This window comes from Miniopterus natalensis, assembly GCF_054644295.1.
Source record: "Miniopterus natalensis isolate mMinNat1 chromosome 7 unlocalized genomic scaffold, mMinNat1.hap1 SUPER_7_unloc_1, whole genome shotgun sequence".
Lineage (NCBI taxonomy): Eukaryota > Metazoa > Chordata > Mammalia > Chiroptera > Miniopteridae > Miniopterus > Miniopterus natalensis.
In genome coordinates, this window is record NW_028269915.1 from 255,448 (window position 1) to 326,314 (window position 70,867).

At 44.7% G+C, this 70,867-nt stretch overlaps 3 protein-coding genes across 7 annotated transcripts; 1 reads left to right on the forward strand and 2 right to left on the reverse strand.

Moving 5' to 3' along the window:
* Positions 1–10,954: 10,954 nt before the first annotated feature.
* On the forward strand, positions 10,955–25,484 carry MPPE1 (metallophosphoesterase 1). 5 transcript variants are annotated; one of them, XM_087813704.1, is made up of 10 exons: positions 10,955–11,181; positions 16,016–16,396; positions 17,929–18,037; positions 19,624–19,727; positions 20,594–20,668; positions 22,297–22,405; positions 22,568–22,636; positions 22,727–22,849; positions 23,364–23,504; positions 24,679–25,484. In XM_087813704.1, exons 2-10 carry the CDS (start codon positions 16,131–16,133, stop codon positions 24,859–24,861), a joined length of 1,179 nt encoding a protein of 392 aa, XP_087669830.1. In that variant the 5' UTR covers positions 10,955–11,181; positions 16,016–16,130; the 3' UTR covers positions 24,862–25,484. The 5 variants fall into 5 exon arrangements, with proteins under 5 accessions (XP_087669830.1, XP_087669831.1, XP_087669832.1 ...); XM_087813705.1 differs by lacking the exon at positions 10,955–11,181 and adding an exon at positions 11,447–11,535; XM_087813706.1 differs by lacking the exon at positions 10,955–11,181 and having other exon boundaries at positions 15,060–16,396; positions 22,297–22,438.
* Positions 25,485–26,154: 670 nt separating this feature from the next.
* Positions 26,155–37,758, reverse strand: LOC107533994 (guanine nucleotide-binding protein G(olf) subunit alpha). The gene is made up of 6 exons (XM_087813707.1): positions 37,688–37,758; positions 37,148–37,206; positions 36,690–36,810; positions 34,532–34,662; positions 31,408–31,475; positions 26,155–27,840 (listed from the first exon to the last, which is right to left on the reverse strand). Exons 2-6 carry the CDS (start codon positions 37,203–37,205, stop codon positions 27,694–27,696), a joined length of 525 nt encoding a protein of 174 aa, XP_087669833.1. The 5' UTR covers position 37,206; positions 37,688–37,758; the 3' UTR covers positions 26,155–27,693.
* Positions 37,759–44,905: 7,147 nt separating this feature from the next.
* Positions 44,906–47,427, reverse strand: CHMP1B (charged multivesicular body protein 1B). Its single transcript, XM_016208935.2, has one exon. The coding sequence runs from the start codon at positions 47,338–47,340 to the stop codon at positions 46,741–46,743; it is 600 nt and encodes a 199-aa protein (XP_016064421.1). The 5' UTR covers positions 47,341–47,427; the 3' UTR covers positions 44,906–46,740.
* Between the last annotated feature and the right edge of the window lie 23,440 nt (positions 47,428–70,867).

Below are 70,867 nucleotides of genomic sequence, written 5' to 3' on the forward strand. Positions count from 1 at the left end.
TGACCCCTCCCCCTTCTTCCTTAGGTAACTACTCTCCGAATATTAACACCATAGATTCATTTTGTTTGCTTTTGAACGTTACATATTTGCAGTCTGGGCCAGCTATTAAGTTATAGCCTCTCAGCTACAACCCCCCCTTCTAGTCTCTGCCTCATGGTGAGAGCAGGAGTGAGTCCACCAGCCCTGTTTCTGTGCCAGCTGTTCCCCTAAACTGGGCCAGGAGGGCAGCTAGAGAGAGTCTGCAGTGTGAAGGAGAAAGAAGGGACTTGCTGCTTCCTGCTAACTTCCTGTTGGCTCCCTTTAGGACCAATGTCACCCTAGCAATGCTTCTTCCCCGCCCCCCCAACCAGTGACAATGCCTTCCAGCAGCTGTAGTTGAGTCTAGTTTGTAATTTTTTTAAGACCTGCAGAGCCTGCCTCAGCACACCCAGTCCCAACACCAGAGACCTGGGCCCAGGAGTCAGGGTAGTATTCCAAGAGGAGACTCCACCTCTAAGCTTCTCCATTTCAGGAATTCTAACATTTTTATTTTGTTCCCCAACCTGGGGTAGGGAGGGGGGTGGGGGAGGTGGGGTGGGGAATAGTAGCTACTACCTCCCACAACTCTTTTAGTCATCTAGTTAATGTCTTTATACCTAGCTAACAATTCTTTACATTACATTCTCTCTACTGGAATAACTGGTGTGGTTTTTCTCTCCTGCAGAATTACTCAGGCTTAATTCTTTTGTGTCTGGCTTCTTTCACGCATCACGTTAGTGAGGCTTTGCTGTAGTATTACATGTGGCCATAGTTCATGAATTTTCGCTGCTGTTTAGCATGCCATTGTGTGGACATGCCACAATTTATCCAACTACTGTTACTAAATATTTAGATTTGGCCTTTTACATATGATGCCGCTGTGAGTATTCTTGCACGAGTTCCAATGCACATGAGTGTGCATCTCTGTGTGTCTGAGAAGCGGAATTCTTGCATCATGGGGTGTATAGATATTCAACTTTAGTAGATCATACCCTATGGTTTTCCAGAATTGCTGAACCAATTACACACCCACCAGCAGTGGAATGAGAGTTCCCATTGTCCACATTGTAATCAGTTCTTGACATGTGAAACTTTAAATTTTTAGCTATTCTGGTATATGTGTGGTAGCCTCTCATTGTATAACTTATTTATTTCTGTGTAACAAATTATCCCCAAGTTTGGTGGCTTAAAAACCTCATTACCTCATGGTTTCTGTGAGTCACCAGTGTGATTTAGGAGGGCTGTTCTGCTCAAGGTCTTTCACTCAGTCAGCTCTTGGCAGGAGGCCTGTTCCTTGCCTTGTGGGCCCTTACCCGACAAGGCAGCAGCCTCACGCTGCCCGAGTCACCCAGGGAGGGAGCGAGGGAAAGCTGTAGGGCCTTTGCCGGCTGAGTCACAGAAGCCTCACGCTTCCATCTGTGTTATTCTCTCTGTTGGAAGCTGGTACCTACCCCTAGACCACCCACAAAGGGGGGGGGGGTGGAATTAGTCCCCCTGTTTGAAGGGAGAAGTCTACAGTAGTCGCCCCTTATCTGTGGGGGACATGTTTCAAGACCCCCAGTGGGTGCTTGAAACCACAAATAGTACCAAACCCTGTATATACTGTGCTATGTTTTTTCTTATACCTGCAGTAAAGTTCAACTTACAAACTAGGCACAGTAAGAGATTTAACAACAATAAATAATAATATAGAACAATTATACTGTAATAAAAGTTATGTGAATGTGGTCTGTCTTAAAATACTATACTGTACTCACCTTTTCATTTAAAGGAAGCACTTGACGGTTTCTCTTTGGCATATCTGAATTGCCAGCGTCAATCACTACTCTTGTGCTTTGAGACCATAATTATGTAAAATAAGACTTACACGAGCACAAGCACTGTTATACAGACATCAATCTGACAACCAAATAGGCTCTTAGTGACTAATGGGCGAGGAGCCTGGATAGCCTGGAAACACTGGGCAAAAGGATGGGTCACATCCCAGGTAGGACAGGGCTGGAAAGCTCGAGAGTTCATCATGCTACTCAAAATGGTGAGCAATTTAAAACTTATAGTTTATTTCTGGACTTTTCCACATAACACTTTTGGATCACAGTGGATTGTGGGTCACAGAAAGTGCAGAAAGCGAAACCTCGGGTCAGGATGCATAATGTACCAAAGAATTTGTGGACTTACCTTAAATCTGTCACATGTGTTGTGGTTTTCATTTATCGCTGATTACTGATGAAACTGAGAGCATCCATTTGAGTATACTCTGGTGAAGTGTCCAAATCTCTCAACCATTTTCCTTTGGATTGTTTTCAAAAATTGATTTGTAGAAGTTCTTTGTATATTCTGGACACAAGCTCTTTGTTAGAATTATATGCTGCCATTGCTTACTCAGTTATAGGTAATTTCTCTTTTACACCTTTCAGTGTCTTCCAGTTTACATATATTACTTTTATATTTTAAAATATCTTTGAGAATAAAGTTTTAGTGGCAAACTGGCAGTAAAAGCAGTCTGCAGAGAGTTAAAATATTGATCAATGTGAGGGAAGGAAGACAGCAGGTGCTGCCAGGACAGCTATTCACTGGAGATTAGTTACTGACCTGAACTTCCAAACTTGTGTTCCTTTGGAAATGTATGAGGGCAGGCTTTTAAGAAGCTTTAGTTAGTCAAGTTCTCCTTTCTGTCCCAGGTTGTGAAGATGGTCCCAAGGATAACATATCACCACCCTCCCTGCCTTCCAAAGAGGGTTACCTCTTGCCCAGAGATGTAAATAAATGCTGTCAGCTCTACTGTTTGCTTTCTCAAAAAACCCCCCAAAACACCAGAAAAACAAAACCACAATGCATAGCCTAGAGCTCAAAATGTGAGCAGGAGCACTGCATTCATTTGTAAGTAACTAGGGAAGCAGCAGAAACATTGCCTGATCTCAATAATCGCTCGTCACTGTCCCCTTTCCAGTGGTTTCTCTCAGAACTGGTTTATCTTTGTTATAGGAAGGCTTTCTCCATTATGAGCCCTTCACCAATTATCCTACCAGATAATAAAACTATTTTCAGATACTTGAGACTTAATCTAAAACTCTGTCTTGGAGGAATTCTTAAGTTTTTCAAAGTCCCAAATAATGTGAATGAAACAATATTATTGGTAAGGGCAATGCATGTTCTTAAACAGTTTAACATGAGTGATAAATTTAAAAGCCTCCAAATTTTGTCTTTCCTACTTAGGGTCTCCTGGAATCCCACTGAACAATTTCTTTCCTAATCTAGCCCCTTACCCGGCCAGGATCTCCTGTTCCAGTCATCACAGGAAGAAACCTATTTTGCTACCAAATGGGCCAAACTGTGAGGCCTCCTCCCAGCAGAGGGCAGCTTGCGCCATCTGCTGGTGATAGTAGCCGTCCTATTCTTTCATGAAGTGATTGGTCTGAGTCTGGTTAGTTCACCACCTCATCAGCTTTTGTATTTCTGAGTGACAATCACTTACCTTGAGATACTCTGTTTTTTGGATTATGTTTCAGATAAAGGCAAAGTATAATTTATCCTGAAGATAAAAGTAAGTTTAACCCCAAATATGCAAAGTTATCCCAGCCATTATCTGTTCTTACCCCAAAGGATGTCCTAAGGAGGGGCTAAAATAGAAGGTACAGTTGGAAATGAGCTAATTTCTTTAGAGAAATTATAGCGGTGTATGCAAGAGTTTCCAACAAAACTTCCTTTCTCTCTCTCCCTCCCTTCGTCCCCTAATTCACAAAAATGATTTGAGAATCTGGTATGCATCCAGAACAAAGACCATGAGTTAAATATGTATAGTCTGTTGGCAAACTTCCCAGGCTTCAAAATCATGGCAGAAGACTATGATATGCACTGAGGAAAGACAACTGCCAAGTAACTCAGTTTCTTATGGTTCTTGGGTGCTGGGCTCAGAAAACCCTGCTATTAGCCAGGCTGTTGGGGCCTCTGCTCCCTAGAGAGATGGAAAGGGCCAATCAAGGGCTTGGAGGTTCAAAACTTGGCCCTGATGACTTGTCAGCTCATCAGGGCCAAGTTTTGAACCTATCTAGCCGGCAGAAATAATGAGCCTAGGAACTCTGCACTCTCAGCTGGATTCCTGCTGCCCCCCAACTCCAGCCCTTTGCCCCACATCTGTACTCCTCTCTGCCTCCACCCTTGCCATGAGAGCACCTCCACTGTGTGGTGGTCTGGATGGCTGGCCTTCTCAGCCTGGTCTTCCCCGTTCCCACTCGTGGGCCCTAGCCAGACCCTGCCCATGGGTGAACTCCATTAGCTCTGTGCTTCTCACAGAGGGATTTAACGACCAGCTGACTCCCTGTGAATACCTGCTCCACTGCTTACTTTGCTTGGTAGCACCCGGTTGGTATTCTGAACTCAATCCAGCTGCTCCAATGGTGAATGCTTTATTTATTTATTTTTATTTACTTAAAAAATATGTCTTTATTGACTTCAGAGAGAAGAAGGGAGAGGGAGAGAGAGAAACATCAATGATGAGAGTCATTGATCAGCTGCCTCCTGCACGCCCTCCACTGGGGATCGAGCCCACAACCTGGGCATGTGCCCTGACCGGGAACAGAACCGCCATCTCCTGGATCTAGGTGGATGCTCCACTGCTGAGCCATGCTGGCCAGGCCTGAGGGTGAGTACTTTAAATCCTGGTTTTCCTCTGGACATGATGGCAGTGTTTCCACATTGATGGCTCAGCAACTTTTACTTGGAACAATGTAAGAAAATTGCTTTGTGTAATAATAACTGGAAACCCAATGAACTAATTCTGTAAGCTCTGGGTCTGCTTCTTTATAGGAAGGCAGTAGAAGGAGTCATTAGAGATAATGACCGTTGGGTCACAAGTAGTAAGGACTTCCACAAGTTATGTTACTTTTCTTCCTATTGTTACTAAATGTAGGTGAAATGTGAGCACGTCTACTCTTGACAGGTGTTTGAGATCATTTGTATTTGAACATCTCTGTTAGAATGAAAAGCAGTTTCTTTTGTCTTATAATTCTTTTGTAAAATTATGAAAATAATTTTAAATACTACCTTTTGAGACTATTATGTCTTCACAGGAAACTGTTCAGATTTTCATGAAGGCCTTCACTTTATTCTTCTGTCCTATTTTCCAAAGTGATGCTGCTCTTGCATGAGCTAAGTGTGTCAGAAGGTGGTTTTGCTCATTTCTTCTGTAAAGGTATACATGGCACCACAGCTGAAGTCATCACACTAGATTTTAAAAAACATATTTTTATTGATTTTTAGAGAGAGAGGAAAGGAGACGGAGAGAGAGACACACACATCCATGTGAGAGTGGAACATTGATCGGCCGCCTCCTACACTCCTCCCACCAAAGATCGAGCCCACAACCCTGGCATGTGCCCTGGCCTAGAGTCGAACTGGCAACCTTTTGGTGCACTGGACCTTTTGATGCCCAACCAACTGAGCCACACCGGCCAGGGCTGTCACACTAGCTTTTTAAAATGATAAATACCACAATAAATTAAATGAACTAAAGCTTTAAAAATGTCACAACACAGTAGAATACTTTCTCATGAGCTGGTGATGACAATAGTAAAAAACAAACAAACAAACAAAAACTGTAAAGGATCTAGGAGGTTTTCAAATTTAGCTAATGGGATTTCATTGGTTGGCATATTGAATAATATACACTGAAGCAGACTGGGTAACATTTTAGTGAGAACTCGGAAGTACCCGCTCTCACCTGTACCAGCCATGTGACCTTGGGCAGGTTACTTAACCTCTCTGAGCTTTAGTCTCCTCAGCTGTAAGAAGAGGTGGTAATAGGCATCACCACATAGGGTTGTCGTTCTCATTTAATTCTCTTAAATGAGCTATTAGTGTTTAGTATGGGGCACAGTATATAGTAAGTTCTCAATAAGTTACCTAAAGAAGCAAATTAGCTTCAGCTTCCTTTTTGCAACTTGTATGTGGTAACCAGCCTCTCTAACTATCGTCAACGGTCCCCAGCTCCTGACATTCACACCCTTGTGAGTTCCCTTCCATATTGTACCAGAGTTAGTCTGTGTGACCAATAGAACATGACAGCGGTGATCGGGTCACTTCTGAGATTAGGCTCTAAAGGGCTGTGGCTTCCACCACCTTGGGCTCTCCTCGCTGTGGGGGAGGCCTTCAGGCGCCGACAGTTACATGCCCTCGGCCAGGAACCAGGGTATCCAGCGGGAGTAACTGGAACCTACTAACAACCATGCGAGTCTGGAAGTGGATTCCTCAGCCCCGATGACGGCAGTCCTGGCCGACAGCTTAACTGCAACCTCATGAGAGACCCTGTACTAGATCCCCCAGCACCCAAAATAGCGGCGCATCTTGTAGTTGATGGTGTCTCAGATCTGAAGAAACAGTCTTGTTTCTCTAAATCACACCATTGTTACGCAATCAACCTTTTTTTCCTTCTGAACCACAGTTCTTAAACTGCCATGATCTTTATCTCTGGGATAAATGACGGAACATCTGAAACGAAGATGCATAGGCATGTTACCATCTAGAGGGATTTCAACAGTTATTGACCGACTGTGAAACTAACTTATCACTGTGCAATTTTTTGCATCGAAGGTGCTACTAGAGATGTTGATAGTGGTTAAGGGAGGCTGGTGACTTGAAACCTGTGAAAGCGTTCTTGGCAGGCACAGAGAGAAAGGCTCTTCATTGTGAATCGCCTGGGTATACAGGGACCTTATTCTTGCGCCTTATAAATCTCATTCACAAATCACTGATAGGCTGGTCACTTAAATCATGGGATAGGATGTAGCTTGGGGAAGGGTCTCTCTCTGTGCCCCCTCCCCACATCCCACGTGTCCGCCAGCATTGGAAGTACTGCAAAGTGAGAGGGAGGAAGGGAGAAAGAAAGGAATGTAAGTGAGGTGCTTTAGAATTTCTCCATAGTAACCGGAAGGCACTTTGTCAGCAGAGGAAATTTGGGTCTCTAGAATAAGACTTCTGTGTGTTTATTTAAAACAAATGCAGATTACTAACATTCTCATAATGCATTTACTAGGTCATCAAAGAACTAATGTATTAATTATAGGGCACAATCTAACAGAGAACCATGGTGAGCTCCATATTTATTGCATCATTGTTTCTGCTTTGTAATGCCTTGCAGATTCCTCCTTTTCTGTCTTCTCTCCATCACCCTAACATACCACTCCGGCCGCAGTCTTTTGACTAAGCCTCCAATCCGTGCACCATAACGGCGCCACAAGCTTCCTACACCATCACCTTCACTGCTCGCAAACTGCAACGGATGCTGTGGCCAGCAGGATCACGCCCCCCACGTCCATATCCTAATCCCCAGAACCTGTGAGTGTGTGGCTTTATATGGCAAAGGGGAATTAGGGCTGTAGATGGAATTAAAGTTGCTGTGGTATAATAAGAAAGATAATTATTTGGTCTTTGTCCCAGTTCCTGCCACAGAGCTCCTAAAACTCTAGTAACTTCGGGAGTGATAAGAATGACAGGAGCCCGGCCGGGCGTGGCTCAGCGGTTGAGCGTCAACCTAGGATCCAGGCGATCGGGGTTCGATTCCCGGTCAGGGCACATGCCCGGGTTGCGAGCTGCAGCTGATCAATGACTCTCTCATCATTGATGTTTCTATCTCTTTCTCTCTCTCTCCTTTCCTCTCTATGAAATCAATAAAGATATATTAAAAAAAAATAAAAAATAAGAGTGACAGGAGCATCTTTTGTTGTAATGAGTTGACTCTTGGTGGGTCCCTAGCTAGGTCCCATCAGGATAAGAGCTGGCCTTAGAAAGGCCAACCTTTATTAGAAGTTTGACATTTTTGGCTCCATTTCCCCCCCCCCCCCCAGCCTCTGGGGAGGTAAAAGGGACTGGAGATTGAGTTTGTCACTAATGTCCACATTCATGCCTACCTAAGGAAACTTCTCTAAAAACCGTTACATGATGGGATTCAGGAGCTTCTGAGTTGGCAGACATTTCCATGTGCAAGGTCCCTTTTGCCATTTAAGGTAGCCTATTCATTGGTCCAGAGATGATGATGTGCACATCTCGGGGGGGGGCCATTATTATGTCCACCAACTTTTTGCTTCAACATTATCAGCATTTCAGTGTGCTCTCCCTCCCTCCCGGGAGCATGCCCACACCTTTCCCTTCCCCCTCTTCTTACTCCCAGGGCAAGTTACCTTTGCCTGTCTCTCTCCTAAGCTCCAAGGGCCCTTCTCTGGCCTCTGTAACTTGTTTCTTGAGCCTAAGCCGCCCAACTGGCTCACTTCCACTACCTCTGTAACTTTCTAAATAAACTTCCTCTTATAATTTGATTTCTTGGCTCTAAATTCTTTCTTTGCCGAACTCAAGAATTGAGGTCCATTTTCTCTGCCAACATCGCCAGGCTGGTAACAATAGAACGTGTTGGAGACAGAACCATTTTGTCATATAGAGGTGCTGCTCATGCCTTTTAATGTCGTTTTCTTTATCTAGTTCTTTATCAATGGCCTTGTTGGTCTGATTCTTTCAAATAAAAAATGCTGAACAAATATTCATTTTAGGGTATGTAACCATAAATGACCTTTCTGAGTCATAGACTATTCCTATTTTTGATTTTAATAGATAGTGATATATCTCCCTTCAAAGTGGTGGCACCAGTTTTCACTCACCTCCACAGCATCAGCGAGTTCTCTGGCTTCCCCAACCCCACCCACTGCCCTCCTCCAGGCATCGCCGACTGCATTGTTGCTACATCTTTTAACTGGGCTCCAATCCTCTCCTCACCTGTTTGCATTCACACTGCAGTCAAAAGAGAGCTAAGCATGCCACTGGTTAATTAAAATTCCCCAGTGGCATCCCAATCCTTTATGGATGAAATCCACGTCCTTAGAATAAGCCTGAAGGCGCCCCTTGCCTTGTTTGGCCTGACCTCATTTCCAGTCCCTTCCCACATGTACCATTATCTCCAGGCATACTGAAGCTTCCAGTCTGGCATGGTGTGTTTTTCCTGTTTCACATTCTCACATTCTTTCTCCATCTGGGAAACCCTTTTCTGCTTCAAGGCTCAGTTCAAGCAAAACAACAACAACAACAACAAAAAACCAACAAAAAAACCCACAAAAAAACCAAAAAACAAACACACATTATCAACATTTTGCCAATATTGTTTCTTCTCCTACTTCCCTACCTTTTTCCTGGAGTATTAAAACAAATTCCAGAAGTCCTATAATTTGCCTGTAAATACTTTTAGTATGTTTCTCTAATCAAACAAACAAAACATGACCACAATAGCATTATCATAGCAAAATTATCGATCATTCTTTAGTGTCACCTAGTATCCATTCCATGTCCCAGTTTCCCAGGCTTTGAAAAAATGCTTGTTTTTTAAAAAGCTAGTTTGTTTTAATTATGACCCAAACAAGGCCCACAAACTGCATTTGGCTGATGTATCTGTCTCTCAAGCCTGCTTTAGAACTGATCTCCCTCCCCCCTCCCCCCTTTGTTTCTGAGGCTATTTATTTGTTGAATAAAATTGGGTCTCTAGACTTTCCCACATTCTGGGTTCGGCTGGCTGCTTCCTGGTGGTATAAGGTAACATGTTCACTTGGTTCCTGCATTTCCTTAGGCCTTGTAGTCAGAGGCTTCACTGGATTTGCATTTCGTTTTCCTTTTCTCCTTTAGTTGCGGCAGTGCACTAGAAGCGATGCCGCATACTTCCTAGTGCCTGTCAGTGCTCCTGTAGAGCCTGGTTGCCCAGTTTTGGTGACGTTAACATTGTTCATCTGGACATATTTGAAACTATTACAATATTCCTAATTAATAAAGAAGTTATGCCCCCCCCCCCACGCGTGGCTCAGAGGTTGAGCGTGGACCTAGGATCCAGGAGATCGCGGTTTGATTCCCGGCCCGGGTTTGGGGCTCGATCCCCAGTCGGGGGCGTGCAGGAGGCAGCCGATCAGTGACTCTCTCATCATTGATGTTTCTCTCTCTCCCTCCTTCCCTCTCTCTAAAATCAATAAAGACATTTAAAAAAAAAGACCATTTATTGATTACTTACCACACAGCAGGGGTTTTGCTGGTTGCTTTCTACATGATTTTCTTCTATTACGTCTCAGTACGTTAACTATACTCATAGCTTTGCACAGACACGTCAGAAGTGTTTTTCAGAGACTCTCTGAGTTATTGCTCCCATCTCCAGTTTACTTTTTGTAACACGGGGCAATGATTCCTGCTGATTTACAGGCTCATTTTGAGGATTATTTGGGACAACGGGTGAGAAAGAACGTGGACAAGCAGGTGGGCCGAGGTCATACTGCCGTGACGTTAGCACCTGGGTCCGGGAGAGACGCGAGCGAGCCCGTCACGAGCAGTCCTCCGAGCGTCTCACGGGTCTGCGCGCGCGTCGCCCGCTCCCTGCCGGGCCCGGGGCGAGAAGGCGGGAGCCAGGCCCGCGGGAGCGCGGTGGGGCGGGCGCGGGGCGGAGGCGGGAGGCCGCCGCGGGGGCGGCGCCACAATGAGCCCGAGCGGCTCCCCCGCGCCCCGCTCCCGGGCGGAGGCCGCCGCGGCACCACGCCACAATGAGCCCGAGCGGCTCCCCCGCGGCCCGCTGCTCCCCGCGCCCCGCTCCCGGGCGGAGGCCGCCGCGGCACCACGCCACAATGAGCCCGAGCGGCTCCCCCGCGGCCCGCTGCTCCCCGCGCCCCGCCCACCGCGCCCCGCGCGCCTCGGCCCCGGGCTGCTGCAGGGACGCGGAGCCCGCCCGCTGGGCTCTGCGCGGGGCGCCGGGAGCGCGGCTCGGCCGGACGCGGAGGCGGAGCGCGCGGCCCGCGGGGAGCCGCCCTCGGGCCCGGCGGGGGCCGCGCCTTCGGGGGACGACCGCTCAGCCGCCTTCGCAGAGGCCTGGCCGGGGGCCGGGGCCCCGAGCGCGCCGCGGCCCCGAACCCGCCGTTCCCCGGGCCCGGCAGGTGGCAATCTTGTGCCCTAACGGCCTTTCCGTGCCCAAGTGACTTCTCTTCCGTGCGCCCCCTTCGCTGTCCTGGGTGTTGCTCCGGCCCCAGGCCTACGCCCGTCGGCAGCTTCTCCCCAGGGCCTCGGATGAGGGACAAGCGCCCAGGGCTGGGGCCGCTGGAGAAGCCCAGGCGGCCTTTGAGGATGGCGCACGGGACCCAGCCGCTGCGGAAGACGCAGGCGAGTGCACGCGCTGGCTTTCCCGTGGAGCTCCTGCTGGGGCTGCCGGAGCGGCCGGGCGGCGGCGTCCTCCCAGGGCCGCGGGCAGCGGGCTCCGGGGGCGCAGCGGGGGCCCGGCGCCCGCGCTCGGGAACGCGCCCCAGAGCGGGGCGGGGCGGGGCGGGGCGGGCCTCTCCCCCGCGACTCGGGGCTTTTCCGCCACGCTGAGGTCGCGGGGGCGGGGGTTCAGGCTGCGGAAGCAGGAAGCTGAGGATGCTCGCGGGGCCTCAGAGCCCAGACAGGGGAAGGATGGAGGCCGGCTCCCCGGGGAACTTTGCTCTCCGATCTGCCTGGCGTCGTGCTGAGCTCCCCAGGGCAAGTAGGATTTTGCATGTATCCTTGCAACCGTGCTGTAATATTTATGCTTCCAGGTTAATTGCTGCTGCTTGTCGCTGCAAGCTGGAACCTCTCTGCCCTTTTAAGATCGCAAGTTAACCTATTGAAAAGACAGTGTTTTGGAGATCAGTTATTTGCTGGAAGATCACTATTACTTAAGGAAGGGCCGTGTTATTAAATCGTAGGGGCTTCTCACTTCCTAGTTTACTGATATAAATTGAAAAAACATCTGGGTTAAAATTCTATTTAAGATGGAAATTTTAACCACAACTAGCCGTTGACGACACTGTGGTAATAATCTATTTAAGATGGTGAGCGAGTAAGAGGAAAAATTACAGGTCAGTGCATAGTAAACATTTTTTTTAAATGTTTTTATTGATTTCGAGAGAGCGAGAGGAATAGAAAAGGAGAGAGAGAAACTTGGGGGACTGCCTCCCGCACGCCCCCTACCAAGGTGGAGCTGCTACCCAGGCCTGGGCGCTGATGGGAGTGGAACCAGCCACCACTCGGTGCCCTGGAGGGACTCAGCCGGGCCACACTGGCCAGGGCCTAAACATTTTAAAAATGCTTTTGGGTGGGGGAGGGAGGGGATTTAGATATTCATCAACTTTGAGGTTAAAAATCAGTGAACGGATAAAATATTTTGCTCTCCGCTATGGATTGCAGCTACTCTCCTGTGTTGGGCAGTATAGAACAGTGCTGCACGCGGGGTGACAGTCACAGTGTGGGGCGGAAGTCGGGTTACAGTTGAGAGCAGGAAAACAGTTTATTTTTGTATTAGTATTTATAGTATTATTTTCCATAGGAACAACTGTAAACCTACATTTGCCCTGTCCTGTATATATATATATATATTCTATACTATAAAAGACCCATTATTTTTAAAAATATATATATTGATTTCTGAGAGAGGGAGAAAGAGAGAGATAGAAACATCAATAATGAGAGAGTCATTTATTAGCTGCCTCCTGCACATCCCCAACTGGGGATTGAGCCCACAGTCCAGGCATGTGCCCTGACCGGGAATCGAACTGAGATCTCCTGGATCCTAGGGGGATGCTCAACTGCTGAGCCATGCTCGGCCGGGCAAAAAGACCCATTCTTGAACAATAACATAATAGCAGTCATTTTTCTATAGCTACGTGGTTCTCAGCTTTTTAAAAAACTTTCAATGTTAGGTTCATTGTGTGCCACAGAGCAGCAGTTGTGTGTCTTCTAAGAAGTGGCACATTTTCCACTTTTTAAAAAAAAATCCTCACCCAAGTATATGTTTAGAGAGAGGAAGGGGGAGAGAAAGAGAGAGAGAGGAAGAGAGAAACATCCATGTGAGAGAGAAACATCAACCCGTTGCCTCCCATTTGCAGCCCGCCTGGGGATCAAACCCAAATCCTAGGTGTGTGCCCTGACTGGGAATTGAATCTGAAGCCTTTTGGTGCACAGGACGATGCTCCAGCCAACTGAGCCACCTGCCCAGGGCTCTCCTTTAATAACAGTTAACTACATGAGAGATTATTCAGTGGCAAAACTCACATTCTCTGTTTTATTTTAGGTGAAGGTGCTCTTATTTGGGGAAGCACAAGCCAACTTATCGCTTTCATACTTAATACAGTCTCATCTACTAGTTGCATTCTTTAAAGGGGGAGAAGGTGACTTAGTGATATTCCCTAAACCCAGGATCCTAAGACTTCTAATATATATATATAGCTGGTGAATTTAACCCCGAAAGAAAGCCCTTGTTACAGGATATTGTTAGTTTGTAGGGTTATCTCTGTGTTTGCTTCTTTTTAAAAAAATTGTGGCAAAACCTACATAACATAACATTTAGCATTTACGCCATGTTTAGGCATACAGTTCAGTGACATTAAGTACAGTCACATTGCTCTAAACTGTTCCCAGTATCCCTTTCCAGAACTTTCTCATCCTCTCAAACAGAAGCTCCATCTCCATTAAATACCCCCCCCCCCCCAGCCACTGGCACCCACCGTTCTGTTTTTGCCTCTAGGACTCTGACTACTCTAGGTTCCTCAGCAAATAGAATCATAGTATTTGCCACCTTGTGACTGGCACATTTCAACTTGCATAATGTCCTCAAAGTTCATCCATGCTGTAGCATGTCTTAGAATTTAATTACTTTAAATTAAAAAAATAATTTAACGCATAAAACTTACCATCTTGCCAATTTTTAATGACTACTTTTTAGAACAGTTTTAGGTTCACAGGATAATTGAGCAGAAAGTTCAGAGTTCCTGTGTACCCCCTGCCTCCGCATGTACAACCTCCCCCATTATCAACATCCTCCACCAGAGTGATACATTTGTGACAACTGATGAATCTACACGGACACATTATAGTCACCCAGAGTCCATATTTACATTAGGTCCACTCTTGGTGTACATTCTATGGGTTTTACAATGTCTAGTGACTATTATAACAATGTATATCTATGGTTATAGTATCGTTCTAAAAATACTCTGCCTTCTACCTGTTCATCCCTCTCCTCTTCCCCCCCAACCTCCTACTCGTGCCCCCAATCCCTGGCAACCACTGATCTTTTTACTGTCTTTATAGTTTTGCCTTTTCCAGAATGTCCATTGGAGGAATCATACAGTATGTAGGCTTTTCGCATTGGCTTCTTTCACTTAGTAATGTCCATTTAAGGTCCTTCCATGTTTTTTTCATGGCTTGATAGCTCATTTCTTTTTAGCACTGATTAATATGTCTGTATGTAACATAGTTTATTTATCTGTTTACCTGCTAAAGAACATCTTGGTTGCTTCCAAGTTTTGGCAATTATGAATAAACCTGCTAGAAATATCTGTGTGCAGGTTTTTGTATGAACATAGCTTTAAGCTCATTTGGGTAGATATCGAGCAGCTGGGTCATAGGGTAAGAGTATGTTTAGTTTTATAAGAAACTGCAAATTGTGTTCCAAAGTGGCTATGCCGTTTTGCATTCCCACCAACAACGAATGAGAGTTGGTGTTACCTGTCTTCTGGATTTGGACACTCTAATAGGTGTGTTTTAATCTACATTTCCCCGATGACATATAATGTGGAGCATCTTTTCATATATTTATTGCCAGTATACTTCTTAGGCGAGGTTTCTGTTAAGGTCTTTGGCCCATTTTTAGTTTATTTTTAATTTTAATTTTTTACCCAGCTCCATTGAAGTACAACTGACAAGTAAAATTGTATATATTTAAAATATATAGTGTGATGATTTGAGATTGTGAAATGATTACCACAACCAAGTTAACTAACACATCCATCATCTCACATAGTTAGCTTTTTGGTGTGGTGACAACACTTAAGATTTATTCTCTTTTGCCCATTAAAAAATATATATTTATATTGATTTCAAGAGAGGAAGGAAGAGGGAGAGAGAGATAGAAACATCAATGATGAGAGAGAGTCATTTATCAGCTGCCTCCTGCAGGCCCTCTACTGGGGATCCAACCTGCAACCCGGGCATGTGCCCTGACTGGGAATTGAACCTGGATCTCCTGGATCAAAGGTTGATGCTCAGCTGCTGAGCCACACCGGTCAGGCTGCCCATTTTTCAGTTGTGTTGTTTTCTTATTGAGTTTTAAGATTTCTGTGTGTATGTTGGGTAATAGTCCTTTATTAGATGTGTCGTTTGCAAATATTTTCTCCCCATCTGAGGCTTGTCCTCTCATATCCACTTTCAAGTGTGTAGTTCAGCAATGTTGAGTATATCCACGTTGTTGCACAACCACTCCCTGCAGAGTTTCTGTCAAAAGTAAATACTTTCTTTATAGGATGCAAAGTTCATCTATGACTCAGATGAATCCATAAACATTTTAAAGGTTCCCATGGAGAACCACTGCACATAAATGTCTTATTACAGAAGGCCATCCAGAGTTTTAAGGCTAATATGCAGGTGAAAAGCCCATATTGTGAAAATATATATAATCTGAATGCAGTATTCGGAGATGGTGGCTGTGTCAGACCCTGTCATCTGAGCCCAGAGCCGAGTGGAATGCATTGCTTGGATCTCTGAAGCACACTGTGTGTGAACAGTCACTTCTTTCATGGAAAAGAGTGTGGAAAAATAATGAATTCACACCAATTCACATTACAGGGGGCTTATGGCCTATTGATTTTTAAGGTTAATCTATTTTTAAGGGGTGACTCCTTTTAGGAGTCAAATTACACTTAAATTATATTTGTTGACTGTCCCTATTATGCCTGCCGCCGAAAGCATCCACCTGATAAACGTTTGTTTAATGATTTCCAAAGTGGTGATAAACTTTTATCATCTTAGTGGACAGGAATTCTAATGGCATTATTCTGGCACACCTGGTTGTTGTCGGTAATCAGACGTATCACCACTGTAAGAGCAGAGAACAATTTATTCAGTTGGGAATGTAGATAGAATTCTGTAACTCATTAGTTCTTAATAGGGAAACATAACCCAATCCTTTCCCTGTTCCTTGTAGGTACATGGCTAAGACCTGGACACCATCTGCACCTTACCCAGGACTCTGCAGTTTCCTCATGGTGAATTCTTGATGGATCTGGCTCTTGGTTGCTGGCAGCTCCTGGGCAGGAGAAATGGCTGCTATCAGATTTGGGTTTGGAAGGCTGAAGAGGAGGAGTTTCTTGCTGTTGAAACTCGTAGCCTTTGTCCTTGCTGTGCTTCTATTTTGTGAATTTTTAATCTATTACTTAGTGATCTTTCAGTGTAATTGGCCTGAGGTGAAAACTCCAGCCCAAAGAGGTGAACAAAAGACTCTTGAACCCGTCCTGAAAGCCATGTTTTTGGCTGATACCCACTTGCTTGGGGAAGTAAGAGGCCACTGGCTAGACAAATTACGAAGGTAAGAGCTAACATCAGGAATCTTTCTGAAATTCTGTAGGCAAAAAAGTATAGTCTACCTGGCCAGTGTGGCTCGGTTGAGTGTGCGCCCCTGAACTTGGAGGTCACGGTTTCATTCCCCGGCAGGGCACATGCCTGGGCTGTGGGCTGGATTCCCCAGGGGTGGGTGTAGGAGGCAGCCAGTCGGTGTTTCTGTCTCTCTCTCCCTTTCCTTCCCTCTCTCTCTAAAGTCAATAAAAAACATACTAAAAAAAAAAAAGGTATAGCTCCTGTGACCTGTACTGTGACCCCTTTTCCTTACCATGGCTTCCTTTGTGCCTCTCTGAACGCTTTGGTTATGAACGAACCTCAGGTTGGGTGGCAGGGGGAGATCTGTGATGTCCCCAGGGGTGGGAGAAGAAGATGAAAGAAGGCCAGAAGGAGGGGCTGCTATACTTTTTTACTCATAGTTTTAAACCAGAGGAGGCATGGCATGGAGAAGCCCAGGGTGGGATTGAGCTCCTTTGGCTTTGTTTGGATCTTACAAATTGGACTTTATTTATGATCGGTCCCCCAAGCAGTCTTCTTTGTTCTATTGCTGCTGCTGTTTCTAGATGCTTTCTTCTCCAGGGCAAATAACAGTAAGTCAAGAAAAGCTGACAAATGTATTTTAAGAGGTATCTTGAGTGAAGCTGTATCATGCAGAGGTTTACATGGGGCCTAAAAAGTCTCCTCTGACCAAAAAATTTCTGTCCTATCTCCTATTTATATGCTCAGGATGGGACATTCCTCTTTTGCAGGGCAGAAGCAGCCAGGAACATGCCTTAAAAAGGAGGGAAGAATTGGGATCCTGTGGGAAATGACACATCAGAGTTGGTTAGGGAGGAGAGAAGCAGGGTTGAGAAAGCACTGACGTTTTTGAACACTTACTGTGTGCCAGCACTTAACAAATACTTTCTCACTTACGCCAGGAGATGGAGGTTTGATTCCCGGTCAGGGCACATGCCCGGGTTGTGGACTTGATTCCCAGTCAGGGCCGTGCAGGAGGCAGTCGATCGATGACTCCCTCATCACTGATGTTTCTAGCTCTCTCTCTCCCCCTCTCCCTTCCTCTCTCTGAAATCAGTAAAGACATATTAAAAAAAAAGAAGTGGAGGGTAAGCCGGATGCTGTCGTCTCCTCGGTGTGGCGCAGCATCAGTCTACATGGGGCAGCTTTGGAAGCTGCATTAAGCTCTCAGACCCCTGGGGCTCTCATGACTGAGTGACGGCTTCGGGGTGCAGTGTGGGGCCTGACCTGTGGGCGCCACACAGGGGAAGTCAGCCTTTGATGTGCGTGGGAGGCAGCCCGACTCTCCTTTGGAGCCTTTGCTCCCCACATTTAATCAGATGTGGATTCTCTCCTTGGCCCTTCCAAGCAGTGGATTTGAATGTGAGGGTGGGGCTGTAGACAAAGGGGAATGGAACCATTTAATTAAGCTTTTAAATGGCCCATAACACAGATGTAGGCTCCACCCAAGGAACAGACCTATGCCTTTTTCCTATTGGCCTCTAGGGAATGGCAAATGGAGAGAGCCTTCCAGACGGCTCTGTGGCTGCTGCAGCCAGAAGTTGTCTTCATTTTGGGAGACATCTTTGATGAAGGGAAATGGAGCACCTCCCAGGTAGGACCCTCCAATCCTGGCACCCTAATCCTGCTTACAGGGTCCTCTACAGGTAGCCCAGAAAATGCATGAAGCAATATCAGCTAGGGTTGGGAGTTTTGCTTAGTACTGATATTAAAAATGTATAGTCTGTCTTGAAGATTAGGATTTGAGTCTAATGCCAGTCTTGTTAGGTTGACTGACCTTGTATTTGTCTGTGTAGGAAATATGTCGATTAACCAGACATCACTTTGTTGGAGTGCACATTCCCAGGAACCTCTTGAAAAGGGGAAATTGGCAAGATCAATGCTATTTCAGTTGTCACCAAAATTACAGAATACACATTGAAATGTAATTTGACTTTACGCTCCTTTTTAACCACTAGATTATAAGAACTGTGCTACACAAGTTACTTGCTACTATCTTATTTTTGTCTTCTGAGGGAGAGGTGCACAAGGAGCAATGGGGGCTTAGTGTGAGGTTCCTCTGCCGTCAGGGGTCCTGAGACCTCTGTCTGGGTTTTGAGGTGATGGAAAGAGAGGTTGTTCTTACGTTAGCTGTCAGTGCCTTGCTCCTTACATTTCTGGAATAAATAATAATAATAAAAGAGCTCTTCTTGCTGCTTAGTTAAAAGTGTTTAGTCACTAATAGTTTTGGGAAGATATCAAAAATTCATTGTTATTTCACAGGACAATCCAAAAGCTTCACAAAGAAAGTCTTGGTCCAGATATGATAGAAACCCGGTGTTTATAGGGTTGCAATGTTTGTTATAATCTAGTTCAAAATTAAATATGAGATAATGGAAATACTGTGTGTAAAAAGCAAATAGTTATAAAATGAGATGGGATATATATGCTGCTTTTCCAAATTAAGGGCAACACTTTGTTTTTCTAATTTTATGTTATTCTGATTTTATGTTATTCTAACTATATATTATTTGTTAGAGTGAAATCTTTTTAAATGCACTGAAGGACTCTATACAGCATGTTTCCCTAGTTTGGGCCATACTTAAAACTTTTAGGATAAAGTTGATTACTGTTCAACTAGGTATTGTCTATTCTAGAGTATCCAATTGATATTTATAAGCTTAATAAAATAACTATATGAACATAATTCTCAATATTTAATTGTTAGATTTTGTCCCTTCCACCCCTTCATGTCATCAGGCCTCACTTCCTCAGTTGTGGCTGCAGGGACATGCTAATGCTGAAGCTGTGCTTGTCCCTGTCTTGGTGGAGTCACATGAGTTTACTTGAGATTTTCCACAGAGCCTGTTCATATGACATGTCCAGATCTGATGTGATTCTCAAGTTGGGGTCCATGTGTTGTCTTCAGGGGATCTTGAAGTAATAGCTGCATGAACCAAATATTTGGGGGGTTGCCACTTCATGTTTTAAGATGGGGATAGCATTTAATTAAAATTTGGCCTCAAATTAAATAAAATATTAAGTTAGTTTTGGAAAAAGAGTTTGACGTAGAATTAGAAATTCTAGGTTCTAGATTTAGCTTTATGAACATCTGACTTGGACAGGGGCATTAACTTCTCACTATCAAAATAGGAAGGTAAAGCTTCTCTGGGTCTCAGCAGTGAGCATTTTATTCCACAGGCCTGGGAGGATGATGTAGAGAGATTTCAGAAAATATTCAGACACCCGCGTCATGTGCTGCTGAAGGTCGTTGCTGGCAACCATGACATTGGCTTCCACTATCAGTAAGTAGCTCACTAACGTGTTGCCAAATGAGCACCCCTGCTGAGTGTAATTTTGAACCTGCTACAATTTAGGTGAAAGCCTTATTTGGGCTGTGTGTGGGACATTTGTATAAGGTGTAAGTTCTGGAATGTAAGCTCCATTAGGGCAAGAATTTTTGTCTCGGTGCATCATACACTCTCAACAGATCTCTTAAATGAATTATTTGTGTGCCTTTGGGTGATTCTAACTTGAGACTTACCTTTAATGACCAGTTATTTAATGTGGGAATCGGAAAACAAGATGACTTAGACTTTAATAGCTATATTTATATAGAGCTTATCATGTGCCAACCTGTGTTAAGCACTTTACTTCCATACATGAACTTATTTAATCTTTACCATGGTCCTGTTATTTTACCCACTGAGCCAGTGAGGAAACTGAGGTCCTGGGGACTAAGTCACTTGCCATAGGCCTCGAGGTTAGTCAGCAGTAGAGCTGAGAGTTGTACTTTGATAACCTGGGGCCAGCTGGAGCTCTGAACTAACAATGCTAGGCTGGGGCTCAAATCCTGGAAGGTTTTTGTGTGTGTTCATGATCACTCTTAAGAGGTTTTAAAATGGTTCATTCTGGCCCTGGCCAGGTGGCTCAGTTGGTCGGAGCATCATTCTCTACACCACAAGGTTTTAGGTTCGATTCCAGGTCAGGACATGTACCTAGGTTGCGGGTTCAGTCTCCAGTAGGGATACATATGGGAGGCAACCAATTGATGTTTCTCTGTCACATGGATGTTTCTTCTTTCTCTCCCTTCCTCTCTAAGAATCAATAAACATATCCTGGAAAAAAAAGGCTTGTTTTGAAAAATGTTTCTTTTTACAATTGAATATAGGATGAACAGATACAGAATAAAACGATTTGAGAAAGTTTTCAGTCCTGAAAGGCTGTTTTCATGGAAAGGAATTAAGTGAGTATTTGTGAATTCTTCTGTCATTTAGTCCTTGAAAACTTAATTTTTCAAAGGTGACTACCATGCTGGGTCAGACCCATGGTCTGTTGGGCCTGGTTTACAGTCTCTGACGAAGGTGCCTCAGGCTGTCCTCATTGATGGCCTCATCCGGGTCACCACCCTAGTTTTCCCTAACAACTCACAGTGAATTGGTTAGTCTGCGACTTTGCCTAGACACCGTGGGAATTTTATTCTTTCTTCCAGCAGTCTCTGGGTGATATAAATCTCATCAGTCCACTTTGTAAAGAAGTATTTTTTATTTGCCCAAAGTTTACTTACTTCCCTTTATAAAGGATGTTGCTGTGGTTATGGGGCCCTAGGATTTGATGGCAAGTGTGCTCACTGTGCTCTGTAGCTCTGTGCCTACCCCCCACTCCCATCAGCCTTGGTTTTTAGATCAAAGCTTCCTAACCCTTTAGTCTGACCATCAGCACCAGCTCCCCTCTGCAGGGCAATTTTTGTGCCCATCTCTAGACCCTTTCCCGTCTGTGTGTGTGTGCAGCACAGTAGACCAGATGGTACCTACACATTATTCTAGCTGCAGACCTAGTGGAAAGAGAAAAGGTGGGAGAGGAAGTTTTCCGTTTTGGTCAGATCCTTCTTGTGGTATCCAGTACTCTGTTGGCTTTGGCCACAGCAGCTCACTGGGCCCATCCAATGATATGATCTATGTGAAGCTCCCAGAGACCAGGATCCAGTGGATTCTCCACAAATGCTCCTTGTTCCCTCCCTTTGCCTGGAGGGCAGAGTCTCCAGCAGCTTCCTTTCCTGAGTCAGAATGGAGACTTGGCACAGTTTGAGCTTTTTCTTCCTGGGCATAGAGTTTAAGAAATTTTAATTAAATACATTGATCATATTTCAGGCCATTTGATTAGTCAGCTCCTCATCTCTAAAATTGTTTACATTTCCAGCAACCTTTACGACAGGTACTTCTTCATGCCCAGTTTGTGTGTGTAGGAAATAAAAACATATTTAATGGGAGTTTATAGAAAATATAACTAAAGTGGTTGCAAAAGAGAACCACAATTGACTTCATTTGGGATTATCTGTCCCAGTCAACTCTAACCAGCACCCCACCTCCCACCCCTGCCTGTCTGCTGAGTACATGGACATTACCGAACATTGCCCGTAGTCCACTGTAGGTAACAATATCTAACATTCACTTTCTAGTGGCAGGCCCTATTCTGTTGTATTATTTCATTTAATTCTCACAATGAGCTGATGGCCTAGGTGTACTATTCATATCCCCATTTTTCAGGTAAGGCACAAAGGGACTAAGTAACGCGCCCAAGAACGCATGGTTTGATGCTGAGCTTAGCGGTAGTCTGTCCTCAGAGCTCCTGTACTTGGCTTCTCACAAGTTCTGGGTTACAGATCCTTTTACCACGTCTTGGACTCCACCCCCAACAATGCTATTTAGTTTCCCTGATATCGACTTCTACCTGAGCACACAGACTAGGCGAGCTGAGCTTTAAGCTGTCCCGGGAGCTTCTTACCCTGTGGATGCCTCCCCTTCAGTCCTGGGAACAGTGGTGTGAGGATGCACGGGAGGCCCCCTGACTCTCTGCTTGCTCCCACCTGCCCAGTTTCGTGATGGTCAACAGCGTCGCGCTGGAGGGGGACGGCTGCAGCATCTGCTCTGAGGCGGAGGCCGAACTTATCGAAATTTCCCACCAACTGAACTGCTCCCGAGAGGTAGGAGATCACCTGGACAGCACCGGCGCTTCTGTTCTGGCCCGTTCTCAGGCACAGCAGGCCGGAGCCCTTTGTGCTTGTGTCGGGCTCTCAGCGGCGTGCCCCCTCCTACCATGCTCTGAATTCTGGGTTTGGGGGGCCCACTGACCCCCTTCTGACCAGCAGGCGCAGCGCCCCGGCCACTGCGAGGATGGGCAGCCGCTGCCGGCGTCGGCCCCGGTCCTCCTGCAGGTGAGGTGGGGACAGAGGAGCTCCAGGTGTTTGGCAGAACCACCCAGGGTCCCATGAAGCCAGGTCTGACTCCTCTCTAAATCCTGGCAGCATTTTCCGCTTTACCGGAGAAGTGACGCCAACTGCTCCGGGGAGGACGCCGCGCCTCCGGAGGAAAGGGGCACCCCCTTCAAGGAGAGATACGACGCGCTGTCTCGGGAGGCCTCCCAGAAGGTCGGCGGCTGGGCTGTAGCAGTATTTTAGATTTCCCTGTCATTGTTCTGTTCTTCCCACCTCATCCCTAGGAAATCCACTTCCATTTCCTAATATCCAGTTAATAACATCCTCAGCTAGTCTTTATTCAGAACATTTCCACCAACTTCAGTGTATTTGGAAGTGTAAATGGAACTTAAAGTTAAATTTTTAGGGACTTAAAGTGCTCTTCCTTAAATATATATTTATATATGTTATTCATAATAAAATGTAAAACACACTTATGAAATAAATTTATTAAGTCTTTATAAAAATAATGAAATCTGGGGCGAGGAGAACAGATTCTCTCTAAGAGCCTGAACTTACTTTTGATATAGAGACTGAACAAACCAAAGGATTTTAAGGAAAAATTAGAGCAGTCCTACGAAGTAGGGGTTTCGTATTTAACTTGATGAAATCAGCAGGGGCCTGGCTCTGGGCCCCAGCAGGGCTCTGTGCAAGCACTAACCTCCTGTTGCTGTCCCCTGGGTGGCAGCTGCTGTGGTGGCTCCGGCCCCGCCTGGTCCTGAGCGGCCACACGCACAGCGCCTGCGAGGTGCTCCACGGGGCAGGGATCCCCGAGCTCAGCGTGCCGTCGTTCAGTTGGAGGAACAGAAACAACCCCAGTTTCATCATGGTAACGTGAACATTTATTTTCGTCTCAAAGCTTTCATAAGTATTTAAATCAGCACAGTAATCAACTATTAATTGCTGCGATCTGTAAAAATATACAAAAGCCGTAAATGACTTCCCCACTCCACATGCGCTTAGTTTGACACACTGCCCGCAGCCCGCAGCCCGCGGCCCACACCCCTTCCTGGCGCTGTTCCGGAGGCTGAGGGGAGCAGCGGCTTAGTGTTTCATCCTTCAGGGATGGCAGTGTCCTCTCTATTAGATTCTCTGTTTAATTTTTTAAGGAGACAGGATCATTGCTTCACAGCTAGATGCGGCCATCTCGTCTCATTTTCCAAACGTGCCCATGCGCTCTGGCAGAAAAATGCTACAGCTCTTACGAGTTGATGTTGTTTCAGCCCTAGCCAGTTTGCTCAGTGGTTAGAGCATCGGCCTCCGGACTGAAGGGTCCAATTTTGGCCAAGGGCACGTACCTTGGTTGCCGGCTCCATCCTGGCCCCCGTAGGGGCGAGTATGAGAGGCAACCAATCCATGTGTCTCTCCTAATTCTTTCTCTCTTCTTTCTACTCTCTCTGAAAAGCAATGGGAAAAATATCCTCATGTGAGGATTAAAAAAGAATTTTATTTCAATAAGCGACCACCTGATGTTTCAGCTCCTTTTTTTTGCCCTTGGGGTGCAGCATCCAGTTCATAATGCTTGTATGTGAGATCCTTCTCCTTCATAAAAAGATGATGTTGTCAGACTCAAAGTAGTAAGTGAAAACATTCCCCACTCTCATTCCACATAGCAAAAAGGTCTACCAAAAAAAAAAAAAAAGCCCATTGAGATCCTCTGGCACGTGTATCTACGTGATAGACTGCTTACTTTAGCATCAAGTGGCATGAAAAACAGCCTTGCACACCTGTTCCTCGACCATTGTTCTAAGTCTCCATGCCTCTCCGAGTACCTCTCAGGTGTACCCACTATATTTTCGAGGAACCCTTGACTTCCCTGCTGCCTGCTGCTTGTGCAGGCGGAAGGTGAGCCTCCTCAAGTCCCAGGTGAGGAGAGCCACTTCCCTGCCTCACCTCGGCAGGCCAAGGAAGCTGCCTTTCCTCTGTGGTTTGTAAGCCAGGCTGCAGTGCTGGAGCTGTGTGTGGAGCTCTCGCTGCTGGTAACGTTCTCGTTTCCTTTCCAGGGCAGCATAACCCCCACAGAGTACGCCCTGGCCAAGTGCTACCTTCCCTTTGAGGACACGGTTCTGATCACGTACTGTGGAGCAGCTGGCTTCCTCGTGGCCTTCGTATTAGTTCACCTTGGACTTCTAACCTCACCTTTTCATTTTGGTTGTAAGCTGCTCAGAAAATTTAAGACAATGTGAAGAGCAGAAGACCTTTTGCATTTAGTAATAAATATCAAAGCCAAAGAAACGGAACTTCAGGCAGTGCTCAGGTGAGATGAGACCCGAGGAGACTGTCTTTACGCACATCACAGAAATTCTAAATCATTGATGCAAATCACTGCAGAATAAATAGTTGATTGTACTGGTCTCATGCTATAAAAGTGGAACATGTACTCTACAACAAGTCTGTTTTCTCATTTTGTCAAATGTATGTATAATCAAAGATTGTATCTGTACAATATGTAAACGCTATTATGTCATCACTTGCATGCACTGGACAGTCCTTCCTTCCCCAAGAGGGAGCCCGCAGCCCTGGAGCACACTTGGGGTTAGGTGTGTGCACAAACCAAACACTGGGTCTGCTTCTGTCCGCCTACGAAGTCATTCTCAAATCCTATATATTATAAAGCTGTACACTGAAAATAAATGCTCAGATGCTACGAGCAGGAATATATTGTTTACCCAGACTTTTGTACTTCTGTGCTACATTAATGGAATCAGATTTTTAGATAAGTGTAATTTTCTCTTCAGCGGACCCACGTGTTAAATCTGAATTTAATGCTTGTCAATGATCAAAATAAACTTGAAAAATGGACTAGGAAGTGGCTTTTGGTATTTAAAAATAAATATTTTGATAATTTTAAGCCAAAAAAAATGTATTTTGGGGGGGTATTTTTTCTAATAGTCTAGTTCTTTCTTTAATCAAGCTTTTAAATAGGAAGTTGAGCCCGGCCGGGTGTGGCTCAGCAGTTGAACATCAACCTGGGATCCAGGAGATTGAGGTTCGATTCCCAGTCAGGGCACATACCCGGGTTGTGGGCTCGATCCCCAGTCGGTGGCGTGCAGGAGGCAGCTGATCAATGACGACTCTCTACTCATTGATGTTTCTATCTCTCTCCCTCTCCCTTCTTATCTCTGAAGTCAATAAAGATATATTTAAAAAAAAAGGAAGTTTAGTCACAGGGGGAGGGGCTGTTGAGTAAGAATGCATTTAACAATATAAGCCTTCATTTTTCTGTGTATATGTGAGGAGTGTATCTCTTCAGTTTTTCTTCATATTTTACTTTGAAAGTGCACTGAAAACTGAAAATAAGTTCTGATTTATATGTCTCAGTTCAACTGAGAGTTTTATCAGTTAAGGATGAGAGAAGCAGGAATTCAGCAATAATGAAATAAGATATGTTTGTTGCATTGATTGTCTATAAAGTGGTCATCCTTTCTGTTAAAGTAGTAGTAGTATTTAAAATCGGATAAGTTTATCAAGGATTATAAAAATGCTAATTACATTATAGAGTAAACTTTGAAATACTTAACAAAGACTAGCTAGGCTGTTGCTTCTCTGGATTTGTATTGTTGAACTATAACTTCAGACATCATTACAAATTACATTTGACCTAAAGAAACTACCCTCAAAGCTGTGGCTGTGGACAGAATATAAAGCATCCCTGCTACAGTGATTCTTGCTTTCTCGATATTGTGCCAGAACTTTTGAGGCTACATTGAAAATCTTTTGAGTTTGAGAAACAGCCATATATTTTGACTTTATATTTCAAATAAAAGTTTTGTAATGTTTCTTCTTCCAAAGGCAAAGGAAAAGGCCATCCTTTGATTCTCTTAGGCAGACACCAGTGTGGACACCCTTCCTCTTTTTCTCCCTATTTGTTTACAATGGAACCTGTGGTCAAGTAAGTGGTTCAAAAGCTGCCTCAGGGAACTCGTAAAAGTCTTTAAATGGCAAAAGAAATCAAGAAACATATTATTTGGAGAGAAAAAACATCCTTGGTTCCTTGTGTTCCCTGAAAGAAGCATGTGGTGTTAGTACAGCATTATTTGTAAGATGTAAAAGATTAATGTGTATAATATATATATAATGTGTATAATGTATATATAATTTTTTTTAAATCAAGGAGTAGTTTTCAAAGTACCACCCCTATAAAATGTCCTAAATTCTACAGGTGACATTCATTCCCTTTCTCAGAGCAAGCGACAGGTAACGTTGACACCTAGCTGTTCAGCACAATGAAAACACGTTGCTTTTACAGGTGTAGCCATAGTCAAGGCACAGATCTACAAGGATTTGTCTTGAGTAGTTATACAAAATAATATTACATTTTGTGGTCTGTACAGTGTAATAAACCAGCAATAAAACAACAACGAAAAGACTATATGAAAGGAGACTGTTGCCCAAGCATAGTGACAGTCTAGAAAATAATTTTTAGACAGGACACACTTTGCAGTAGTGAATGTGGTAGGTTTTCTGCCTAAATATAAAAAGGCTCAAAGTAGCTCTAATTCAAATGCCTGAGGCTAGCAGAGACTAAATATTGATAAAAGGTTTTCTCGCCACTCTGTGGCCTGGGGCCTCCTACCTCTCGGGCTAATGCAGATTAGAAGCATGGCCTCCTGTCCGCCTGCAGCTTGGGAAAGCCAGGAAGCCACCCCCGGCTCACTCACAGTCAGGCTGCGTAACCGGGGGAACTGGCTTCTCCACCATCTATCAAGTTTTTAATGAATCAATAAATCACTGAATGGATGAGTACAAGGGGCCCCCAACCAGAGAAATTGCACTGCAGTGTCGCCCAAGTGAGAGCGGATGGTTTGCAGTGACACAAACGGGTGGGGGTGGAGAGGGGAGGGAAGGCCCCGTTCAGTGGAAACAAAAGCTACAAACCAAACCTGAGGGGAACAGAGGTAGCCAGAGGCTTGGTGGCCACACAAGGAGCAGACACAGAGCAGGGCAGACGGCGTCCAGGACTAAGCGCTCGGCCGGGTGGGGTGGTGGAGGGAGGAGAGCAGGCCCACCCGGCCGCCTCACAAGAGTTCGTACTGCTTGAGGTGCATCCTCTGGATGATGTCGCGGCAGTCATTGAACACCCTGCGGATGTTCTCCGTGTCCACGGCGCAGGTGAAGTGTGGGTAGCAGTAGTGCTTGCCGTCCCCGGTCGCAGTGCTGATCCTCTGCAAAAGAAGAGGTGTCCGCACTGCGGGGCCCTGGCCACCTGCCCAGGGCCACATGGGGACACAGCCCAACCCCGCTCATTCTTAGAGAAGAATTTGGGCAACCCTGGATCGGAGGGCTTGGGGTGTTTGGCAGAGGAGCACAGCTTAGGGAGTGTCTAAATGCTGACCGGCAGCTGGAAGTCAAAGAACCTTGGCTCACCTCCTACCCGCAGGAGCTTAGGGTTCAGTTGAGAGGACATACGTTTAAAAGACAGCCACCGAAAACAGAATTCAGGGTAGAATTTCCCAGAAACGAAGGTCTAAACCAGCACCTTTCAATGGAAGTTTCTGCAATAATGGAAATGTTCTGCATCTGCCCTGTCAATCAGGTAGCCACTGTTCTTAGCCGATGAGACAGAGACCTATTTTTCGTTTTATTCAGTTTTAATTTAAATATCCACACAACTAGCGGTTCCATATGGATGGGTAGCACATCAGCCACGCTGCTCTTTCCTCCACAGAGAACGTTAGTGTTTCCCAGGGGTGTCCCCAGTTAGCAGCGGAGGTTCATGGGTGTCCTGGGAGAAGAGTGCTCTGTGGCCAAATAACTGGGAAACACTGAGTTAAAAGTCATCAGTCAGGATTCGTGAGGACATCTTGGAGTGATGCACCCATGTGCATTGTGAAGCTAAGTGGGGAGCGTGGAGAGAGGCTGTCATGGGCTACAATTGTGCCTATCCCCACCCATTCATATGTTTAAGTCCTAACCCCCAGCACGCAAGAGTGTGACTGTATTTGGAGAGAGGGTCTTTAAAAAGGTCATTAAGTTAAAATGAGGTCATTAAGGTGGGTGCTAAATCAGTAAAATGGGTGTCCTCAAAAGAAGAGATTAGGAGTCAGATACACAGAGGGAACACCATGGGAGGACACAGGGAGGAGGTGGCTAAGAGCCAAGGACAGAGGACTCAGGAGAAACCAACCCTGCTAACACCTTGATCTCAGACTTCCAGCCTCCAGAACTGCAAAAAATAAACTTCCTTTGTTTGAGCCACAGAGTCTAGGACTTTGTTATGGCAGCCCTAGCAGACTAATGCAAGGGTCACAGTGGACTTGCTTCACAGGGCCTAAAGGAATCCCTGGATGTCCTGTGCCTCCACTCTCACCCCTTTTCCTGCAAAGCATCTCGGGAAACAACTGTTGGAGAAATACTGGGACTCTGCAACGGTGTTGTGCAAATGTTCATCAGATTATGAAAATCCTCCTAGAAGGAGAGACATTTTTAGCAGTAGTCGAGCTTCTCTTGAGCAATTAAAAAAAATTTTTAAAAAACACCTATGGGTACTGAAGTCTGTAAATTATGTATCTTTTTAGTCCTAAAGCACCAGGTGAAGTATGTGGCACAAGGAGAGTAAGTGTGCAGCGAATGAATGAAAATTGGCTTTCTTTTGTAATAATCTGACTAGTCTGTCCCTGCCTGGAGCAACAAAAATGTAAGGAATGGAGTCATTACAAAGGTTGTTGTGGTTTGCAAACTTCAAACAGTTTACATCTCTAAACAGTAATTTTCATTAAAAATGAGAGAAATCAGCTTGTCAAGGAAAGCTGAGCAGTTCCAGACTCTGCTTGGCTGGGTCGTCTGGCTGCTGCCCAACTCCCTGAGGCCCTCTCTTAGAAGACAATGGTTAAGGTAAGAGGAATCTGACAGGAACTAGTACAATACCAGGAAGACAGGCCAGAAAACATGCAGGCTTCTAACAGACGCTAAGAGCGTCAGGACACCACCTTCTGCTTTAAAGGGTTTGGCAATACTGGCCCTGGAGGAGACCCTGGCCCAGGTCTGCGCTGGGGCTTGCAGGTGGTTTTCAGTTTGAGGACAAGTCTGGTTGATAGTGACTGGGGGAAGCTGGGGGTTGACCACCTGGCCCTCCCTCCTCCTGCCTCCCTCGGTTCTAAGATCCTCCCCTTCTGGGGACAGTTCATGCCTCCTCGAGGGACAGACAGACCAACTGGTGGTCAGTCGCCTCATCATGTGATGACATTTAAGGCGAATGCTCACAGCACTTGGCCCCTTCTTGTAGAGGGGCTCTTCTCACTGTGCCCTCTGTTTTCTCAGCCAAAGACCCCTTTACCTTCCTCAAGGACAGGTTCTCCCCCTGCACCTCTCTCTCCCTTTTATAACCTTTATTCCCAACCTCTCTAGGGGCTCTCTGTTACCAAAGTTAGAGTGTCACCCAAGATTTGCTCTTGTCCAGATTAAATACTAATAAACAACCAGTCCTGCGATCTGCCCTGGGTGCCTTCTAAGCCTGGGGTTAGGGGCTCCAACTAAAACTTCCTCAGACGACCTACCGCCTCAGGCAAATCCCACAACAAAAAAAACATGTTAAGTCGGTACCTCCCATGCCTTTATTTCCCTGATTTGCAAACTGCATACAAGTCAGGTTTGTCCACTGTTAGAGAAGAAAAGGTTTCTGCCCAAGGACCGAATGGTGGGGCCATGGCCATTCATATTCTATTTCTAATCTTTATCTAAGTGCCTGATTTGCACACTGGTTAACTTTTTGTTCTCATTAGAAGAGTATTTTGTGGAACATTTTTTATGGGCTTTTACATTTTATGGTCTTGCAAGATGCTCCTTAAAAAAAGGAAATCTTTGATCTACTACAAGCTAATTTCCCTTACTGAAGAGGTTCACAATGCGCATCGGCATAGCAAAAGTCCTGAGAAGCCTGACAACAGAGAAACTTGTCTCACTTTATTTAACACAGCATTTCCTAGACTGACTCAGCACAGAGCCCTTTCCCAGCACTGCCTGCACTGCCTGGGGAACGCCTCTAACCGCAGAACTCACTTTGGGGCTAGGATTCAAGAGGCAGCAGGGAGCATGGTGGGAAAGAGGGCAGAGAAGGGTGTCGGGATGAGCCCCACTGAAACGCCCGCCTGCAGACTGGACCAGCTCTCCTGCAGACTGGGCTCGTTTCCAGTTCTGCACAATCGACGTGTGCCAAGTGCTGTCTGGGTATGACTGGAATGTGGCCTTGGCATCTACAGTTTCCAACGAGTGAAAACTAGTCAGCAAATGTGGTGAAATTTTTACCAACTGGTCAATTTGGGTAGATACATGGTAGTTATTGATACAATTCTTTCACTTTTTATGTAAGTTTAAAATTATCTCAAAATAAAAGGTAAAAGAAAATGTCTGATTTTGAGCAGGTCCATTTTCATGTTAATTTGAGCCTCGTAGTGTTAAATGGAAGACAAAGGGTTACAGGAGGACCCAGCAGGGAGGCTGGTGTTTCAACTCCGCTGAAGGGCTCTTTTCATTTTGGAAAATACACCAAGCAATAGGGTCCGGCTTGTCTCAGTGCTGGTGTTGCACGGGAGCTGTGCACCCTGAGGTGAGATGTCTAATGTCTCTGAACCTCAGTGTGCTCAGCTGTGAGATGAAGTAACATTTCCTTCTCTCATCTGTCATAATTTGAGGGGAGATTAAATGAGATCATGAAAGGGGAAGGAATTTGCAAACTGCAAAGAACAATATAACTGGAAGTTGGTAGGAAAACGAAGGTTAATAAAATTGCTTACCAAAAACAGATCCCTTATGAAGAACTTGGCTCTTGTAACTTTGGGATCTTCTCCCGCATCTGGTGTCGCTGTAGAAAGTACAAGTGGAATTTTATTAAAGTAATGTGAAACAGCTACAACTCTATGGAAAATATAAAAGGAATTACAAAGTTGGACTGCGATATACTCACAGCATTAAGGCACGTGCGGCAAGGCAAAAAGCTAAAATGCCACCTTCCTTTTTCTTTTCTCCTTTCAAATCATTTTAACGGCTATAGCTCTGATAAAGCTTTTTTTTTTTTTGGTGGCGGGAGATAACTTCCACTCAAATAAAATGAAAGCATCTCACTGAACACTGGCCGAGCCCGCAGCTGCCTTCACCTTCGCGCTCTCTGGAGGAGGCCGTGGCCTCCAGGAACGGGCGCCAGGCTGCGCCGTGGCCGCAGCGGTGGCTCCGTCACCCGGGCTGCCTTCTCATTCCATAGCCTCCGTCTTAGAAAGACCCCCTCGCACTGTTCCTGCCACAGGCTGCGGCCCCCAATTAAAATCAGCTCTGGTGCCCACTCTGATCTAGGCCCTTCTGAGCCTTTTTCCCCATGCACATTCTAAGTTCATGGGGTCGTTCAACAGTTTCTGTGGCCCTGTGAAACTTATTTTCCTAAACTCTAGGCTCCAAGTCAGCCTGCCCTCATCACTAACTTCCCGCCTGTTACAGCTCCTGTGGTTCTGGGGAGCTCTGCAGGTGCTGAGTCAGCCCTGGCCTGGAGGCCTGCGGTGCGCGGCCAGGGCAGGCGCCTGGGCAGGCCCGGTATAGAGGGGAGGGGCAGGGGAGCAAGGAGGCGCCCAGCGTCTCTGAGAGTGGGGGAGGAGCACAGTGTGACTGCATGTGGGGGAGGAGCACAGTGTGACTGCATGTGGGGGAGGAGCACAGTGTGACTGAGTGTGGGGGAGGAGCACAGTGTGACTGAGTGTGGGGGAGGAGCACAGTGTGACTGCATGTGGGGGAGGAGCACAGTGTGACTGTGTGGGGGGGGATGAGCACAGTGTGACTGAGTGTGGGGGAGGAGCACAGTGTGACTGCGTGTGGGGGAGGAGCACAGTGTGACTGCGTGTGGGGGAGGAGCACAGTGTGACTGAGTGTGGGGGAGGAGCACAGTGTGACTGCATGTGGGGGAGGAGCACAGTGTGACTGAGTGTGGAGGAGGAGCACAGTGTCACTGAGTGTGGGGGAGGAGCACAGTGTGACTGAGTGTGGGGGAGGAGCACAGTGTGACTGAGTGTGGGGGAGGAGCACAGTGTGACTGAGTGTGGGGGAGGAGCACAGTGTGACTGAGTGTGGGGGAGGGGCACAGTGTGACTGAGTGTGGGGGAGGGGCACAGGGTGACTGCATGTGGGGGAGGAGCACAGTGTGACTGTGTGTGGGGGAGGGGCACAGGGTGACTGCATGTGGGGGAGGGGCACAGTGTGACTGAGTGTGGGGGATGAGCACAGTGTGACTGAGTGTGGGGGAGGAGCACAGTGTGACTGCGTGTGGGGGAGGAGCACAGTGTGACTGCGTGTGGGGGAGGAGCACAGTGTGACTGAGTGTGGGGGAGGAGCACAGTGTGACTGAGTGTGGGGGAGGAGCACAGTGTGACTGCATGTGGGGGAGGAGCACAGTGTGACTGAGTGTGGGGGAGGGGCACAGTGTGACTGAGTGTGGGGGAGGAGCACAGTGTGACTGAGTGTGGGGGAGGAGCACAGTGTGACTGCGTGTGGGGGAGGAGCACAGTGTGACTGAGTGTGGGGGAGGAGCACAGTGTGACTGCATGTGGGGGAGGAGCACAGTGTGACTGCATGTGGGGGAGGAGCACAGTGTGACTGAGTGTGGGGGAGGGGCACAGTGTGACTGCATGTGGGGGAGGAGCACAGTGTGACTGAGTGTGGGGGAGGAGCACAGTGTGACTGAGTGTGGGGGAGGGGCACAGTGTGACTGCATGTGGGGGAGGAGCACAGTGTGACTGAGTGTGGGGGAGGAGCACAGTGTGACTGAGTGTGGGGGAGGAGCACAGTGTGACTGAGTGTGGGGGAGGAGCACAGTGTGACTGAGTGTGGGGGAGGAGCACAGTGTGACTGAATGTGGGGGAGGAGCACAGTGTGACTGAGTGTGGGGGAGGGGCACAGTGTGACTGAGTGTGGGGGAGGAGCACAGTGTGACTGAGTGTGGGGGAGGAGCAGTGTGACTGTGTGTGGGGGAGGAGCACAGTGTGACTGTGTGGGGGGGAGGGGCACAGTGTGACTGTGTGGGGGAGGAGCACAGTGTGACTGAGTGTGGGGGAGGAGCACAGTGTGACTGTGTGGGGGGGAGGAGCACAGTGTGACTGTGTGTGGGGGAGGAGCACAGTGTGACTGAGTGTGGGGGAGGAGCAGTGTGACTGTGTGTGGGGGAGGAGCACAGTGTGGCTGCTTGTGGGGGAGGAGCACAGTGTGACTGTGTGGGGGGGAGGAGCACAGTGTGACTGTGCCGGACAGGACCTTCCTGGCCTTAGCACTGAAAGTCCCATGTCCCAGGAACACCCACAGATGGTTGGTCATCCTAGTGGGAATCACCAATGTCTTAGCCAAAGTCATCCCTGGAGACGAGATGTAAACGCGGGGGCTGAAAGCACAGGCTCAGGAGGAAAGAGTTCAAAGGCTGCCTGGTCCTTACAGGCTCTACGTGAGTGACCTTGAACAAGTGACTTTACCTCTCTCAGCCTCATTTTCCACAAGAAAACACAATAATGAAAACTCCCATATGGGGTTACTGGGCAGGTTCAGTGTGAAGGTCAATGTAAAGGGCTGACATGGGCACAGTTCACAGCAGGCCTGACTGAGGCACCACGGGGCAGAACTTGGCCCATCTGATGACATCCTCACACCGAGACTGTCCTTTCTCCAACTGCACAGTTTAAATGGAAAGTCAAGCTGATACTTTCACAGACGGAATCCTACACAGGACGCTTTGACACTCTCTGACTCCAGGGTGGGGCAGCAGTCAAGCAGTGACTGCAATTAACTGAATCTTCTAGAGTCATCTGAACTGTTGGAATTATAGTTAAAGAGCTGTTGAAAGAACAATTAAGTCTTTTCCTTAATCGGGAGAAACTTGTTTTGAAATCTTACCATCTTCAGGAACAGTGTAATTTGCATACTCTGGGAAATAATCTTCAATTTTTGATTTCCCTGCCAAGACTTTTTCTGCCAGCATATCTTGTTTGTTCAAGAACAAGATGATAGAAATGGTACGCAACCACCTGAAAAGGAGAAATAAACACACAAATTTTACATCCACTATATGGGAAAGTACAGCTAACGGGAGGAATTCAGTGAAAATGACAACACTGCCATCTTCCTGATGGGGTATAGGTTTTAGCTTTATTTGAAATACCAGTATCTTGGTCCCACACTCCACCTTCAAGAAGGACATTCTTATAATGATGAATATAGCAGCTGATTTAGCAGTTTAGCACTTTCTAACTTATCTTCACTGGGGACATACCTTTACTGGCACCAAAGCTAAGGTTTTCTCACATAATAAATACACTTGCATTATTTATGGCAGTGTAACTTACTAATACAGGGTCAGAAAACTAGAAGTTAAAGCGAGATACAGGACTCATGAGCTAATTGCACAGAACAGAGTTTGTGGCTGGCGTGGTTCTTGCCCTCCCACCTCTGACCAGGTCTGAGTTCTCCAGACCTGGGGCAGGATGCTCATCAGATCTAGATCTAGATCCCTGCACTGGACAGGGCAGGCTAAGGGGAGGGCTGGGGGAGAGTGGAGGTTCAGGTGGGAAAGTTCTGTCTCATTCAATAGACGCCAAGAACTGACTTAACTTGAGCTCAGTGTGCACATCAGCAAAGCCTTTGGAAATTCCATTACTTCAAAGGAGTCAAGCTGATGATTAGTGCACAGGAATCTGTCTATGAATTAGAAACACAATCCATTCTTCCCCTAAATGGAAATAGACTTAAGGTTTCTTCTAGTTAAAAAAAATACATAGTCCTTGCCCTGGTGGGCGTGGCTCGGTTGGTTGGATGATTTGATTCCGTCAGGGCAATGCCTAGGTTGTGGGTTTGGTCCCCAAGTGTGAGTGGCAACAGATCAGTGTTTCTCTCTTACCCCTTCTCTTTCTAAAATAAAAAACCATACCCTCGGGTGAGGATTTAAAAAAACACACATAGTTCTTGTGAAAATGGAATTTTTAATTATAGAAAAATTATTACATAGAAAAAAAAAATCAAATGTAATTATACCCAGAGACAACTATTAAAATTTTTATGTTTTTACTTCCAGGTATTTTTTTCTATCCTCACACATATTTATTGTATTTATAAAAATAAATTCAAGGTATTTTTAAATCTGCCTTTTCATTTAACAACGCTGTGGTCCTTTCCCCATGTGATTACGTGTGTGTGAATATACACATTTTTAATGACTCCAACATATTTCTCTGTACACCCAGTATTTCCTGACTCTTTCTTCCCCATCAACTGTCTTAATACTATGAAACTAAGAACAGTTGTTAAGCATTTTGTTAGAGAAATACTTTTCTGATAACCCAAACCTTTTGCAAGGACAGCTTATGTATCTGTCTTCCTTGGTGCTATTTCTTCCCAAACATGTCAGAAGACACTGATTTTTAACTCCGTGTGCAGTGTCTAGTGTGTGTTTCAGTTCTGCTCCTGTGCAGTAGCAGCACTTCAGACACAGCTGTGCTTTTGAACTGTACCTGATCCTAGGGGTCATCTAGCTATATGTGGATGCTTAAAACTGGCACTTTCTAAATTCTGAAAACCAAACAAAACCAATTTTGAACCCTAGATATAATCTTAGGCTCTCAAAATAGAGATTTAAATTTTCTTGACAGAGCACTAGCAGAGCTCCATCTAGCAGGAACGGTCCCAGGTTAAATATGTCTATATATGAGGTAGACTAAAGAGATACTTTTTTAAAAAACTCCTCATCTGAGGATATTTTTTCCATTGCTTTTCAGAGAGAGAGTGGAAGGGGGGAAGGCAGGAGGGGGAAAGAAAGAGAGAGAGAAACATCAATGTGAGAGAGACACATCAATCTGTCACCTCCCTCATGAGCCCCAGCCAGGGCTGGGGATTGAACCTGCAACCCAAGCACGTGTCCCAGACCTGGAACCTAACCCCAAACCCTTTGGTGCACGGGCCGACGCTCTAACCACTGAAACACACCGGCCAGGGCTGCGATACTTTTAATGAAAGAAAATTTGCAATCCAGTGGTGAGACTGAATTTATTGTTTTTATAACCTGTTGTTCCAGATGCTTTCGAAAAGGTCCAGGGACTCCCTCAGCCTGTTGGTGTTGTTATCTTCCCGAATGACCATGTTGTAGCTACTGCAGGCCGCCACGTAAATGATAGCAGTGACGTCTTAGTGGGAGAAGAGAGAAAGTTAGACAGCTGGTCACAGGGGGTTATGATAAAGCACACGCCCAACTGCTACCATTCCAGGGTGATTTTCATTCCACGACTGAGAGAATGACTTGAATGGGCACTGTGTGTGTAACTGGTCACTCGGGAACGGGCCCGGCCAGGGGTCTACCCGTATCAGCAAATGGCAAATGGGAGTTCGGGATGCTTAAATGCCTTACTTATGAGAGTCATAGTTAAGGCATTTTATAGATGAGCTCATTCAAAGGCACTTAAACACAGTAGCAGGAGTGAGGCGAGAATTCGTCCCATTTTCTTGAGAGAGCATAGAAATCACCGTTAAAGCACTGGATCCATTTCCTTCTCTCATCCCTCTGGCCGCCGACATCGAACATGCTGTGGAAGGACAGCAGGATGACAGTTACTCGGGTGTGAGGAGGTGACCCGCACTCTGCGCTCTTCTCCCTGCTGTGGGCTGCAGCATGGCCTGTGCGGCCAGCCCCAGGCTCTGCACCAGGGTGGGGCGCCTGGGCATCACAGCCAGTCATTTCTCCGGTCACAGCCCTCACCCCACGGTCAGCAGGTGGCTCAGGCCCCTCTTCTCAGGGCGGCCTGCGAGGTACATCCCTCTGCCCACGTTTCTGGCTGCAGTTTCTCTCTACCTACCCCACCCAATGCCTTGGATCTTCCCCAGGCCCCTCCAGTCTCGGGTTCCTGCCTTCCCTACAGTTACTGCCTGTATTCAGGACCGAAAGGATGGCAGTGCCCAGCTGGGATTCCGCTGGGTCTCCTGGCCCCACGCCCAGGCCCCAGAAGGCAACAGGGAGGGCTTCCTGCGCAACCCCCCACAGCAGCTTGCTCCCAACAACACACTTACTGAAAGTTGACTTTGTCCACTTGGAACCGTGTCTCAAAAATCCCTGAGGTCAGAACTCTGCATCTGAGAAGGTCCTGAGAGCAGGAAGAGGGAAGCAAACCAAGTGAGACCACTGTCTTCCTTCAGAAGGAAAGCCCGGGACGCATCCGGAATAACTGAGTTTTTCAAATAGCAGTTTCTTCCATTACAAAAGACATGACAGTGTAGTAATTAAAAACAGACAAATGCGTTGTCTTCCTCCCCCACCCTCCAACGGAGAAAGTCAGGGTGAATGTGCTGGTTTGGTCTTAGAGACTTGATAGCTGTGCTTTTAACTTTTTTTTTTTAATCACTGATGAACGTAGCCACTGACTGTTGTATTCCTGAAAACCAAATCACACCCTCCGTGCTCCGGGCAGAGACCCTGCGGTGCTCTCCTGTGCAAACGGAGAGCTGGCGGCTCCGAGTTCAGAACCCCCTGGGTGAGAAAGCGAAGGAAGAGCAGCTGCATTCACAGGCCGTGGATGTCGGGCTGGATGCCAGTTGATTTAAGATTTCCTCTTTTCCCCACATACTCCTATTCTCTCTAAGAGAAAAGATGGTTGTGGTCGGGAGGGGATGAGAAAGCCATAGTTTTATAAAGCTGACATCTCTTGTATGTTTGCCAGATGTCAGGGGTATTTTTTTCTGATCACAAATCCATTATGATGCTAATGAAGCAGACACTGCAATCACTCTGGAAGCTGGGAGGTGGTCCTCCCCTCTCACACTGAGGGGCAGCACAAACAATTTGCAAGAAGTAGTTATTTTAAGAAAATTTTCCTTAATCCATTTAAAAATAATCACCGACTAATGCTGGCAATTTCTTTAACCTCACAAGGTTCCAACGGGACATACCTGGTCTGTGGGGGTGTAGTCCACCAAGCTGACGCTGTCGATTCTCTCCAGGAAGCTGAAACGAAAGCCAGCAGTGCTCAGGCTTTCTCCTGGGTTGTGGGTGACACGAGGGACAGTCGCACAAGCACAAGAGGACAGGGCGGCAGAGAGGCCGAGGGAAGTGCCCATGTTCCTTCCTGCACGTGTGTCTGCCCAGGCAGGTAACGTTCCCGATGGGGGGTTGAGGCTGCCTTCTTTTTCCTTTTGACCTCTGCCTTCCCTCCTCCCTTCTGCCCAGCGCTATAGGGTTGGGGGTGAGGGGCCACTCAGAGATTGGGACGGGCACAGGTGTCCTTCCAAGGCTAAGCTTGGTGTGATGTAAACATAAAACGGGAAGTGAGAGATGTTCCTTTAGCGCAGTAGGTTTCCAATGAGATCCAAAAGTTGCGCAGGAGTGTGCGTGCGTGTGAGCAGGTTTAATCTGGTGTGCACACCCGGTGGAGGCTATAAGGCTGGCCCCAGGAGTCTGAAATGCTACGTAAGTGGAGGCAGGGAGAAGCAAGCAGAAGGAAAGGAGATCACACTGCACCTGCATGTGGAAGAAGACAGAAGACAGACGCAGGTGCCCTCCCTCCACTAAACTGCCCTGCTCGCCCGGCAGAGGCCACCCGTCCATCTTGTCTAAAATAGCACTCTTGTCCATCTTCACGCCAGCCTTGCTTTATTTTTCTACAAAGCACTTACCACGGCCTGACATGTTTTACATTCATTTATTATCTGTTTCTTCCTACAAAATTCAAGCCCCGCAGGACAGGTCTTTGTCTGGTTGGTGCAGGTGTACAGACCTTATCCCTGAATATTTGTCTGATGAATGGGTGTTTGCTCCCCTCCTCCTGTAGCGGGAAGAGGTAAGTGGGCAGGTGGCTGAGAGGCCCAGCCTCCAAAGGACACTGTTCAAGACACAGCAAGAGATGGGGACTGGCTAGCTGGTGATCAGAGGACCACCTTAGGAAAGAGTAGGGGCAGTGGGGCTTCAGACGGGCAGGGGAGCATGTGAGGAGAGGGAGGGGGCCTCAGTGGCCCATGCTCTCCTGGCTGTGGGTGTGGGCCAGAGTGAGGCTCCTACACTGGGGAGAGTGCATCTGACTTAGACAGGGACAGGGTCCGGCTTCCCTGCCTGTCCAACCCTGGAAGGTTTGGGATCCATCACTGGTATGTGAAGTCAAGTCATCATGGGGACTTCTTCTAGGCCCTTGTGCTTGGGGGCATTTAGCATAGCACAGAGGTGTTCCCTCCTATCTCTACACGTTCCCCCCACCACCCTGCATGAGCTGCAGGCCTTGAGAAGCTTTCGTCACTGGCAAGGGGGAGGCCAAAGACACAGTAAAACCACTTAACTTTCTTGGCCATCTTCCTAGCTAAAGACAGTCCCAGTGTCCTGATGCTGGGGTAACATTTTGGTGGCCCTCCATCCTTGCATCCTTGATTTGGCACAAGGCCCTGTTACTTTAGGACCAAGACCTACCTTAGAGCTGCAGCAAGAGGCAACTCTGTAGCAGTGAGCCACCGGCAGAATGTAGCAAGGGGCAAGGGTGGATCTGCTGGTATCAGAGATGTCCTTTCAGGGCCATGAAGTGGTGGGGCAATGTCTGAAATGAGGCCATTTCAGCTTGAAGCCAGGGCCAGTCCCACCCAAGGGGAGGCAACTGTGGAGGGTGCTGCCTGCTGTGAGAGCTGCCAAAGAAAGTCAACTGCTCCTGGAGGACTGCAGAGCTACGGCCAGGTGGCAGGGCCACTGAGAGGCCAAAGGGACCCTGATCTGCCTGCAGCCTTTCTGGTAGGTGCTGCTATGTGCACACCAGAGGGAGGTGAATTGGCCAGGGGTGCGGAGCTGGTGCCTGAGATGGAGCAGTTTGGAGAGAGAACAAACAATGGGGGAAATGCCACAGGAGGGGTCGCCTGGGAGCTGGAGAAACATGAGGGCCTCAGGGAGGGGAGCCCTGCCCTTGCTGGAGACCTGGTGTGAAAACTACAATGCAGTTTGGCTAAATCCTTGCTGGTCTTGAACCTGGTGGAGTGAAGAATCCACACTGAGTTCCTGACCATCTAGCAGGAAAGGAACCAAAGGATTCTGTAATGAAGTAAGAGGTTTCTGCTCCTGGAAAGGGAGCTCTGGACTGTAGCCCAGACTACCAGCTGCTCCCCGCCCCCCACGCCTCCCCAACCCGTGGGCTACAAAAATTTGATTCAGAAATGATCTGCTCTCTTGGCTGGGGACATATAATACTGACATGTGATACAGAAACCAACTGTCTCTGATTAAAAGGGCTGAAAGGAGTTAAAAATTAAACTAAATATGAAGCCTTTGGCTATAGTTAGAGTTTAGGAAGCAACCAATTTCTATCAGGATGCAGAGAGGGTGGAGGGAGGTGGGCGACTTGATTAAGATGGTAATAACTAGTATAAGTAGAAACAATGGAGTATGGCTAAAAAAAAATACATCAAAAGGTTCTGCTAGATGGGATTAAAGACCGCCTTCCAAAGGAAGGTGGGAGTGCCTTCCTAAACGCAGTTAAAAATAAGAGATGTTGATGACAAAGGCAAAGATGTCAAGTTCTTTTCCCATCCTCAGTCTCCAGGATGGATACTCCAGGTTTTTTCAGCTCTGATGCTTAACCATGTAAGTGAGACCTCAGAAGCATCAGTGAAGATTTCCGAGAGTATCTCCTGATTTGTTACTGATGCTGAATGGTATTCTGAGTTCATAGGTTTCAAGTTTGTGCAATGAAAATAAAAAGTGCAATCCCCCCCGCATGTGAATGCACTCCCCAGTTCTTTGAAACACTCTCTAAGGAATAAAGGAATGCAATAAAAATCTATAGGAGTGGATTTCTGCCAGCATTTTGCCTAGGTCTTTGGTTCAATTCACATATTTCCCAGCATGCTGTACAAATACATCAAATCAGGGCTCCAAAGATGATATATATAGAGAAGAGTTTTAAGGGTCTTCTGAATCATACACAGAATTTCACATGACTACATTTTAAAGCTTACATTGTTTTCTTAAATACACCACTGCCTTTAAGCCAAGAAATTAACCAGATTGAAGAATCCCCCTTACAGACCATCCATTCACACTAGATGCACAGTTGCAAGACGATACCAAATGACAGCTGTAAAACATCACCCTCATATGGACACCATAAAACAAAGCAGTTAAAAAGCATTTTAGATTTTTTTTTTTCCACTTTCTGCTCCTGCTGAGGATATTTACGTTTGCAGAAGCGTTTTTATTCTCATTATTTAGACCTTCCTTCTGCTTGATACTGGTACAAAATAGCAACCGACTGTTTACTTCTCACCTGCTGTCTGCTCTTCCTCTAAAATAAATGTTACAGAGTTCTTACGGCCATGGAATTGATCATGAAAAGGGACAAGGAAGGGATCATGAAAAGATGATTTATTTAAAAATCATTTATTTTTAATGTATACATTTATTTAAATGTACTTAAAACTATCTCTGTGAAAAATCTAGCAAGCTGGAGCTCTGTCAAGGCAAGTAAAAACCTTTCCTCAGTGTTACTGAAATTGATTTCATGATGCTGATTTTCAGGATGTAAAAACACTATGGGGTGACAGAGTTCCAGGCGGCTCTAACGAGCAGCAGGGCTAAGATCCCCGCTACTTATGCAACCATGCAGAAACCCCATTTTCTTTCATCTGGCCTTTTCTCTTTCCCCTTTTTGATTTAAACTGGCCTCATCCAAAACTGACTCACCCACCTTCCTCTCCCTCGAACAGCCACTTCCTTAATCATTAAGCCCTCAGGACACCGAGGTTCTGGTTGGCATTAGAGAATCTTAGGGACAAAGCCCGGGGTCTGGTGACCACAGAGGAGAATGGCCAGACCCAGAAAAATGGAACATCCCACTGTCCAAATCCTTGTAAAACCAGCCAGAATTGACGCCATGGCTGACATCAGGACCAGATGCAATGACCAATTACCCTCCACCCCAGCACTGACCAATCAATAAGACCACGGCCCTAACCACAACCCTAACTCCCGCAGTGACCAGGATTAACGATTTCCCCCCATATAAGCCGCTAGGGGCCCTAGAAGCGGCTGGGGGCCAGGTCTTTGAGCACGAGCCGGCCTGTGACTGTGGGCACGGCGCCACTTCCTGAAATAATACACTTTTACTTTCTTTGCTGCAAGCTCCTGTTCGTGTTTCTGGGCTCTGATGCACGCAGGCAAATGGGCCCTTTTAGTCCAGTAACGCTTAAAAGGTGGCACAGCAGCAGCAGCCGCAGGCCTCGGAAACCAGGATTCGCAGCTGCCCCATATCCCCAGGCGAAGCTGTGGCTCACGAACATCAGAGTTTGAGAAGCTCGCACTGTGTCTTTTCCTCTCCATTTTTACTGCCACCCTAACTCTAGGCTCTTCTTTTAATCTGGACAATACAGTTTCTAATGACTCACGCTCCTGCTCTTTCCTCAGGGTAAAGTCCACACTGACCTCCAAGCCATTCGCAATCTGCCCGGTCTCTTCTTTCCTTTTTGCTGTCAAACCCTCCACTCCGGTCAAATCCCATGCAGTTTTTGGCCTCAGACCTTTGTGTAATTCCCATTTGTTTTTCTTTGAAGCCCCAGATTAAATCCAATTCTAACCACCAGGGACACTGTAATTCCGTTCATGTACTTACTGTTTCGTGATCTCACTAGCATGGTATGCTGCCTTATATCGTGTTTACCCTTTTTAAAAGTTGAGTTATAAAATACATGAAGTGTGGAAAGTGCACTAATCTTGTGCTCATCCTGATGACTTTTTTAACCTGTATACACTCATGTCCATTTTTCTCTTAAATGTGTCTGCCTCATCTACATTAACTGTACTGAGCACAACTTAAGGTGGAAGCATGCCTTTGATTTCTAGAAAGAAGCCCTGGATACCCAGCACCTGATATACTTTAGCCTAAATCTTTTACTGTAACCAGTTATTCTGACACTGTTTAGGAGGAGGGAGGATGCGTAAGCCCTGAGGAGCAGGAGCAAACATTTCAGTTTGTAGAAATGCTATGAAGGAAGGACACAGTGCTTCTAAGGGTATATATTGGGCTCTGGCAGAGTGTCCACTGCACCCACCTCACCCAGTGTGTACAATGTCATTAGAGAGCCCTAGGCATGATCACAAGGGTGGTTTGCATTCACGCTGGAGGCACCAGCAGGAGCCAACTGGGCTGGGGACCACACTAAGTCCTGTAATCGTGACCAAGAGAGACACTGTCCTGCTCCATATGGAACTTACCATCTAGTTGTAGAAAAACAAACCTAGGTAAACCAGGCAGGTATTTTGCTAATGCCAATCAGCTGATTATAAGAAAAAAATTGACAGGGGCTTGCTCATTAGTTTGTTCAGTGTCTACTGGCTTGTGGCTTTTTGTCAATGAATAGTACTGAAAGCCTTGAGCTTTAGATTTGGACTACAGAAATGCCTCCAAGAGGGTGTTGTGCATATTGCAAAGGAGGAATTGAGAACAGAAGGTCCATCTCTTCTGCTTCACACAACGTGAGATTGTCTGGCTGATCCTAAGACTATGTTCAGTTAGTAAGGTTATCAGACCGGTGCTTATTTTTGGTGGCAGCTGGGTAGGCACACAATGTCCAAGACTCGTAGCATGTTTCTATCTACAAGGCACCACATTCATTAACATTCTTTCAAGAAACAGCGTTAGTAAAAAGTTCTCCAATACCATCGGAACTGAAATAAACTAAATCATTAATAAATGAACAAAAAGTATATTCTAAATCCATGTTAGGAATTGTACATTTGAAGGCAGAAAAAAAAAGGAGAAATAGAGTAAAAACTGTACTAGTGGTTGTGTGGAAGAGTAACTATTTCCTTGGTATGTTTAAGTTGGATCCTTTTGAAAATTATATCTATCGGTAGCCTGGGGAAGTTTCAATGTAAGGAAGAATCTTGTTGCCTTCAAAAAACGATTTCAGTAAAGGATAGCTAGGGCTTCTAGAAATGTGCATGAAAATTCCATGCTACCTTAACAGAAATTCAGGTGGTGAGTCTGGAAAAATACCATGTTTTCTGAACCAAACCTACCTCTGAATTATTTTTCTTAAATAAATTTCGTTATTATTATTTTTGAATCCTCACCCATCGATGTGAGAGACACGTGCTGCCTCCCACACGTGCCCCAATCAGGGCTGGGGATCGAGCCTGCAACCGAGGTACGTGCCCTTGGCCAGAATCGAACCCGGGACCCTTCAGCCTGAGGGCCGATGCTCTAACCACTGAGCCAAATGGGCTAGGACGTAAATAACTTTTTAAACAGAACACACAATCATATGTAGTAACATGCAGTTTAAAATGATTTATTTGACAAACTTCTGTGGTTTACGTTTCAGCATTTCATCAACTGCAAAAATAAGGAAATAATTCAGGGGCCTAATACACTTTTGAAATAATATTTACGGTTCCTAAAAATGTATATTCACGTAGTTTGAAATGAACATATTTTAAGAAAGTTCACGCTTATTCAAGCATTGTTTAATCTCACAAAATATATTAATATTGTTGGCAATATTTGTATTATAAAAGGGTCTTCAATTTACCAAAGGATTCAACACTAAGCTATTTTCAAAGTTTTATTTTTTTCCAGTCTAAAGAGGGGTTACAACTCATGCTGTACTCACACAGCTGCCTCTGTGCAACCATGAGGATGAGCGGAGACACCAAAAGCCTAGAGTTCTAGAAAGATGTGGGGGTAAATAATGGACAGGTGTCCTTTACAGAAAACTTCAGAACCACCACCAGTCAGATAAAAAGACACTTAAATATGAGGGTCAGTTCTCATCTACATATACGTGGTGTTTTTTTCCTCCCTTAAAACAATCAATCACACTGGAAAACATGATATAATGGTGAATCTTTCAAAGGGCCTGGGAGAGTCCCTATAATTATTTCCTGAAACACTAGAATTCTCTTATGGAGAAATCTTCCAGTGAAGGGGGAATTTAAACTATCCATGAGTATTCAACTTAGATTAACATACTTGTTAAGGCAAAAGCAAACTGGTGTTCTTCATGTTTTGAGGCTATGAGAAAGTTTGGCTACAGGATTTCCTTTTCAGCCAGAAAATACACACTGCTATTCCAGAAGGATGGAAGGTAGCACAGCTGGCTTCTAGCCTGAGGGTCAAGCATGCTGTCCAATCCTGCTTCTTTCCTTCCTCCCTGACTCAAAGCTGGCTGCATGGCTAAGTAAAACATTCCAACTTATATTTTCAAAGTTTTTAATCCACTGTTTTAAAAACAGCATAATAAATGAAAACAACTAGAACTTAAATGCTGTTCTAATTTTTTTCCTACTTTTGGTTGTTAAAATCAAAACAAAACCTACAAACACACAGTCCCAGGATTTTCTCAAACCAGTTCTTTGGCAATGTTAGAGTGAGTAATGTGGCTGCCATGCTAATTAACATATTTTATAAGTCTAATTAAAGTGTTGAGATAGGAAAATAACTAGAAATGTTAGAGAAATTCAATTGAAAGAAATTGTCATATGTTAAACTTTGTAAATCTTAAAAAAAAATTACAGAATGTAAACAGTAAAATAATATTATGCAAGAATGTCCTAAGGTAATTTTAGTATAAATTATGAAAACAGATTAATAGTCAACTGCAGTCTCGTTTTGATGGCAAAAAATAAAGGATACACAGAAATGGCACTGTCCATCAAGTAAGAGGAGGTGTTGATAACCCTGTAATCAAAATAATCATTCTCCTCTTTACGCACCACGTGTCAATTTTATATATTATCAATTAAACTAAATTAAAAACCCTTCAACTTTGATAATTCGGGCAGAAAACGGAATACACAGGAACTAGGAATTTGATCAAAGTTTTGAGAAAGATTCATATACACCAAATTAACGAGTCCTATGAAAAGGCAGCTATAAAAATACACATCACAAGCTATACAGAACTTTAAAATCCAGTTAAGGGTGGAGAAAGCCTAGAATTTCTTAATGTATCTGAGACCACTGTAAACCCAAAGGTAGAAGCATCTTAAGAGCATTTCAGCATTCTGGCATATTCAAAATCTGTAGTGTGTAATATCTCTCTAACACACAGAGAGCCTTTCAGAAGCTGGCTACCGACAGGAAACCTCGGAGCGAGTTCTGTCGTCACACTTGATCTCGCAGGCGGGCCAGTCTCTGCGACAGCTCATCCTGCTCCGCCGAGGCCACGCTCGTGCCCACCGAGTCGGTCTGGCCCTGCGGCAGCTCCAGGTTGAGGTCCAGGCCGGCCTCATCTGCCATTTCCTGCAGCAGCATATCCACTTGGTTCTGGGGAGTGGTCAGCGTCGTGGTGCTGCTCATGGTGTCTTCCATCTGCTGCGTCTGGACGTCCAGCGTCTCAAACTGGTGCTCGAATTTGTCCATCAGGGCGGAGATCTTCTCTAGATTCATGGTTTTCAACGTCGCATCCATCGACTTAACCACCCCGGCCATTGACTTGGTCACCTTGCCCATCGTCACCGCCGTCTGGACTCGAGCAGCCACCGCATCGACCCGCGCGCTCATTCTCAAGAAATTCACCGCCTGGTTCTTCTGGCGAATAGCGTTTTCGGCGTGTATCCTCGCCACTTCCATGTTGCCCTTCTGAATGGCCTTTTTGATTTTGGCCTTTTCGGCCTTTTCCTCCTTGTCGCATTTTTTGGCGCTTCTGCTCAGTTCTTTGGCCGCGAACTTCAGGTTGAACAGGTGCTTCTCCATGTTGGACATAGTCGCCGGCTCCTCGGGGCGGGCGGCCGGGGCGGGGGGCGCGATGCAAGGACGCACCGCGGAGGTCCGCTCGGGGTGGCCGCTCCTTTGTTTTGGTCCTACTTCCTGCTTTCGCTGCGCGGCGCAGGCGGTGACGTCAGAGCCCGGCGCCGGGGGGCGGGGCCCGCGGGACTGGCGGTGCTCGGGGCGGGCCCGCGGGACGGAGCGGGCGGAGGGGCGCCCCGGGGCGAGCTCAGACCCGGCTCCGCGGCGCCCGCGTCCTGCGCTGAATCCTGCCCAGTCTTTAAAAGTATTTACGTGAGTAGGTGCACAAAAGCTCGTGTGCACACGCACTTAGGCGCATGCCTGCTGCAGTGTGCAGGACGCGCCGGGCTGCAGGTAAACATGGCGACGCTCAACGCCGCGGCCTCGGGCGGGGCAGAGGCTGGAGTCCAGGCTGAAGCTTGCTTTCCTGTTTCTTCCCGCTCTCTCTCTGTTTTAATCCCCACCCGAGGACATTTTCCCCCATTGCTTTTCAGAGAGAGTGGGGGGGATGGAGACAGAAACGCATCACTGACTTCCCCCTGGGCCGGAATGGAACCGGCAGCCGGCGCGACGCTCTGCCCGCTGGCCCGAACCCGCTGGGCTGAAGCTTTATTTGCTCGGGCAACTTCCCCCCTCTGGGGGGACCTGAAACCATGCATTGCTAATACATTAAAAAACAAAACAAAACAAAAGTTGTGTCAGTGTCCTGCCTCTCACTCTCCGACTACAGTCTGGGCTGGGTCCTGGGTTATCCTTTTATTTCACCAGTGGGTGAAAATACCTTCCAAACCATGGACCGCCACATTTCTACTGTGGCCAGAGTTCGGCTTATCGGTGAGTTGCCAGCAACTGTCATCCAAATATCTTTCTCTGATTTAGTAATAAAATAAAAACACAACCCATCATTTGCTCACATTATTCTAGCTACTTGATGTTTTATAAATATCCAAGGAACTTCACTCACATTTTAAGTTTGACAGGCTAAACTGTCATCCTACATTATGCAGGCAGAGAACAGTGAGGTACCGGGACCCACACCCACTGGCATACATCAAAACTGTCACTATGTATTATACCCTTTTAAAATGCAGGCTTTCAAATGGCAGCAGTGTGATGTGGCTTTTTTCCTTTTTGAAAGATTTCTCAGATACAGCGGTAACAAAACATAAGAAGGCCCAACCTGCCCTAATGAGCTAGGTTGAAAATGATTACTGAGAGCTAATTCTGTTTAGAGGTAATTTTAATCTAGAGTCTAGTACCATCCCTTTGTACCTCCTGTGACAACTTTCCAAGTGTCTTGCACCACAAATTAAAGCTGTGCTGGTGTCACATGCATTTTCCTAAAACACAGCTCTGATTATATCACTCTCTTGTTCCAAAACCTGGGTGGAAAGGCTGAAATCCTCTATGTGGCACAGTGGCTCCCCACCCTCCCTTTTCTTTCCCTCCCCTATGCACCAGTTAAACCAGAATGAAGCTTGGAAACTGAGCATCATTTGATCAGGGTGGAGAATGAGAATCTATGCCCCTCCATCTGCTGCCTGGGCTTCCATCCTGTTCATCTCTGCCTGTTGCTGCTCCTCAAAAGCCACCTTCTCCATGAAGCCTCCCAGGACCCCCTTCCTCTGTAGTGCCACTGTACTTTGCATCTCTTCCACAGCACACAGGGCAGACTGTCTGTGGGGACAGGTTATCATATTATGAACCAAGCAGATGCAGAGAACAATGTTACTCCTTTCCTCCAGTGGACAGCAAGCTCTCTGCACACCAAAGGCACTGCATCCAATAAGGCTTTGCTGAAATGAATTGTGGTTGGCAGGGGATAGGATGTTATCCTTGTTAGCAGCTGAGCCAAGATTACTTTTTTCCCTAAAGTAGAACTCTCTCTTCACATGTGACATTTATAGAAACAAAATATAAAAAACCAATAAATAGAAGAAATCTGTTTGAAGTTGGGCTAGAGGGCCTATGCCCCCTTCTCTGCTCAACCCCATCTTACCCTCCCTTTCTTTTGGGTCCCTGGCTTTCCTTGCAGTTAGCAAACCAGTTCCTTAACCATGTACCGTGCCCCATGTTCCATAGTTTGCTTAATGACAAATTCTCATTAGGTGAGAGCATTTGCAATATAATCATGAGAAACACTGATAGATTATGAGACTAATGACAACTAACATTTATTAAGTATTGAGGTGCCAGGCATTGTTCTGGGCACTTCACATGAATTATCTCATCCTCACAAACTTAATGAGACAGACACTATTAACACCTCCAATTTACAAGTAAGGAAACGGAAGCACAAAAAACTAAGCAGCTGGGCTGGGACCACCCATCTGCTGAGTGTTAGAAATAGGATTTCATAGATATAGTGGGGACCAATAATAAAACAATGGGGAATCCAATAAGTTAACAAAAATAAAAGACTGATCATCTTCGGATTGAAAGAAGTCGATTTACCAGTTTTCTTCTGAGAAGATTGAGAAGTTGCATTGACTGCAAGGTTAATATGACCCAAGTAAGGTTGCTAAAGGAAGTTAACATCCCTTGAAGCTACATTCACTGAATAATGGAATAATGGCAGGTCTCCCCTCCAGGCTGGCCAGACAATTAGGTAATGGAGTGGAGTTCCAGGAGCTGTGCAGTATTTTCAGAGACCAGGGCAGATTGAAACACAGAAGAGAAGGCTGGCCTCATGTTTGGCAGCTGCCCCTCCTCTCCCTGTGCTGGGGACATTCCTTAGGCCCCTGTGGTTTTCTTTCTATAGCTAACAACTCCCACTTTTACATTTCCAGAGCAAGTTTTCTTCTGAGCTCCAAATATAGCCAAGAGTCTCCTGACACTGGAAAATTTGGGGTGCGAGACCACTTGGCAGCTCCTCCAAATCACTGAACGCTCAGTCCTTCCCCCTAATCTGCTCACCCCTTTTTAATAAGTTGCACCTCCAATCACCTAGTTTTTCAAGTCACATTCTTAGGAATAATACTAGATGATCCCCTTCCCTACACCTGCATCCTATAACTTTTTCCATTCTCTATATGTTCCATTGAGGGTGAAACCTTCAGGGTCTGTTAGATTAGCATGCTTTCTTTTTCATGTATCTAGCAACAGGGAGATTATTTTGGGTTTATGAAAGATTATCAAAGGAGACTTTGGTCCTATGATACTTCTGATTGCACATGAGAACCTTCTGAATTCAATTCATGGTGTAAACAAAGAACATACAGTTTATAGTCACTGGGACAGTCAGAACTTCTGCAACAACATTGCTGCCTTACAACACTCAGCCAAAGTAGAAAGTTTTTTTTACAGACCGTAAAAAATTTTTCATTAGAGTGCAGACATTTATAGAAAGCCATGAGTCAAAGTCAAGCCAGTTAATTTTTTTTTTTTTTTACACCATTTTCACCAAATACATTGGCAAAAACTATAATACCCACTTTTAGGAAGAAATAGGTACTGTCATAAACTGGTAATAAGAGTACAAATTGTACAACTTTTTTTTCCCTTGTGCTTTTACTAGCATTTATTTTATGCTGAATTTGCTCCCAGGCCATAGGTTTTTGTTTTTTGTTTCTTCTGGGATATGTTTTTCTTCTGTGCAACCTCCCCTTCTGGTTTAGAAACAAGCTGCTCTTTTTCAGGAAGGATCACCTCCACGTGGCAGGAGAGCTCAGAGGTGGGTTAATCTGCCCATGAGCTCTATAAGTCCTGCAGTGCATCTTGGGGGCTTTGTTCACCTGGATATGCTCAATGACCAGAGAATCTACATCTAAACCCGTAAGTTCAGCATTGCTCTCCGCATTTTTAAGCACGTGCAATAAAAATTCAGCACTTTTTGGGCCGCCCACCCTGGGTCCAGCCCCACTGTTTTGCCTGGGCACACCTACCAACTCCACTACTGTAATGACGGAATGGAACACATTGCTTCTGTAAAGTGACATCCTTCAGATACTTGGCGGCTTTTCGGATGTGATTGCCCTTGACGGCCTGGGCAGGTTCACGAGTGTTCTTAAAGTGAACATGAAGATTTGAATCTCTTGATTTGCATGATTTTGTGGGGTTTTCTGAGTCAAGTGAACAATGAACCATTTTCAGAGGTTACCTCAGGTTGCTTTCAGGAAGAGCTACTTTTGGACCAGTTATTTTTATCATAAAATGGGGAAGAAAAATATGCCATAATTTGGCACATAGGGCCTATTTCTTTTCCTTCCTTCCTTTGAACCAATACAAAAGGTTAAAATTGAGATATTTAAGCAGGACATGTGGCTTGATTTCAATGGAGAAAAATCATTTACTAAATTTAAAGATGCTAAAAAAGGGAAATATATATAAAATATAATGTTACTGTGTGTGTTAAAATATTGCTGGATTCTCATGTGTAGGTTTCTAGTGGTTTGAAATGTTATACCCGGAATTACCTTTCAGAACTCTGCCTCACTTACCACAATTTGTATCTATGTGTTTATTTATGTTGGTTTGCTCAGTATCAGTCTCTGTCCTTTTAGATCTTTTTATGGTGACATTTTGATTCACAATCTTGCACCTGGTACCAGTCAACCTCTGGGATACACAGATGCTCAATAAATTCTTGTTAAATGTATGAATGCAGCCAAAGGAAATGGCATTGGATATATATCGACCTGGCAACCATTTCAAAAAATACATTACACATATTACTGTGTGCATTATATGCATATTTTTTCATTATATCACCCTTATATAGGAATGCAACTCTAATTTAAAACTCTGAGACTTCTCAAACCTTGTGAAACTGCAAATTCATTGTCCTTCAAATTATGTTAACATGATGTCAAGGTTTAAAAATGAAAACAAGAAAGAGTTAGAAGGAAAGAGCATGTGAGACGTCTGCACTGTGTGCTGGTTGGTAAATGGCTGGGTTATTGGTTCTCATGGTGGTGGGGGGCGTGGATACTGTTAGGAGAACCCTTCCTTCCCTGTGTCCTGAGGTCTAATGGGGCATCTACTATTGCATTAACGTAGGGATTCTCCTGCTCCCTCTGTGCACTGAACCACCTGCCAACCTGGGGACAGGCTGAAAACTAAATCTAAATACTCCTGGCCTCCCACAGACAGTCCAGGGTTTCTTCTGGTGATGGGTAAAGCAGTGACTGCCTGGTCCTAGCTGTTCGCAGCAGGGGCTTCACAGTCCCACCCGTCCTCCTTGCCTTAAAGAAAGAGCCAGATTTAGAAAAAATAAATGGCAGTCACTCTTTTTAAAAAAGTAGTCTCTACACATAAATTTTCCCATTTGGGTTTTGTTAAAGAGTAACTCTAGATTCTCTTTAGTTCATTCCTATTTTAAGATGATTTTTGGACTCTCTCAACAAAGGAAGCACTGTAAAGTGGGAGGGAGCAGCCTGTAGTGTGGTCTTGAAGGGCCTTGGGGCAGGCTCCGGTCAGCTCTCTTTACGGGCCTCAGCTTCCTCATTTATAAAATTGGAAAGGGGGCCCTATGATCTAATATTCTTGTGACAATGCCTTTATCAGGTCTTAGCACCAGGGGAGGCTGCTCAAAAACATTAAACTAAAAATAAAATCCCCAAACAATCTGTAGATTAATTCTAAAATTTATTATGAGAGAAAAATGTATTATTTAAATGTCCCTTTTCCCCCAGCAATTAGTGATGGATGTTTGCAAATCTCGTGGGGAATATAGATTCAGCAAATCAGAGAAGGCTGACTGTGTCTATTTCTATATTACTCTTCCATTTACAGAACATTTTGTACAAAGACAGTCCGTTTCATTGTTCACTGCAGTTCTTTATTATGCTACTCTTTTTTTTCTCTTTTTAAGAAACGCTTATTCCCCTGCATTGCAGCATGTGCAGTAACTAACAGCTGCCTGGCTGTCTACTGGGAAGTTAATAGGTTATCCTGCAGACGTGAGTTTGAATGGAAAGCAATTTCCAGTTTCCCAGTTGCAAGCCTGGGGCGACAGGACAGGACAGGCCAGCACACTGGCCCAGCCAGCCAGGCTGCCTCTGGAACCTGCTGCGGGAATCTACAGCTGATTGTTCTCACATGGCTTAAAAAAAAACCAACTTGAACACCAAGCTTACAACCCATAAGTTAAAAAATAGTTAATGTGCACACTAGCCAGTGCATTTTAAAACACTCCGGGTCCTCCTTTTGGAATACCTTCATTGTGTAATGGAAACAGGGTTAGAAGCTGGGAGCTTCCCCAGGGCTACTTTGAATTGAATCTTGGGATCTAGTGGAGAACAACAGCCTTTGTGTTTTTGTTACTGATCCTGGAAAGAAGTGTGTGCCACTGACACTTTCTTATCTTTAATCAATGCTGTATTTGGTCTGCCACAAGACTTGCTTTTACATAACATCATGTTGAGATAAATTAAGCTTAAGGAAGTCAAGTGATTTACAGAGCCCACGGTCAAAGAGTAGAGTAAGTACTAGTTCTGACAAACCACATATTTTGAGAACCATTTAAAAATCAGCAGCCCCTGAGGTAGCAGGAGGGAGCAGCCTGGACCTGACTAATGAGCACAAGGTCTGGAATTCTGGCAGGTTAAAGATAACATCTTGACTAAGTTTCCTGGCAGCTCAGAAGTCCTAAGGATCCCCTGGTTACTTCCAAATGAAACCAGACAGAGGACGCTGGAGCAGACTTCAGAACTGTCCTCAAGACCTGAAAAAGTGATTTATTACCCTTGCCTCACTCCAACCAATCAGCTTCCAGCACAACCCCAAACCCCCTAACCTATAGTGTCTTGTGATTTTGCCCTATATATTCTGTAACCTACATGACATCGGGGAGTTCGGGCTTTTGGGCATTAGCTTGCAATTCTCCTGGGTGGCTTTTTTTTTTTTTGTATATATATATATATATACAAATCAATTTTTATATATACATATATATATATATATATATATGTATATATAAAAATTGATTTTAGAAAGGGAGGAAGGGGGAGAGAGAGATCCATCGATTGGTTGCCTCCTGTATGTGCTCTAACTGGGGATTGAACCCGCAACCCAGATATGTGCCCTGACTGTGAATCGAACCTGAGACCTTCTGGTGCAAGGGGCGATGCTCCAACCGACTGAGCCATACTGGCCAGGGCTATCTCGCTTTTTGATTACAGTCATTCTAGAGTGTGTAAAGAAGTATCTAATTATTTTTTTGATTTCTACTTATCTAATGGCTAATGATGCTGTGCATCTTTTCATGAGCTTAATGGCCATTTCTATATCTTATTGGGGAAATGTCTATTCTGATTTGTTCATTTAAACATCAATAAAACTATTATTAAGATAAAATTATTTATCTTTTTATTATTGAGTTGTAAGAGTTGTATTCTGGATACAAGTCTCTTATCAGATAATTTACAAGTCTTTCCCCCTTTTGTGAGTTACCTTTTTACTTTCTTGAACCACGAGGACCTCTAGAGAAAAACAACTATCCTGGCTTTCATTTGCAAACAATGTCCAAGATATAAATTAGATGGAAATGGAAAGTTTATGAGTGACTTTAGAACCTGAAAAACAGGTGCCCCTGTGACAATCCATTTATTTATAAGCTTAGAACCAGGCCGCATCATTTTCATAAATTAGCACCTGGCAGTAGCTGGCACTCATTTGATGTTCACATAATATTTACTGAACTTTTAACCTACAATAGTCTTCACAATCTTTAGGTTTAAAATTTGAAATCCTGGATAAATCAAGTAATAGTCCAGCATGGTGTAGTCCTGTGCAATCTTAGGTGCTTGTTTCCTTCTCTGTAAAGTGGAGATAACAGACTGTTTGGATTAGTGTGAGGATCAATTTGTTAACTCAGATAATGTGTATAGAATAGCACCCCCACATGGTAAGTTTCGATAATGATGAGCTATTTTGCAGCTACACTTGGAAGCTTAGAAATACAGGACACGCCTCTTAAGCTATTCACAAGCTGTACACTTTGTTAATAGCAGTGGTGGTTTTCAGCGAATTCCCTGGGTTCCTCGTGTTTCAGAGTTCAGCGAACACTTAAGAGAACTGTAATAAAAACCCTTATATAAACAAACGTCTTAAATGCTGTATATTGCAATTTGTGGGGTATCACCAATAGGTTAACTTGTGCTATGTTTCTGATTTTTCTTTTCTGATCACACCTATACATATGTATATTTTCCTTCCTTATACATTTTATTATGAAAAAGTTCAAACATACAACACATTTGAAATCATTTCATACTGAATGCTTGAATACCCACCATCTAGAGTCTGCCATTACCATTTTACTACACTTAAAACCACACACGTAGCTATCCATCTATCCATCTTATTTTTGATGCATTTCAAAGAAATTGTAGGCACCAGTACACTTCCCTCTACATACTTCAGCATGCAAATCTTTATCTAGACATCAATATTTGTTCGTAGCTTTTTTAATGTAAAATTTAGATCCAAAGAAACACAAATCTTAAGTGTACATCTGCTGAGTTTAGACACGTGTGTATATGTGTAGACCAAACTGTCAAGACATTATGCACATATTTCAACTTCTTGCATATGTATTGTTTGGAAGGAAGGTTGTAGCAGAGCACTGGCCATTGTTTAGATGACATAGCACCTGTCCCCAGTATAATCGTGAAGGGAGGTCCCTGAAGGCACAGAGGATGCTGTGCCCTGCTTCATCAAAGGCCATCCCACAGGTGGGCCCGAGCTCTTGTCACACAGTACCTTTCACACCATCAAAGGTGAAAACGTGACACATTTCCATGCTAGACAGTATTTGTGTCTTTAAAAATTTAAGTGTCTTTCAGACTTCATGTTTATGTTAAGAACTGTAAGAAGTTATTGGAAGCTATCAAGAATTCAACTTGGAAGAAAATTTCTTACAGTTCTTTTCACATTTCTATATAATTTAACTTAAAATGTTTCCTGTGATTACAAGGCATACTTAAAAAACCCCAAACAAACCAGTTTTTGCTACCATCTGCTACCTACTTATCTCCATAGTTCCATACACCCCTACCCCAGCAGGAAAAAACTGCATGTTGAGCTCAGTGAAAGACTCAGCTGTCATCTGTGAACACTGAATTTCAACTTTCTTTTATTCAGAATGGCCACATGGAACTTATGAGTACACGTGATCAATGTGAACATCTAGAACACACTGAACTTTGGTATGATATACTTATTCTAACAAAATACCACTTTGATTTGGTATTTGATCTAAACGTCGTTTGGTCCTGTGGCTACAAATTTTGGAAACTGGCCCTAGTTTTTAAACTGGGCCTTGTGGAGCCTGGTGTGTCCTGGGGCCAACTGGGGGCCGCAAAGAAGACCAGAAGAGGCTAAGGGCCACTTGTTGGGCTCCTCACCACCGCTGAGCCTCGTCACTGTTGTCACCCGACACAGAATACTGCTTGACAAAGGGTCTCCCTTCTAAGAAATAAGTGGAAAAATATAGCTCAAAGGTAGCAAAATAGAATTTTTTTTTTTACCATGTATAGTTCACGGGCCTGCTTTTTACAGCCTTTGAAATGGAACTAACAATATCTAGCGAATAGGTAACAGCATCAGAAACGAGTGTGACATGCTGGACGGGCAAGGACTCGGAGCCCCGTCCAGTCCCAGGGCGACCCTTTGGAAGTCTGAGGATTCAATGAGGTGTTGCATGGGAAACCACTGGTATTCTCCACTCAAGGGAGTTATTCTGAAAGATTTAAAAAATCCACTTATACAGCGTGAGATAATAGAAAAAATATAGATTGGTCTCTGCCCCTGGCTCCTGGCACAGAGCTCCTGAAACCCGTGAAATCTCCTAAGCCATAGGAACATCTTTGGTTCCACTGTTTGGTCTTTGACCCCAGTCCCTGACACAGAGCTCCTAAATCCCTTGGAATATCCTGAATAATAGGGGTCTTGTTTGTTCTGATCAGGTAACTCTGGGTGGGCTCCTGGAGCCATCCAGGGCTGGTCACCAAAAGGACCAACGTGATTTCAGGCCTACCCGCCAAGTCTCCAGGTAGGAGAGAGGGGGCTGGGAGTGGACTTGAGGGGTCATGTTTACATGACGAAGCTTCCATAAAAATTCCAAAAGTACAGGGTTTGGAGAGCTTCCAGGTTGGTGAACACATGCATGTACCTGAAGGTTACTGCAACCCCAGCTCCTGGGTTCGGGACCCCCCACCCCCAGGCCTCGCCTACGTATCCCTTCGTCTCGCTGTCCATCTGCATGCTTTATCATATCCTTTAACAAACTGGCAAACATAAAGAAGTGTTTTCCTGAGTTCTGTGAGCTGCTCTAGCAAATAATCAAACCTAAGAGTGAGGAGATCATGGAATCTCTGATCTATAGCCAAGTTGGAGAGAAGTTATGGATAACCTGGGGACCTACAAGTGGCCTTGAAATGGGGGCAATCTCACGGGGGCTGAGTCCTTAACCTTTGGGTCTGACTGTGTATCCAGTAGATAATGTCAGAATTGAGTTAAACTGCAGGACAACCAGCTGGTGTCACAGAGAATTGCTTGGTGGGGAAAAAAATCCCCCCTTGCATCTGGAGTCAGAGTGTTGTGAGTCATGGGACAGTAAAGGAGAGAGACATAGGAGGAAAACTGTAGGTATCCTACTCACACAGAAACATGTGCTAAGCAAACCTTCTCAAAAATTCCTTCCCAGTGAGGGTTTCCAAATGAGCGCAGAAGACAGATAATCAGGGGCGACTGACTCGCAACTGAGATATTTGGTCTACCTACTTTGCCCTACCACTACATTTATTCTTCACACCTGTAAAAAAATTTACTGTACTGCCCATAAACAGGAACATTTTCAACTCCGAAGATTGAGAAAATAAAACTAAAAATAGATTTGGTCAGAAGTGAAGGTGAAATGAGAGTTAAGGAGAAGGTGTATGTGCCCCCAGGCAGTTGATCACATGTTTAATGAATTCAACACTACATGGTAACATGAACATTTTAAATTACAGTTTGTTTTATTTTAAAATGATCTGCAGAGAAAAAAAATCAACTTTGAAGTTCAAATTTCATTTTTGCTATGAATTTCCAGATTGTCCTGAAAGCTTAGATTCAAGGACTTGAGAGCCATGAGCTCCAAGTCAGTGCTGGAGAGAGGGTAGATGTAGTCGCCAGGACTCCTGGCAGGTGACAAAGGCAGATGCGACGGAGCAGAAAATCACTTTATCTTTCTCACTGCTCTTTTATCTTTTCTGGGATATTCTCTGTCTTTGAGAGTATTCTAAAAGCAGTTATTTAAATGGATATACTCCTAGAGGCTCTTGCCATGTAAACACATTGGCACAAAGCATAAGAACCTACACTCTGGGCTGCAGAGCTTCAAGTTACACTATGCAAAGTCTGATTTTATAAACCTGTTCTAAAGATCCAATTTTCTCTCTCCCAAAATAGCTGTTTCCATGGCTACATAATCATTTATTATTAGGACTTAGAGGAAACGCATTTTGGGGGATAATGCAGTAGAGATTGTTTCTGAGGTTCCCAGTGGGAAGTGGGGGACTGTGTATCAAACAGAATCTGTGGTCATTTGCACAGCTTGGTTGGTGCCCCAAATACACTCATTTTTACCTAAAGTACAATACTGAAAGCTCAGTTACAGTGATTGTTCCCACACGCCTCTGGCCATGTCAGTCCTGGTGTGGGAGGTGCAGTCCAGCTGCCCTGGCTTACCACAGCCTCTGGTCCGGGCCACAGAAATGGCCACTGACTGGGCCAGTGGGGCAGTGTGATGGGGTGGGGGACAGGGCTAGATGGAGACAGGCTGCCTGGATGCTAACAAAACTGGTCTCCCCTGCTTCTTCCAGGATTGATCGGGCCTGCATGTTATGGAGTGGACCTGCCAGTCAGGAGCAAGGACAAGAAGAGGAGACAGGGAAAGCAAAGTCAAAATGCTTGGCCAGCCGGAGCAGAAGAGCTGGTTCCTATGGTGCCGCTGACTCACTTCCGAGAGACTCAGAACAAATTTCCCTTTTCTTGAAGTTGCCTGACCAAGTTTCCACTCCCTGCACGTCAAATAGCATAACAGATCGAAATGGTCTTTTCATTTGCAAAACATAGGTACTTCATAATCTCGGAGCTCCCATTCCCCAGTGTATGTGTTTGCGCGCTCGGAGAGCGGCTTGTGTCTGTGGCTGGTTGAGTAAGATGCAGCAGGTCTTACAGACTTTCATCTATAGTTGACAAAAGGGCCCCTGGCTCCACAAGCAGACTGCCCCCTGGCCTGTCTTGACCAGTGTTCCCATTACTTTTCCTGCCCTGGATTCTTCCTTCCCTGTAATCTTTCTTTTTATAGATTGAGATATAATTCACAAAATACCTATAATTCCACATAACATAAAAATCACCATTTTGAAGTGTACAATTCAGTGATTTTTAGTATATTTACAAGTTTGTGCAACCATCACTACTATCCAGTTCCAGAACATTCTCATTATCCCTAAAAGAAACCCTGTACCATTAATAGTCACTCTCAATTTCTTCCACTTTCAAACCCCTGGCAACCACTAATCTACTTCCTAGCTCTATAGATATATCTTTCTGTTCTGGGCATTTCACATAATTTGGGGCCTTTGTGTCAGGGTTTCCACTCAGCATAATGTTTTCAAGGCCCATTCCTGCTGTAGCTGTAGCACGTGTCAGTGCTTCATTCCTTTTTATTGCCAAATAGTATTCACTGTGTCATGTATCACGTTTTGCTTATCCATGCATCATTTGATGGCCATTTGTTTTTTTTGCAGTTTTTGGCTATTAAGAATAATGCTGCTATGAACATTTGCACATAAGCTTTTGTGTGGACATAAGTTTTACATTCTCTTGGGTACATATCCAGGAGTGGAGATGCTGGCTGCCTCTGTGTTTAGCCTTTTGAGGACCTGCGAGACTGTCCCTAGGTTCTTCATGGGCAGCTCAGCCATAACAGAATTTCAGCATCACTGAGAAGCATCTCTTCCCCCAATTATTCCCGTGGTTCCTGCCATGAAAGAAGTTACTTTAACAGCGTTTAGAACTGCTCCCTTCACAGTAAGCATTAAGGTTCAAAATCAATAATTTTGAGCGAGGTAAGTAACACAGTGACTTAGGTTCATACCAAGAAGTCAGACTTTTCTCAGAGCAATTTAGATGATGGGAAAGAAGAAAACATGTCAGAAGACTGGGAACGTGCAGGGGGTGCAGGAAGGGCCACAGAGTGTGAGTCTGGGGTGGCAGGTGGAGCATTTTAAAGGGTCAGGGTCAGTTTTTCCTATCAGCACCATACTGAACATGGGGCTCCTGTTCTGCCAGTTCCTTTATTTCAAGTAGCACTTTCTGAGCACCAACTCTATGCAAGAACACTCGCCTTAGAGCTGGGCATTTAAGGATGAATTAGACACATTCCCTGAGGAATTATAAATCCAGTGTGTTGGACAAGGTGGCCAGAGTATCGCGGCCCCAGGCTTTACATCTCTTTACCGTTTTGACACTGAAATGTCCTTTCCTTTACGAAGGGATGGTGATGGGAGATGGAAGCAGCTTATGTTCCTTTAGTATTTTATTTGACAATCTAAAAAAATTTGTTTTTGAAATCCCTCACAACTACCCCATCTCAAAATCTGAGTACAGAAGAAAAACAAGATAGTTAAGAGGCAAAGATTAATGATCCAACTTGATTCCAATGTGTGTTAAAATGGATTTAAAAAAGCAAAGTTGGAGAAGTCATGATTAACCTAAACAGGGAGGTCTGGAGGGGGAGCTGGTTTCTGGGATTTGGTCGGGCCAGAGTTAAAGTAAAGTGTAATGAGGCTTCGGTGCTTTATTCCTGACGAGCCTGGAGGGGGAGTCTTGATCCCATGCCTAAGAGTCTTGCTCACCAGTGGTTCTTATCCATGGTTCGTGGTAATTTGAAAGGACAGAACTGAAGGAAATAGCAGATCTTGGTTGTGTCCCTTCTGTTAGTGGAAAACTGTGACCTCAGGCACCTTAGTTTACCCCTTGGGGCCTTAGTTTCCACATTGGTGACATGACAGCAAGAGCTTATCTAGGGATTACCTTGTGCCACACACTATTCTGAGGACTTTGGATATCTGCTTATTTAATCCTATGACTGTATGAGAATAGATTCCATAATTTTTCCAATTAAAGTAATTTATCCAAACTCTCACATAATGATCAGCAGCAGAGCTAAGATCTGAATCCCAGCTGTCTATTGCCAAGGCTCATACTACTACTACTTTTTAAAAATTTGTATTTGCATAGTCTATTTTAAATTAAATTGTCATTTCTATCACTATGGTGAGAATAAATTGTTTCTTTCTTTTAAGAAAAAGAAATCCCTAATTTGACATCGAGCAGCACTGCGGTGTTCCCTCATGATGTCTCTGATCAAGAAATAGCGGAAAAGATTGATAACACACCTATTCCACACCAACTTCAAATGCAAACATATGTGAATTTCAGTGTTATTATGAGCTATGCTAGAGATTCCAGTTGTTAGTATTTTCTTAGCATATCGTTTCCATCTCTAAAATGTGTGATTTAGCACATAATTCTGTCGTGACTTTTCAATGGTTGTGAAATGACATGTTAGAGAAAGAGCAAATGAAAGTAAGGGGAAGATAAAGTTCCTCCATGAGGTGGGGTGCCTTCTGGAACCCTCTCAGACTGCGTTTGAGTGCCACCCAGAACCTTTCCCCACTCCCACACCCAAATCTAAACCACTCGCTTCTTAGATGTCATTTTTCTCCTGAAACCAACTTCTGAGGAATGAACTTCCTGGGTCCAGGAAACTCCTCTCTCTGAACCTGCTCCAGTGTGTTCATGCATTTCCAAGGCTTTGGACGCCATCAGAGGGCTGGCAGCGTTCACACTTGTCTCCCCAGTCTCGCTCTGAGCGCCAGGCTCCAACCAGCTGTCTGCTTGAACACACCCTTAGACCCACCTCTGGCATCTCAAACTTAACTCCTCCAGACCGGATCTTGGTAGCTTCCTCTGTTCTCCCATAAACATCTCCCAGGTTTCTCCATCTCCATAAACGGCTCCATGGCCCACTGCGCTGTCATCCTTAAGGCCCCCTTTCCTCTGCCGTCCTCACCCAACCCACCACCTCGTTCTGTCCCTTCAGCACCCAAGGCTCACCTCTGTGGCTACCACCTGACCCAAGGCACCCCATTGGGGTCTCTGCCTTCCTTTGTAAATTCTCCATACAGCAGCCAGAGTGACTGTGACAACCCTATTCATGGAGCAGATGGGACTCAATGCATTTGGAAGAAAATCCAAGTTCCTTGGCATGGCCTTCAGAACTTGGGAGGATCGGGCCGCAGTGACCTCTCTCACCTGTTTATGGCCACTCTTCCATCACCTATCTGCTCCCAGACTGGCTTCCCGTCAGTGCTGGGACACACCCAGTGCCTCCTCCTTGGGCCCTGCCACTGGCCCCCTCAGTGCCTGTCACAAGGTGTTGGTGCCTGAACTCCTAAGGATGAGAAAGGGTTGTGGGTGGCCACACACAGCTTTCTCCTTGAAATCAGTATTTACAGCATAGCTCCGTTAGTTGGTTCCAAATACTGTGAATTTCCAGATTTTATGCCTATGGAATCTCTTCCACATGGATGAATTTTTAGAGTTTACAGACTAAAAATGTGAAAGTGCTGATTTCTTGCTGCCCAAAGAGTCATATAAAACAACTAGTTTTGTTATCAAAACAGCAAATATATCTAGAACTTCTTGATTAACATTTACCTGGGAGACCATCATTCTCTGTTATAGAATGAATCGAAAATACCAATGAATTTCAGGGAAAAACAATCAGCCGGCCCCGGCACCAGAGTCTTTGCCTTATTTCTTAGTTCATTACATTTCTCATCAAATATTTATTTATCATATTAATTATAATCTACTTTCAGGGTCCTAGGTCACTTCTGTGTATCACATTTTACTTTAAGTAAGAGCTTGGGCTTGAGTGCAAATGTTGATAATACTTTAATTTGGGGTCCCTGCTATAAAATTAAAATATAATAACGAATATCTAATCACATTATAATTTAGAGATATGCCTATAACCCTACAGAAGTGAAAATGAACAGAACTGAAAACATTGGTCAGGATCAAATGAATCCCACATGCTTCTGGCTCTTGCCTGAAACACTGACTCCTACTGGATTTTCAATTTTCCATCTACTAAACATGCCTCATTATAAAAGTTGACTCCTGTAGTGAGATGTTAATTATTTGCTCCTAGCATTCAAGAAATGTCAGCAACCCTAGGCAGGCAGCACAACCGTGGGTGCAAGCCTGTCATCAAGGAGGCCCGGGCTGGCTCAGACTCACTATTGCGCGCAGTCGATCAGCTGGTACTCGTTCGACCTCTCAAAGCACGCCTTCACGCCTTCGTCGTCCCAAAGTTTCTTCACGTGATCAAAGAATTCCTAAAATTTGAAAAAGTTACAAATAAGAGACCACATGTGTTACAATCCTTTAAAAAGTTAAAAGTAAAAAAAAAAACCCTGCCCCCTAAAGTTGGCAGGTAGCACATGACTTATTTTTTAAAATATGCTTTTAATGATTTTTAGAGAAAGAGAGGAAGGAAGAGGGAGAGAGAGAGACAGAAACATCAATGATGAGAGTCATTGATCGGCTGCCTCCTGCACACCCCTGACTGGGGATCGAGCTCGCAACCTGGGCATGTGCCCTGACTGGGAATCAAACCGCAACCTCTTGGTTGCTCAACCACTGAGCCACACTGGCTGGGCAACATGAATTATTTTACTTGTGGAAATCTCAGTAAAATGCACTGACCTCGCATTCTGTGTGATGAAAAATTGGTGCATATCTGTTATCATCACGCAAATTAACCTGTCAAACATCCTTATCATTCCAGAAAGTTCCCCAAAATGAAAACTGCAAGTGAAAAGTTAATGATATTCATTACCCAGAAATACAATTAACAATTTTAAAGTTTTTAGTATTCAGTAACTTTACTAGTGGCACTGCCACTTCAGCAATGAAAAAACATGCCTATTATAATGGTAAGTTCTGTTTTAGCTGCTCTAAATTTTCCATGTGAGCCATGCTTATGACTAGACATAGTCAAGCAGGCGGGTTAAATCTGACCCAGAAGCATTAGGTACTTAAAGGTCAGACCTGGCATATGTGTAGGGCTTGCTTTTCGCTCTGGGTACGAATTTCACTTCTGGTTCCACATAAGGTACTCTCCTGTTCCAAGCTTCATTCCCTTGTATTCTGAAAAAAGGTATTTTATTGACTTGTTTCTTAACTATGTGAGCAGCACTAAATCTTTTCTAGAACCAACTGGAGCATAAATAGACGTTTAACATAACTTTTCCTGGGAACGCAGTGTATAATGCCTACTATTATAATCAAATGGACCTTAAAAATAGGCAGTTTCAAGTCAGCAGCCATTTACCTGAATTTTCTAAAGCTTGAGTTTAGGTCTGATTCATTTAAAATACACCTACTCCATTTTATCCCTTGGATAACAGAATGATCTAATAGATTTCTGTCATTCCCCCCCAGATATCTGGTAGATACCAAGTTAAAAGTCTGTGGGATCTGTCATGCCTGGTAACACCATGCTTATGTTATTTATAATCTCTGTCCATCCTCAAATCTAAGTTAATACAGCATGTCTAAGATTCTATTCAGGAGCAGCTTTCAGAACTGCTAAAAAACCCCAAACCAACTAATTCAAAATCATTAGCAGCCCGCACACCCACATCTTTCCTAGCATGAAGCATGACCACAATCTCAAGTACCCAAATAGAAAATGAGGTGGCACTTAGCATTTACCCAGTGCCTATTACGTTCCAGGCAATGCTCTAACGGTGTTAGACACACGGTACCATTTGTGTCTCAAACAACCCTGCCCTGTAGGTGATTCAAGTCCCATTTTACAGATGACAAAATGGGAATGATTAAGGATACTCTCTGTTTGCTCAAACGTCCTTGGCTAGCACGTGGCCAAACGTGGACTCGGAAGCATGCTCCGAGTCCAGCCGGCTCCCTCGTCCTCTGGTCCATGGCAGTTCCCTGTGCCGGGGGACCAGTGTGGACAAATGCAAATTTGTAATGAGCGCCACCCTCTTCTATTTTCTCCCCAAAGGACAGCCTACTTTAACTATTCTTAGGATAATTTTAAACAGCTTTTTGAGGTATACTTTACATACCATAAAATTCACCCATTTATACAGCATGCAACCAACACAACCAAGTGTTTGAACACCTCCAGCCCCTCCTCACCCTAGTTTTGGAGCCGAGCCCTGTCCCCACCACGGTCCTAGAGACTGTTTATCTACTTCTGTCTCTATAATTTTGTCTTCTTAAGAAATGTCTTATAAATAAAATCAGATAGTCTTTTGTGTCTGGCTTTTTTCACTTAGCATAATACTTTGAGATTTATTCCCTTTGTAATGTATATTAACGGTTTGTTCCTCTAATTTTTATTTTATTTTATTGCACTTCACTTTATTGTGCTTCACAGATGTTGCAGGTTTTTACAAATTGCAGGGGAGACCCTCCACCAGCAAAAGGATTACGACTGGCTTTCCTGCAATACTCACTTTAGTACGGTGGTCTGGAACCAAACCCGTATGTCCTGAAGGTATGCCTGCACTGTGATGGAATCCTTCATTAATTTCACCGTAAAGCATATAGCTTTTTCTAAGCCTAGCCCACCAACAGAGTCAAATGATTAGTCAAAAGACTTGCAAATCTTTCAAACTATTGCAAGGAACTTCCAAGCTGGCATAAAGGTACTAGCTTTATACAAGGCAGGGAAGGGAAGTTAAAATTAACTGTAGGAAATTCTTTTTGTGATAAAGTTGAAGAGAATTCTGAACATATCAATACTGATTTAATTTGAGACATTTGATGGCAACTCTATGTGGTGATTTCAAAGAAAAAGATAAAATGTCACCAGCAGTGATTTAAAAAACCCCTAGAGATACAAAGAAATAAAACCCACTTTTAGGAGATGAAAAAACAGAGTTGGATATTCAATATATATATATATTCCAACTTCACATTTAAAATCATATTGTCAGTTGTCCAAAGCAGCTCAAATGTAAAGTTTATGCTATGAAGTTATACAGATATTTTCTGTTAAGAGCTGGAGAAAGCCAATGTACTATGATACTATTTAACTTCCTAAACTACCTTGACCTACAGATAACAAGCAACAAACCTGAGAGACTAAGGTTAACCAAACTTAGGTAGAAATCTCACCAAGAAAAGTTTGTTTTTAAGTATACAAACAAATTTCAAAATAAATCATAGCATCTTCTCTTTATATATAAGTCAGCAAAACTTTAATTAAGTGTCCAAATACATTGCGACTGGCCTTAGCTCTTCCAACAAATGCACTACTCTCTCACTGGCCTGAATGAATGGCTGCATGGCAAAACCAACGCCATCACTTTAAAACACACAATCCTCTCAGCACCCTTTAAAGAAATGAGAGCTAAATCTGTTTCTGAGACTGACTTGAATATAGATTCCAAATTACTGGAAAAATATGAGGTAATTTCACATAAGTCACAAGTTGAGTGGAATAATTATAACTGATATATAAATAAGGATTTACTAAACAAGGCTTAAAGGAGTGACATTTTAAATCAAGGTTTTAAATACAAAAGGTGTTTTGTGTTGCTTAATTGCCCAGGCTTTCAGATGCTTATTCTATAATTACAGACTTGGCAAGATTGGGGGCAATCAACATAGCAGCCTCTCAGCTAGCCACTGTAAGTCTCATGCAGCCCGAGGGTGCCCTGCAAGTGGGGCACCCTGACTGCTCTTTTCATGTTCTGCCTGGTCTCCGTGTCTCCCTGATCACAAATCGCCAGTGGGCGTCTCTGCCTCGCAACCACCTGCTGAAGAGCATCCTTGGCATGAGGGTGGTCTCTCACGGCGATTTCTGACGACAGGCATCAGCTTACCCACCAAAGCCAGGGGGCCGTGCTTCGTTCGCCAGCGAGAATGCCTTCAGAAGCATGCAAGTGATTTCTTTGATTTTTAGGGCCGCTTCAAGACAAGTAGCATAACGATAGCCATGTCCCATTATCAAGAACAACTTCTGCCCGGCTGGGTGTGGCTCAGCGGTTGAGCATCGGCCTAGGATCCAGGAGATCAGGGTTCGATTCCCGGTCAGGGCACATGCCTGGGTTGCGGGCTCGATCCCCAGTGGGTGTGTGCAGGAGGCAGCCCATCAATGACTCTGATCATTGATGTTCCTATCTCTCTCTCTCCCTCTCCCTTCCTCTCTCTGAAATCAATACAGATATATTAAAAAAACAAACTGCTAAATTGTTTTCCAAAGTAGCTATTCTATTTTACTTTGTCAAGAGCAAGGTCTAGGTTTTCTAATTTTTCTACACCCTCACCAATACCCAGCTTTATCAGTCTTCTTAATTTTAATTATTCTAGTGGATGTGTAGTGACATCTAATTATGGTTTCAGTTTGCATTTCCCTAATGATGTTGGACATCTTTTCATGTAATTGCTGGCTACTTGCATATCTTCTTTTGAAGTATCTGTTCAAATATTTTGCCCATTTAAAAAATTGGGTTATATGTCTTATTAGTTTCAATTATTTAAAAAAAAACTTAAATTACAGTTGACATTCAATATTATCTTATTTTAGTTCAGATGTACAGCATAGTGGTTAGATATTTATACAATTTACAAAGTGATACTCTGGATAAGTCTAGTACCCACCTGGCACCATACATAGTTATTATAGTATCATTGACTATATCACCTATATTCTTCTATAGGATATGTCACCTATATCATCTTTATTCTTTTATAAGAGTAAGAGATTTTTAAAAGCTGTCTGGATTCAAGTCCTTTGTCAAGTATAGCTTTTTCAAATATTTTCTCACAAACTGTAGCTTGCATTTTAATTTTCTTAAGCATTTTTTGTTGAGCAAAGCTTTTAATTTTGCTGATGTCCAGTTAATCAACTTTTTTTCCTTTTAGCATTTATGCTTTTTTGGTGTGTTCTAAGAAATGTTTTCTTAACCCAAAGGCAAAAAGATTTCCTTCAAGATTTCTTCTAAAAGTTCTATAGTGCTTATACTTAGGTCTAAGATCCATTTGAGTTCATTTTGGATGGTGTGAGGGAAAGGTCAAGTTTTACTTTTTTTCCTAAGGATATCCAACTTTCTCAGCACGTTTATAGAAAAGACTTTTCTTTCTCCATTGAATTACCTTAATACCACTGTTGAAACTGACCATACACATGTGGGTCTGTTCCTGGACTCTCAACTTTGTCCCACTGATCTATGTCTATCCTTATGCCATACCATCTTGATTACTATAATTTGGTAGTAATTCTTAAAATTACTAATGTTAAGTCCTCCAACATCATCTTGGCTGTTCTAGGTCTTTTGAATTTTCACATACATTTTGGAATTAGCTTGCCAATTTCTATTTTAAAAGCCTGCTGGTGTTTTGATTGAGATTGCATTGAATCTATAGATCATTTTGGGGAGAACTGCCACCATAAATGAGTTTTCTAATTCATTAGCATGATATATCTATTTATTTATTCCTTATTTAAATTCTCTCAATAATGCTTTGCAGTTTTCAGTGTTAGATATTTCCCATCATTTGTTAAATTTTTTTTCTAAGTAAATTTTTTTGGGATATTTTAAATGTACATGTTTTTTAAATTTCATTTTTGGATTTTTTTTCATTGTTAGTACATAGAAATACAATTGATTTCTGCATTTGATCTTGTGTCCTGCAACCTTGTTAATTGCACTTATTGGTTCTAATAGCTTTCAATTCCTTTCAGTGTAGCTGCAAACAGAAATAGTTACCTACATAGCTCCAGCCTCTCTCTGTTTCTCTTCCAAAAGCATGACCCATGAGGCCGGGGGCAGAAGCAGAATTTCCTGTGGTTCCTAAGTGCAGGAGGGTTGAGCCAGCGGACCTTCACTGCCACCACGGCAAGGTTTCATGGGTTTTGTTGCTCTTATACTTTTTTTAAAAGATATAATAAGATTTACCTAGAGATTCTATCTTTGTTTGTTTGTTTGTTTTGTTGTTAATCTTCACCTCAGGATATTTTTTCCTTTGATTTTTTTAGAGAGATTGGAAGGGAGGGAAAGAGGGAGAGAGACACATCAATGTGAGAGAGACACATTGATTGGTTGCCTTCTGCACGCGCCCTGACGGCTGGGGATTGAACCTGCACCCCAGGTACCTGCCCTTGACCTGGAATTGAACCCGTGATCCTTAGGTGCATGGGCCGAGGCTCTAACCACTGAGTCACACTGGCCAGGGCTCGAGATTCTTTTATTTCTAAATTAAAATCTCACAAAACAACTGTGATAAGTATTAAGTTTTAGTAATCAGATCCATGACCTGTAATAGAGAATTAAATAAATCTACCTACAGTGATGGGAACATAATTTTCCTTGAGTATTATTTTTCCAAAAAATTAATAAATTTCTTAGCTTTTGCTTTCCCCCTTCACAATACTCCCACTCTTATACCTAAGATTCTTGCTGTACAATCCTCTCTCTGAGAAAACTGTGTACTTGGCGCACGCCAAAGAGACTCACAAGAGAAACTTATTTGTGTGGGAACAGAAACAAAATAATTAGGTATTTTCATTAGGGACTCAAAGAATCACGACTTCAGTCTTTTTTTCCAGACAAGGCTCTGTCAAGTTATCTGACAAAAATTCTCCTTGGAACATCAGGCTTGAATTACATAACCCGCTAAAGTATTATTCTCGGTCTCCTTAGTCACTCCAAGTCCTTCTTGTTCTATGTGCTGAGAGGGAAAATGGAGAGAGAAGCCCCTCTTTTTGGGAAGACAGTTAGATTGAAAGCAAACGTCTTTAGAAGTGAGTTTCCTATATTCCTACTGACAATGACATATTTCTTTGGGAAAATTACAGTGTAAAACTTAATAAAGGGGCCTAAGAGGAGTCATAAAACAGTATGTACGGTTTCAGCATGGATGCTGGTGCCTGAGCTCAAATCCCAGCAGGGGAAAGCTGGCTGCTGAGAACAGGTCTCCTGGGCTCTGTGGGGTGTCCCAGGTCTTCCAGGCCGAGGCTGGCCAGGCGAGGAGGTGCAGTGAGAGGGCAAGGAAGGAAGGAGACGAAGAAAGGGGGGCTGGAAGGGCTAAACAAGCGGGATGGCGTTGACACCAGGCAGGGCAAGCGCACACTCAAGATGGTCAGGCCTGTGGCGACCAACAGTGCCACGTGCTGGCTGGGGGGGTATGGGGAGTCCTTCAGCTTTGGAACACGACACTGTAGTTTCCGTGCATTTGCTGCAAGGCCTGCTAGATGTCGACAGGCCAAGGGAGAAACACATGGTGAGGAAACAGAAGCCATGTGCAGGCTTGAGAACCAAGTTCTAGAAACAGCCACAGAACACCTGTGGGCATAAGGCACTATGCTCGCGGCTGGGGGCAGGAGGGGACGCACAGGATTCCCGAAAGCGGAGCTGGTGGGGAAGGGCGGCCCCGGCAGTTCTGGTGGATGCCTAAT

Coding starts and splice junctions, on each gene's coding strand:
- MPPE1 (XM_087813706.1), top strand. CDS start 16,131: ATGGCTGCTATCAGATTTGGGTTTGGAAGGCTGAAGAGGAGGAGTTTC. Junction 22,637..22,726: donor CGGCCCCGGTCCTCCTGCAG/GTGAGGTGGGGA, acceptor AAATCCTGGCAG/CATTTTCCGCTTTACCGGAG. Junction 23,505..24,678: donor ACAACCCCAGTTTCATCATG/GTAACGTGAACA, acceptor TTTCCTTTCCAG/GGCAGCATAACCCCCACAGA.
- LOC107533994 (XM_087813707.1), bottom strand. CDS start 37,205: ATGTTCGATGTCGGCGGCCAGAGGGATGAGAGAAGGAAATGGATCCAG. Junction 36,811..37,147: donor ATGGATCCAGTGCTTTAACG/GTGATTTCTATG, acceptor TCTCCCACTAAG/ACGTCACTGCTATCATTTAC. Junction 34,663..36,689: donor GAAAGCATCTGGAACAACAG/GTTATAAAAACA, acceptor TCTCCTTTTCAG/GTGGTTGCGTACCATTTCTA.
- CHMP1B (XM_016208935.2), bottom strand. CDS start 47,340: ATGTCCAACATGGAGAAGCACCTGTTCAACCTGAAGTTCGCGGCCAAA.